This window comes from Lissotriton vulgaris, chromosome 2_1, assembly GCF_964263255.1.
Source record: "Lissotriton vulgaris chromosome 2_1, aLisVul1.2, whole genome shotgun sequence".
NCBI classification, from domain to species: Eukaryota; Metazoa; Chordata; class Amphibia; order Caudata; family Salamandridae; genus Lissotriton; species Lissotriton vulgaris.
The window spans coordinates 249,958,150-250,030,238 of record NC_141687.1 but is presented as its reverse complement, the minus strand read 5'-3'; positions in this window follow the sequence as shown (position 1 = coordinate 250,030,238).

Below are 72,089 nucleotides of genomic sequence, written 5' to 3'. Positions count from 1 at the left end.
GACAACACTGATGTGAAGCCGCATGACGTCCGTCCCGGGGATGTTGTCCTAGTTCGCAACTTCGACAGAAAAAGTCCGTTGGAGCCCCGCTGGAAGTCTCCGAAGACCGTTCTTCTTACCACGAAGACCGCAGTCAAATTGGAAGGCAGAAAGGGGTGGGTCCACCTAAGCCATATCAAAACATTCCCAGGACTGAAACCGGAACAAGACACACCCACCCCCACCAAAGACTGTGTTAACAAGGACTTTACCGAATCCAAACGAGAAAAAACTCCTCAAGAACAATATCGTATGAAATTGCGATCTAGCAAGTCAGACAGTTTAATTGTTTAAGTCCTCCCCTAGGTGAATCGGTTAAATAGTTTCTGACATGTATCCCCTAGATCGAGTTAGAGAGAGAGAAGCAAAGAAAAGTACATATTGCAAATCACTTCGTAGTCACTGCATAGTGACACTAATAATCATGTTTATTCTCAGTGTTTTAATTATTATTGCTAGCATCTTATTACCTATCTACTATCCTATTTTCAAGCGTGAACAATCTGCTTACAATGTCTCTGCTGAACACACTTTTAGTGAGTTACCTCCTCATGAGCTTTCCTACAGACTCGCGCTGCGCAACAATACATTCATTAGTATGTTACATCATTCTCATCAAACTAACAATGCTACAAATTGCTGGATATGTGGCCGACTCCCTCCCTACCAGAATTACAAGGGAGCCCTGCCTGGTTTAAAATAATTAATTCCTTAGATCCCGACATTGCTGTTTTCGATGGGGGTTGGGTTTGGGGGAACCTGAACTTGGTCCTGCTCGACGTCTGTTACCCGGATAAGGAGGGACTCCCCACTAGAATAGGAACTGATCTAGAAAATGAAGTGTATGGATTAGGTAATTATACAATTAGCCTTATGATTCTTACTGTCGAATCCGAAGCCACACCAGTTCTACCTATTATGTCAGTACTGCCAGTCACTGGTGAATTATGTATCAAGAAGAAAGGTTCAGTACACTTAGGTCATAGTAAATGCACTACTGTGGTCGAATTCAGTGATGATGGAAAATCATCTTTCAAAGCTATCAGTCATTCTTACTTTGTTTGTGGTCATACCGCATACATTCGTCTACCTCCAGATTGGGATGGTACCTGTTACATTGCATTCCTCCTGCCACCTGTTTTTCTAGCTCCTCCTGATTACCATAGAAATAGCAATCTAGTAAAGAATAGACCCAGAAGAGATGCCCCACTTGTCGACTACACAGAAACGGCATGGGAACAGTACACTGACTTTAATAAAGGATTCTTTTTCTTTTTAGGCCCTGTCCAGAATAGTAAACTAATACGCAGATTAACTAGAACACTTGAAGCCGTAGTAAATGAAACTACCTCCGCCTTAGGTAACTTAACAGAAGAGCAGTCCGCTATGCGGGTTGTTGTCCTTCAGAATCGTCTTGTAATTGACGTCATCTTGGAAGATAGAGGTGGAGCCTGTAAGGTCATCGGGTCAAGCTGCTGTGTTTTCATTCCACAAAATGCACCATCTGTATATCAAGCTATCACCCGTCTCCATAAAATTGCAAATCAGATACATCAGACTCCAGGCACCTGGACTTGGTCCGGTTGGTTCTGGACAACGTTAACAGCTTGGGGATGGAAGATCCTATCCTTCCTAGGCATTGGCCTAGTCCTAGTATTCAGTTGCTGCCTGTGCCTGCAGTGTGGGCCAGCGATTTGTGGACTGTGTGCCACCTCTTGTATTGAACATTCCAGTTTTCACTCAAAACGTAACCGAAAGAAAGAAGAACAAATGATGTTACAAGAACAGACTGATCGATTCATGAGGATCGATATTTCATGAAGGGTCCGTAGGGAACAAGGAGGGAATGAGGAAAATTAAATTTTGGCCATGTTGTGTTCCCTAGCGCGTACCCCACCGACTCCATGTACCAGCTTAAAGTGCATGTAACTTCCCTCCTGTGCCAGCTATGAAGACGCAAATACATTTGCGTCCACCGTTAACATGTCCTCTTTCAGATCCACCATGAATGGATTATATAGTCCGTTCCTAAGTATGCTATGCCACCGTCTTTTTGTAATACACTTTTCGTATTTTTCCTGCTCTAGCAAGAGTAGGCCCTGAATTCCTGCCATCTGAACCTCTTTTGTGGCTCCTGACTCTGCCCAGGCTACCTCTGTACTCGTGAACTCTGTCCTACTTTCAGCGCGGCCCCTCGCGCTCAGCTCAAGCCTGCTTTCTGCCAAGACTGACTATAACCTTCGAGTTATCTGTTCCGCTCCCCGAGAATACATTCCTGCCTACTAGATCCTGTAAACATCCTCCCCAGCTGCAGAGCCAAAGGGCCGACCTGTCTTAACGCAAGTAAATCATAGCCTCTGTTGCCATGCTTTCATGGAAGGCCCCGTGCCCCACGCTTCACATGTAGACACTCAGGCGCTTATACACGCATCCACAGTTAGCGTAGAATAGCTTCTGCCCTAGAGACCTTTCCGCCCAGATAGTATAGTTCCTAAACACCAGATATCAGATATGATAGAAATACAAGTTGATCTGACATGCCAGACTTCTGTCTCTTTCCGTCAGTGTAAATGTCAAGTCCCCTGCACCCCGTCAATCACACGTCATGCAGCTGCGCGCGCATCCAAGCTTCCGATTTCTGCTGACATTGCAACATTCTGTTAGCACCACCCCTTGGTGCCACCCACTTGCGTCACCTATCAGTGACGTTTCTAGCACACACCTCTAGTTCACGCCTAGTTTACGCCTCTTGATGATGTACTAGTACCACGTGTATACTGTTATCTTGTCTTCTCTCAGCTGTTACGCCTCTTACATTGATTCCTATGGTATAAATCAAGTATATAAGCTATGTATCGTTAATAAAATCGAGCGCTCTATCCCTTCTGACACCCCTGTGGTGGTCAGAACATGATATCCTGATTCCTTTATGAGGAATAAAACCCTTAGAAACTCTAACACCACGGACTCTGTTTTTTTTCATTCTGATTGAGTTATTATTGATTAAGTACTTACCTGCATAGAAATTAAGAGAGTAAATTAATTATTTACGTCAATGCTCTTTGTGCGCGGAACCGAGGAGGGATGGCGGCAGCTAGTGAGGAGTGATTTGAACTGGTACCGTTTTGTGCAGGTATCCATAGGAACAAAAAAAAAAACAAATCGACTCACCTGCACCTTGCGACGGCGGCACTTCTCCGGTCTCCCTCTTCGGCATGGGAGACCGGCAACGTCGACGGCGGCAATCTCTCTGGCACTTCTCCGGTCTCCCTCTTCGGCATGGGAGACCGGCAACGTCCTCCGCATCTCCCGGGGTTCCCTCCAGGCCACGGGAGCCCCGCGGGCGCCGCCATACTTCTTGCCGTCTTCCTTCTTCCCCCGGGCTGCGGGGGGCGGGCACTTCCGGCCGGCCGCGCTAGGATTGGCCGGCCGGCCAGTCACGGGGCGGTAAACGGGGGAGGAGAGACGCAGAAGTGCCGGCAATGTCGGAACAGATTCGGGGGCGTTCCCGGCTTTCGCCTGACGTCGCGTGACGTCGGCAAAAGCCAAAGAATCTCGGGAACGCCCCCGTGTCTGGTCCGGCATTGACGGACAGGCCCCTCATCCAATGGCTAGGCTCCATTTATGGAGCCAGCCAATGAATGACGAGGGCCGACCCAAAGCCACACTACAGTTCTCATTAGGTTTTTGCTGCGCAAAAACGATGCGCAGAGCGCATCTTTTTGGCGAGGCAAAACCTAAAAACGGGGGAGGTGTTTTTTTATGTTTTACAAAGCGGGGATAGTTAGCAGTTCCAAAAAAGCAATTTAATTCACAGGGAAGCTACTGGGTTTAAAAATTGCATCTTCTGTATGTTCTTACGGCCTGTTTTGTAATTCTCTGCCGAGGAGCGCTGTCATTCTGTGCGCTCGCTTGACGTAAAATAGTCCTTCTATTTTTGTGAAATGTCCTGTTTTTTTTGCTTTAAAATTCTTGCCGCCCTACCAGTGAAGTGAATGGAGCCGCGGATGCTGCCTGGACGCGGTGAGCCGAGAGCAGGTGACTGGTCCCACACTTAAGGCTGACAAAGCCCAATCGACGACCCGGCCAATCGAGATCAATTACTTTAATGAGGGAATCCCCCTGGTGTACAAACACAGTTGGCATCAATCAGCACTACGGGGATCCTCTAAGGTCCTCTGTCTGCCTGTCCTTCCTTCCAACGCCAGCCGAAGAGAAGACAGCAGGCCTGGTCAGCGCCCCGCATCCCGCGCCGAGCAGCTCCTTCCAACTTAAAGCCTGCGCCGGCCAGTCAGGCATCTCTTGGTGGCGGTGTACCCCCAAACACAGGGGGGGGGGGGGCGGTTCCGTCAGTGTGTGGATGAAGGACTTGGCCTCTTTGCACAGTAGGCCACAGGGCGGCTGCTCAGCGACCATGCCAAGCTGTTAAGGGGATATTTATAGCAGCAGTGCAGCGCCCTCTGTCGGAAGGAATCTTAATGCACCATAAACCCCCAGCACACCCGCACCAACAGGGGACGATGAAATGTGCACGGCTACAACCTGGGCAAGGCGGAAGCAGGCAATGCCACAGGGACCTGGGGCCGGCAGGATAATGTACAGATCTGAAGGAATAAAGGGTTCAGTGAGGACACCCGATCCCGCCTCGGTGAACCCCGCTCCTCTGCAGCCAGAGAGGCCTCCATACTCCAGGCAGCTCTGGGGTGGCGCAGGGATCTGTGCACACGCAGCACTGGCCTTCTTACGCAGCCTTGCTGGAAGTCTCCTTGGCACTGCTGCTGGCACGGCTGGCGCAGGGGGTGCATTGTCGTCCTTGACGCCCACAGTGAAGGCGCAGTGTGACCACGGGCCTCACGCCCTCTCACGCACGCAGGCAGGGTCACTACTGCACCGTCCCCCTTCAGGAGCACAGAGCAGGCAGGGCCATCTTTGCTTGCACGACTGACCTCGAAGCCTGCCTGGCTCAGAAAGGAAAGGGGTTCATGTGCAAGGCCACTCTAGAGCGAGGCCTGCCCCCTCCCCTGGGCCGCCCCCACTACACCGCCTAGGGCCCACAGCGTGGGGAAACCCCGTAACCTGAAGGGTCAGAACCTTTGATCCGTGTTACTCTTCGCTCTGTGAATGAATGAACATACATGTGCAGGCAAAGTGAAGATAAATGGACAACACGTGGATCATGTGAGGGAGAAACAGCCTTCTTAGGGGTACAGCGGGCCGGATGCGCACGGAGTCAACAGCTGAGGCCTCGGAGCGCCTGACAGGCTCGCTCCCTCAGCGCCTCGAAGTGATGACACCTGCAGAAATCTTTGCCTCACAGGCAGCGGGCCGCTGTCCACGGCGGTAATTGGCACCTTGGCAGGCAGGAGCAGGTATGGGGATTGCGTTGCACGTGGAGCCGGCTCCGGGGGCCTCAGGGGGGCCGTCGCTTCAGAGAAGACAGCCATTATCCGTGCACGGGCCCGCACTACCCGCGCACACGGAGACAGGCGCTCTCAGAGGGCAGGGGGAGCAGAGTCCCTTCTCACCCCCGAGGGTCCGAGGCTGACGAGGCCGGGTCCCTCCGTGGGAAGCCGTGCGCGCTCGGCAATCAGCCTTCCCGAGGCAAACACTTTACACAAGAGCACAATTAGACCCGGAGCGCACCGGCTCGGCGGGGGCCCGAGCGAGGCGGGTGGAATCAGCCACCTACCCTCGCCACACGAGCGCGGAGTCACGGCTGGGCCAGAAAACAGGCGAGTCCGCAATCAAGGTGAAAAGGGGGCGCAAGACCCAGCGCTCTGAAGCCAGACACCCTTACATACCAGGCATGGGAACAGCACACAACTCTGGACAGGCACTTGAACCCTGCCGGGACCCATCAGCAGGGCACCGCAGCCCTTTAGCGGGAAAGCCAGTGATGGGGCAAGAATAAAGGTTCCACAAGGCACTTCAACTCTTGTGTAGAAGAACACTTACCTCCAGTGCAAGAACCCTACAGTGGCAAGGCAGGGCACGCCTGAAGCAAGACAAATCGACTCACCTGCACCTTGCGACGGCGGCACTTCTCCGGTCTCCCTCTTCGGCATGGGAGACCGGCAACATCGACGGCGGAAATCTCGCTGGCACTTCTCCGGTCTCCCTCTTTGGCATGGGAGACCGGCAACGTCCTCCGCATCTCCCGGGGCTCCTTCCAGGCCACGGGAGCCCCGCGGGCGCCGCCATACTTCCTTCTTCCCCCGGGCTGCGGGGGGCGGGCACTTCCGGCCGGCCGCGCTAGGATTGGCCGGCCGGCCGGTCACTTCCGGGTCGCCGCGGGCAGCGCGGCGGCCCGTCTCTAGCTCAGGCAGGCGGGCTGGGGACGGGAGGGTAGAGGGAGGAGGGAGACTGGATGGAGGCGAGCTGGGAGTGAGAGTGCAGGGAGGTGGGAGGTTACAGGGCAGAGGAGCGCGCAGAGCGAGAAGCGCCGAGAGGGAGAGACCAGGGGGAGGGGAGTCTGCGGGGAGCGGGCCTGGCTGAGACAACAGGAAAGCACGGTCACCAGCGGGAGGGGGGCGGGAACAGGGACGGGAGACGCTGCGAGCAGGAGAGGGGGTGGGAACAGCGGGAAATTAAAGCAAGCACTCACCTGGACTTCTTCCGGGTGCCTTCAATGCCGGACCGGATTCGGGGGCGTTCCCGGCTTTCGGCTGACGTCGCGTGACGTCGGCAAAAGCCAAAGAATCTCGGGAACGCCCCCATGTCTGGTCCGGCATTGACGGACAGGCCCCTCATCCAATGGCTAGGCTCCATTTATGGAGCCAGCCAATGAATGACGAGGGCCGACCCAAAGCCACACTACAGTTCTCATTAGGTTTTTGCTGCGCAAAAAAGATGCGCAGAGCGCATCTTTTTGGCGAGGCAAAACCTAAAAAGCACTTTAGCACACTGACTTAAGCGGAAGGGGACCAAAAGGCAGCCGTCAAGACCAAGCAATCAGCAGACAATAAAGGTGTACTTTTTCACAGTTAAATCTTCATATTGAATGGCAAGAAGGGGCCTCTACTTTAGACATTGAACAATAAAAGTACAGGCCCAGAAGGGGCCTGTACTTTCGAATTTTAACACAGGATCACCGAATGTCCATTAATAGAACTTACAGTGAGAATACCCAAACACAGCTCTGAAAGGGACTGTACTCTGGAAATCAGATAATAAAAGATGATAAAGACTGCATGTCTTGGATTCCTGGCTCACTATACCGATATGCGTCCGGGTGGTGACAAGAAGCCATGATCTGCAGCTCACACAGTGCTACATGCCCAGGATACATGTCGCCGTTTGCTAGTACCCACAGACACTTTAAACTGCCATATTTGGTCTAATGCGTCCATGACGTAATGTGCTACTGGCTTATTATGGACAGAATGATAAATTGTCGTTCACAGCTATCTACCAATTAAGACGTTTTTATTATTTGTCCGCCGTGCTACCCTCCAACCGCTCACTTATAGAATACAGCACATTTAAATCAGCGTTAGAGTTCCAGCGAATTCTCAGAGTGTTTTGAGCTTCTGGTTTGCAAAAGGCAGCCGTCAAGAACAAGCAATCAACGGACATTCAAGGTGTCCACGCGTGACACAAAATTGCAGAATTGATAGAAAATGAAACCAAAAGAGGAAACACTGCGGATGCAACTTGAATCTCCTAACAGCAAGACCAAGCAATCAGCGGACAAAAACGTGTCCCCGCCGACGAAGCTCAGGCACGGAGGGAAGAAAAAGCACTTTTGCACACTGATTTAAACGGAGGGGGACCCAAAGGTAGCCATGAAGACCAAGCAATCAGCGGACATTAAAGGTGTGAAACAGAATTGCACGATGCATAGAAAATGAAACCAAAAGAGGACGCACTGCAGATGAAACTTGAATCTTGCAACGTCAAAACCAAGCAAGCAGCGGACACTAAAGGTGTCTCCGCTGACAAAGCTCAGGCACGGGGTGGGTGAAGAAAAAGCACTTTAGCACACTGACTTAAGCGGAAGGGGACCAAAAGGTAGCCGTCAAGACCAAGCAATCAGCAGACAATAAAGGTGTACTTTTTCACAGTTAAATCTTCATATTGAATGGCAGCAGGGGCAGTGTTTGACATAAAAAAAAATGGTGTTGATTAATCCAAGAAATGTGCACAGGTGGAAGAAAAACCAATACTAATGTTAGCCTGTATGGACAGGTACTTGTGAGTCGGATTTCATTAACAAAAAAAAGGTGAAATGCTAGAAGCCTGACAAAGGCCAAATGTAACCATAAGAAATAGGTAGGCCTGGAAGGCCTACAGTTTTCAGACAAGTGGCTGCCATAAAGGCTCCCGGGCGAGGGAATCTAAATACATTTCTGCCCCCCCGAGTAGGTAACACCACCAGATCCGCAACCAACACCAAGCTGTGACTTATTCTCACTACCTCCCACCATAACACAACAGTCTGGAGACGACTCTAAGAGTTCCTACCAGTCTGGCTACACATCACAATAGACAAGTGGGTTTGACAAATTATCCAGTATGGCTACAGCCTAGAACGCTTCTCCACACCACCCATTCAACATCCACTGTGCAAACAACATGTACACTGGTTGCAGCAAGAGGTTATCATTATGCTGCACAAAGGGGCGACGGGAGTAGCAGCATTAGAAGACAACATATTCACATCTTTCATTTAACTTATTAGAGCCCATGTACATCAGTACACAGTGCGGGGCCTATGGACAGCACCACAGAAGAAAATGGACATGAACATGCTAGAACTTATGGCAGTGTTCCTAGCCTTCAAAGCGTTCAAATTACATTCGTGGAACAAGTCAGTGTTCACGCAGACAAGCAACATGACAGCAATGTACTACATTCAGAATCAGGGAGGTACACACTCTACACAGCTATCACATGTAGCTCAGAGCCGGACGACTGACCTCTAATAAACGTCCGAAAATTGGAAAGAGTGGGAAGCCTACAAGGCCGATGACGGAAAATGATGACCCTAAACCGAGGTAAAAGCCGCACAAGTTTTCAATAAGTGGCTTCCTCCCCGACCAGAAGGCCATGAGGATTAAAGTTCAAACGCATAAATCAAGCTTTGCTTTTTCAGGCCATTGGGTGTTTGGATTTCCGGTCCACTACACGGAATGGGAGTCGGATTACGCAGTGGGAGCCTGAGAAACTGCTACCACATGTAAAGATAGTAAGTGAACAACTTACCCAGTACAGACTGAGCGGTACTGATAAAAATTAACAAAACCGGGCACTTTCCAGGTCCAAGGCCAATCTTTTGTCTTACATTTCCAAAAGGAAATAGCGGTGGACGGGAGTGCGTGCCCTGATATACAGCAGGTTTAGATTTACAAAGAAGACGATCCTCAACATGCAGCTACCACAGTGCCCCTGCTGTGATGTGAGGCTTGCCAGTTGAAAGGTATAATGCAGCAGAGCAATTTGCCAATTAAGGGTTGCAGTGAAGACCAGAGGGGCAAAGCTGGTGTACGAGTTTCTTCTAAACGATGAAACCTCCGGGGTTAACCAGGCATCTACATCATTCAAGGTGAACAAACGGGGGGAGACTGCAACAGTTCCTGCCAATCCATCACCACAGACAGCTGGGTCAGGAAGCTTTCCCAGTACGGTTATTGTGTGGAGTTAATATCCACTCCACCCAACAAGAAGGTAGCCATGTCAAAGGCTGGATGTTTTGGATTCCCTTCCTCAATATACTGATATGCGTCTGTGTGGTGACAAGAAGCCATGATCTGCAGCTCACACAGTGCTACATGGCCAGGATAGATGTCGCTGTTTGCTTGCACCCACAGAGACTTTAATGGACCCGTCAACTGTGGCGTACGCAGATTTACAATAAACGTTTACAAAGACCTCGAAGCCAAGAAGGCGGCCAAGCGTCCAGACAACAAAATATCAGCCTCGCCATGGAGGGCAAAAATGGGTCCCGGGCAGGGAGAACGGGACACACCTCGACAGTAAAAGTACAGTCCCCTTCTGTGCATTTACTTTTGCAAACAGTCAATTAATGTACAGGCCCATTCTGGGCCTTGACTTTGAAAACTTTACAATTAAAGTACAGGCCCAGAAGGGGTTTGTACGTTACGATTTTAACACATGATCTATCTGCCGGTATTAGATTTGTAACGAATTGGAGCCACAGTTCTTTTTAAATGTGGGTGTTGTATTGTGGGGATGGAGACCGTTGGCCTCATGTTGCCCAAACGGATATTGAAGTTTGTGACCGCCTCAGCTGTACTTGAAGGGGCCTGTACTTTGAAAATTGAACAAGAACGGAAGAGGCCCAGAAGGGGCCCGTACTTTGGGAAATAGGCAGTAAAAGTAGAGGGCCAGAAGTGGGCTGTACTTTTGAAATTGGACAGTAAAAGTCGAGGGCCAGAGGGGGCCTGGAACCTAAAAAACACAATACTGAAGGTTCAGGCCCTGAACATTGACTCTTTTTTTTTGTTGTGAAATATATTTTTATTGCAGGAATCAGCAAACTGTTACATATATGACCAGCATCAGAAATCCAAGAAAATCAATTAACTGCATCCCACCTACCCCCCGCAGCATGTTTTCATATACAATCATTCAGCCCATAGTCCAAAGGTCGGGCGACAAAATCCAGTGGGGGCTCAGCAGGAGAGCAAAGCTGGTCCGGATGATCCACTGTCCGTCATCTGCTTTTCTAAACAAGCCCACAAAACCCAAAAGAAAGTCCCACCCACAAAACACTAAATTACAAAGAAATCCCTCCCCAACCCAACCCCGCCATCAGTGTATGGTAGCAGCCGCAGTAGGATTCATGAGAGGACCCAAGAGGAGCGTATCAGAAACAGAAAACGCAATTGCCTAGCGGGACTCGGGCGCGCTGCATTCTCGCTATCAGAGTCGCTGGGGGCGCAATAGTCCCTGAGGGCCTGCACTAGTGTCTCCCATTCTAGCGCTGCCTCCTGTGCTTTTTCATTACGCTGTCTCCCAGCTAGTTGGTATCTCAGCGTGCTTTCTCCCGCCTCCCACTTCAAGAGTTCGCTGTGCCACCTGCTCCCAGTCGGACCAGCTCGTGCCTTCCAGTTCCTGGTCACCTCTCGTTTGGCCAAAAGAAGCCCCAAATCAATAAATTTACTGGAAATTTTGTTTTTGGGGGTATGTGGAAACCAATGCAAAAAACCCACCGCCGCATCGACCGATAGGGGTCTCCCCGTCACCTCCGTCAGGGTCTTCCCCACTTCCACCCAGTAAGAGGACAAACCCGGGCAGGCCCACAACATATGGAGGAGGTCTGCCTCCGGCGCCGGGCATCTGGGGCAGGTTGCCGAGCCCGTGGCGAAGTACTGTTGGATTTTCGCCGGGGTCAGGTATGCCCGATGGAGTATATAATAGTGGACCAACTGAAAACGGGCGTGGCGCGTCCCCTTCCAAGCTCGTCGCACGAGTTGAGACCAGGTCGCTTCCGGGATCTCCTTGCCTATGTCTGCCTCCCAACGGGCCCTCAGGGTCGTAAGGGGGGTCAGCCCTTCATTGATCAATCTACCGTAGAGGCAGGTGACCGCCTTCACCGTGCCCGCAGACATCATGACCTATTGGCACACCGGAGACGTAGGAGGTTCCTCCTGTCCGCTTTTCCAGTGCGCCTGGATCGCTCGGACCAGGGCCGAGTGCAACAGGAAGTCTCCACGGGGAATCTCGAAGCGGTCAATGAGCTCCTAAAAGGGCAAGAGTACCCCAGCCTCATAAAGATCCCCCACCAACTGCAACCCCGCGTCCTCCCAGTCCGCCAATCGTGACCAATCACCACCATGGGGCAAGGCCGTCAACATCCCCAATGGTATTTCAGGCGCATACGGTATTCGCAATTGGCCCCGGGCGTGGGCCCGGTTCCAACACAGGCGAATGGTCTTCTCCTCCAGCGTCAGGTCTTGCAAGGTCAAACGTTGGCGTAGAGCTATGAAGGATAGGACATGCCTGGCCATCCCTATACCTCTCCTGTCCTCCGGGCCTCGGAATTCCCTGGCAATCTCCTGGGTGAGGGTCTGGAGCTGTGCCGCCAGATAGTATTTCTCAAAATCCGGTACCGCGAGCCCACCCTCGGCTTTCGGCCTCATCAGGGTTTTAAGGGCCACTCTTCGGCAGTCCGAGCCCCAGAGGAATCCGACTATCATCGACCGTAGAAGCCTAAATGTGGCTGGCGGGACCCAAACCGGTAGCGCCCGGAAATAATACAGCAGCCGGGGAAGAGCCACCATTTTGAGGAGAGCGACCCGTCCCGCCAACGAAAGCGGTAGCGTAGCCCAGAAGTCCATATTACCCCGTAGGGCTCGACTACACCTGGTAATGTTCCCGTCCAGGAGGTCAGATGGGTCATGATAGATATACACTCCCAGGTACCTGAAGCAGTCAGGCTCCCATCTAAGCTCCCTATTGAGGACTGGACTAGGGGTGCCTCTGTGAACCGGAAAAAGGCATGTCTTAGCCCAATTCACCCGTAGGCCCGAGACCTCCCCAAACGCCGTGAGCGCCGTCTCAGCTCCATGTAGGGCCTCGACTGGGTCCTCAAGGAAGAGCAACAGGTCGTCGGCATATAACGAAATGTGGTGTCCAGAAGCCATTGTAATGAGCCCCCGATCGGAGTCGCAGTGTGAGAGGCTCCACCGCCAGCGCGAAGAGAAGTGGGGATAACGAGCAGCCCTGTCTCGTGCCTCTTTCTACCGGGTACTGCGAGGAAATTAACAGACCCGCCCGAACCCTGGCCGATACGGAGGTATATAAGACCGCGGTCCACCTGATGAAACCCTCGCCGAGGCCGAACCGCCGCAACACAGCGTGCAGGTAGTCCCATTCCAGGCTATCAAACGCCTTCTCTAAGTCCACCGATAGGACCACCGGGCACGGAGCATCCACAAGCGGTTCACCCAGCAAGCGGAACAACCTACGGATGTTCATTGTCGTGTTGCGCTTGGGGATGAACCCAGCCTGGTCCTCATGTACCAGGGAGCTCATGTGGCCCAGCAGTCTCGAGGCCAAGATGCTGCTCAGAATCTTATAATCGACCGTCAGCATCGATAAGGGACGGTAGGACGCCGGATCGGTCGAGTCCCGCCCCGGCTTGAGGAGGGGAACCACCAGGGCCTCGCGCATCGAGCCGGGTAGTCGGCCAAGCCTCTTCGCCTCTCTATATACGATCACCAGTCTCGGAGCTAGGAGGTCGGCATAGGCCGCGTAAAATTCCACAGGAAGACCGTCTAGACCCGGGGTCTTATTCCGCGCCATCTTTTTAATGGCGCTGCGGATCTCCCCCAGTTCAATATCGGACCCCAGGGCTTTCGCCACGTCAGGTTCCACCGTTGGGAGCTCCAGGGGCCTCAGATAGTCCTCGAGAAGGTCAGGGTTTTTGGCAGCACGACTGCGATATAACTGATCATAGTAGTGCCGGTAGCAGCCTAAGATCTCCGGTTGAGTGTGCACCATGGTCCCGTCCGCCATGCGCATGGACGTCGTTAGTGAGGTCTGGCGCGTAGGGTTAGCCAGCCATGCCAGCAATGCGCTCGATCTATCCCCTTCTGCGAGGGACCGAACCGTATAGGCCTTGTAGTCGAAGCAGCGCAGCCGCTCGACCTCTGCCGCCACCGCCTCCTTCGCCTCTGCCGTGCGTCCCTGGAGTTCAGGGTGCCCGGGGCGGCGGAGTTCCAACTCACGAAGCCTCCGATCAGCCACGTCCAAGTCATCGAGGATAACCCGCCTCATACCTACCTTCTTGGTGATGCAATAACCCCTCACCACCACCTTAAAAGCGTCCCACTCCAGCGCTCTCGAGCTCGCAGAGCCCCCGTTGGACGCGAAATACTCCTCGATCTTATCACCTAAGTCCGCTCTGAATACAGTGTCCTCGAGGATCTCAGGGCGTAACTTCCAGGTGGGCACCGCCGGCGCCCCCGGAAACCAGCGAAGGGCCAGCAGGAGGGGGTTATGGTCCGAGATGGTCCTAGTCAAGTATTCGGAACGGATCGCCGCTGAAACCAGTTCAGTCGAGCCAAGAAACCCGTCCAACCTAACGTGCAACTCGTGTAGGCCCGAAAAGTAGGAGTAGTCCCTAGCGTCGGGGTGTTGCGCTCTCCAAATATCCGTCAGACCCCAACGTGTCTGCCAGTCCCTGCGACCTTTAGCCACACGGCGAACCGGAGAATCAGGGAGGGGCGGGTGCGAGCGATCGGTCTCCACATCCACTACCGAATTGAAGTCCCCACCGAGCAGGAGGGGCCCCGTGAAAAAGTGGGCCAACGAGCCCGACAACCTAGAAAGGAATGCAATCTGGTCCATGTTAGGTGCGTATACACAGCAAACGTTCAGGTCCCTCCCCCCCAGAGTACCCGAGATGGCCACATAGCGCCCCTCTGGATCTACTACTGAGTTTGTGACCTGGAAGGGAACCCCAGCCCTAATCCAGATTAGCGCCCCCCTGGCGTACGCGGAGTACGACGTGAAGAAGACCTGCCCCCTCCACCTACGCTGTAGCGCCGCCCCTTCCGCCTTGTTCAGATGGGTCTCCTGCAGCAACGCCATTTGTATTCCCCTACGCACTAAATAAGCGTGGACTTTGTGCCGCCTAGACATGGTATGAAGCCCCCGCACGTTCCAAGTAATATACTTCACATTAGCAACGTCAGCCATTGTCCCATACTGTCCGTGCAAAGTCTCCCCATCTGGGTCCCAACAAAGAGCGAACACCAATCACCCCAGCACTGATGGCGGCCATTTCCCCCAACCAAAACTCAACAACTCTTATGTTAACCAAACCCCTGCCCACCCTCCCCAGAACAGGACCCAAATAACTCCATCTAGTTCCCATCCAAACCATGCCCTCAGAAAACCCTTCGTCCCCAACTAATCCTACGGTCGCCACCGTAGGAAGGCCTTAAGGGCCAGGTGCGGGCTGGGTGGTGGCAGTGGGCCCTCGATGCCCTGGCTACCAGGACTAAAACAAGCCCAAAACAGTAACAGTAACGGAAACGCTCGGGGCAAAGGCAAGGCACCCCACCCCCGCTTCTCCGGAGATCATGCTGAACCATCGGCTCCCGCCACCCCCGCTACGGGCCCCCACCCAAAAGGATGCAGCTCACCCCGTCAACCCTGTCCATCAAGAAGGTCCTCAACCGATTTCGGCGTGATCACCGGTGTGCTGATGCTATCTGTCACCGAGTTCTCCGAGTCCGTCGATGCCCCCTCGTCACCAGGGTTCTCTTCTTCCGCAATGGTATCATCTCGTGAACCAGACAGTGCAGACAACACCTCCAGTACTCCTTTCCGCTCCGTCGATGTCTCCGCAGTAGAAGGGCCGCCCGACCGGCCCCGGCGACTCCGCACCCTCGTAGATCGCCGTCGCTGTCCCGGCTCCGCCGTTGGCTGAGATGCGGAGGCGAAACCATCTTTCCCAGCTCTATAGAGTTCAAGCCAGTTACAGGCATCCTCCGGGGTATCAAAAAATTGAGTCTTGTCATCGACAATGACGCGGAGCTTTGCAGGAAATAGGAGCGAGTAATGGATACCCTCGCTCCGGAGCTCGCGCTTGACCGCCAAGAATGAAAACCGTCTGCGTTGGGTTTCATAGGTCAATCAATCAATCAATCAGTGACACTTATAAAGCGCGCTACATACCCGTGGGGTCTCAAGGCGCTGGGGGGGGGGGGAGCCGCTACTGCTCGAACAGCCAGGTCTTCAGCTTCTTCCTGAAGGAGAGGTGGTCTTGGGTCAGGCGCAGGTCGGTCGGGAGGGAGTTCCAGGTCTTGGCGGCCAGGTGGGAGAAGGACCTTCCTCCTGTAGTCGCTCTTCGGATGCGGGGGACGGCGGCGAGGGCGTGGTTGGCTGATCGGAGGTGGCGTTTGGGAGCGTAGAAGTTGACTCGGCTGTTGAGGTAGCTCGGGCCTTGGTCGTGTAGGGCTTTGTGTGCGTGGGTGAGGAGGCGGAAGGTGATTCTTTTGTTGACGGGGAGCCAGTGAAGGTCTCGCAGATGTCCGGAGATGTGGCTGGTTCGTGGGATGTCGAGGATGAGTCTGGCTGAGGCGTTCTGGATCCGCTGGAGTCTCTTCTGGAGCTTGGCGGTGGTCCCGGCGTAGAGGGCGTTGCCGTAGTCCAGTCGGCTGGTGACGAGGGCCTGGGTGACGGTCTTCCTGGTCTCGGTGGGGATCCACCAGAAGATCTTCCGTAGCATGCGTAGGATGTTGAAGCATGCCGAGGAGACGTTGTTTACTTGCCTGGTCATGGAGAGGGAGGAGTCCAGGATGAAGCCCAGGTTGCGTGCATGGTCTGTCGGTTTGGGTGCGGTGCCCAGGGCGGGAGGCCACCAGGAGTCGTCCCAGGCGGAGGGAGAGGAGCCCAGGATGAGGACCTCCGTCTTGTCCGAGTTCAGTTTCAGGCGGCTGGTCGTCATCCACTCGGCTACCTCTTTCATCCCTTCGTGCAGGTTGGCTCTGGCGGCGGCGGGGTCGTTGGTCAGGGAGAGGATCAGCTGGGTGTCGTCGGCGTAGGAGATTATGCTGAGGTTGTGTTTGCGTACGATGGCCGCGAGGGGGCTCATGTAGACGTTGAAGAGGGTGGGGCTCAGAGATGATCCTTGGGGGACGCCGCAGATGACTTCGGTGGCCTCTGACTTGTACGGTGGTAGGCGGACTCTCTGTGTTCTCCCGTCGAGGAAGGAGGTGATCCACTCCAGCGCCTTGTCCTGGATTCCGACGTTGCTGAGGCGCCGTACTAGGGTGCGGTGGCAGACCGTGTCGAATGCCGCGGAGAGGTCTAGGAGGATGAGGGCCGCTGTTTCTCCATTGTCCATCAGGGCTCGGATGTCGTCGGTGGCGGCGATGAGGGCGGTCTCGGTGCTGTGGTTGGCTCGGAAGCCGGACTGTGAGGGGTCGAGGGATCCGTTCGTCTCGAGGAAAGCGGCCATCTGCTTGTTGACGGTCTTCTCGATGACTTTGGCTGGAAACGGGAGGAGCGAGATGGGGCGGTAATTCTTGAGGTCGGTGGGGTCCGCTGTTGGTTTCTTGAGTAGGGCGCTGAGTTCGGCGTGTTTCCAGCTCTCGGGGAAGATGGTGGTGTCGAGGGATGTGTTGATGATGTCTCGCAGGTGGGGTGCGATGACAGCGTCGGCTTTGTTGAAGACGTGGTGAGGGCAGGGGTCGGTCGGTGATCCGGAGTGGATGGAGTTCATCGTGCGGATGGTGTCTTCGGTGCTGATCGGGGTCCAGGCGCGGAGGGTGGTGGTGGGGGGTGGTTGTTCGGTCATGGTGTGCGTTGGTTGGTTGTTGAAGCTGTTGTGTATGTCCGCGAAGATGTTCACCTGGCTGTTCTCCACCTTGAAGGGGCCATTATGTCTAGCGGCATTGAGGATGAGGTCCCTGTCGCGAAAATGCAGGAGGCGCGCCACCACTGGACGCGGTGCACGGCCCTGTTGCGGTGGTCTTGCTGGGACTCTATGAGCTCGTTCAAGGGTGTAGAAAGAGGATAGGCCCTCCGGGGCCACCGTGTCTCGGAGCCAGGCTTCCAAGTAGGCCACCATGTCGCCATCTTCGATCTTCTCCGGCAGGCCTACCACTCGGATGTTGTTGCGCCTGTTACGGCCTTCCGCATCCTCCGCTCGCTGCTCCAGGGCAGAAATCCGGGTTAGGGCATCTTTCATTGTCGCGGCCAAGGTTCGCTGCGCCGGCTCCAAGGTTTTCACCGAGCCTTCCACCTCTTTGACCCTGTCCGACAGCTTGCCGTGATCCGCCCTGAGGAGGCCCAGGCTCGTCGCCACCTGGGCAATGTCCTGCTGAAGGGCCGAGCGTGTGGTCGCAATCGCCTCCAGGACGCGATCAAACTGTTGCTGCAGCGGCGCGCCACCAGCACTTCCCGGGTTTCCATGGCCCTCCTTGTCCGGGGTCTCCGAGTCAGAGGCGGCCGGGGTAGTCCCCTTAGCCCCCCTCGGCTTCCCCATGTCGCGGGAAGCACACAGTGTGGACTCAGATGAAGGTGCCACCGAGTGCGGGCGCCGGCTATAACTCTCCCGAATGCTGGCCCTCGGGGTGGGGGCCGGTGATCCTCTTCTCCAGGGCCAGGCGGATCTCCACAGTTTCGGCTCGCGCCACCACCGTGTCGTCTGAGAGTGCTGGGGAGGAGGCGGAGACACTCGGCGCCAGGCCGGGCAGGCCCGTCTGGTGGACGAGGATCCGGATCGAGGGCCACCCACACCACCAGAGACTTTGTGGCGCCAGGGGGTTGTGCTTCCCATGGGATCGGGTCGATCGGGGGATGCAGCCAAGCGCCGCGTCGGGGGTCGGCACCACCGTCAGGACCTCCAGGCGTCCGTGTGCCGGGGTTCACTATGGTAGGGGCTTCCGACCGTCCAGGCGCAATCACCAATATCAGAGTCTCAGCAGGGCAAAGTCCAGCTCCTCACTCTCCAGGAAGACAAAAGAGCGGAGGGCACGCTGTGATCAGCGACGTTCTTCCAGGCTAATGGTCCCGTCCAAGGGGACAAAGAGGTCCGGGCGCCATGTTGGGTCGCTCTCCTCGGGACCACAAACTTCGAGTTTCGGGCGGATCACCACCCGTCCAGGCTGTGCCAGGTGTCTCAGTAGGGTCCAATCGGGCCGAACGACGATATGCGGGGGCTAGGGTGCCCCGCGGCCTCCGATTAACAGGATAATCCCGGGCTCAGTCCCGGAGCCGAGCTCTCAGGCGACCATCGCCATCGGCGCCCAACCCCTGAACATTGACTCTTGACGGCAGAAGAACCAGGAGAAAAAAGTGCTGGAAGACTACTAATGTCGTTATCTATCCAGTTTTCCAGGAACTTATAAGAGACTGGACTTAGGAAAACAGAATAAAAAAGAAAACAGAATAAAAAGACAATGCCCAGAAGGGGCCGGTAGTTTGGAAAACAGGCGATGATCACCGAGAGCAAGAAGAAACCGCGTTGGAGTTATCCATAGAAGTAATGTAAGGCCAACTGAACACCTCTGGATACAAAGCACTCAGCTCGTATGCCCTACATGTAGCAAGGAAGTGGCCACACAGTCCACAGAGCACTGTTATAACGTCTACCCTTGAAATTTTTAGATTAATTATATTGGAAGAAGTGTAAGTATGTGCATACACTCACTGGAGTGTTATCAATTAAATCATATGTAAGTATTTCATACAAATGGTGTCTTCAAGCATGCAGATTGTAGTTCACCATGCATTCCATAAGGTGACCAGTGTGCCAAGATCAGAAATCCAGCAGCCTACAATGCAGGCACTGGGACATCCGCGAAAACATCCGCAGGGGAACGGAACACATGAGCATGATCCTGTCGAAGCGTCTTATGACCGCTGGGGTCAAGAAGAGACCCCCAATTGCTGTTATTGGGTCCAGTCTGAATACATGGAAGCAGAAGTGGATAATATCTGCAGACATCAACACAACTGCACGTGGAACAACATGAGTAATTTAGAGTGGGGCATGTACTTTCAAAATTGAACAATAAAAGTACAGGCCCAGGAGGGGCCTGTACTGTACACATTGGACAATAAAAGTAGAGGCCCAGAAGGGGCCTTTACTTCGAAAATTGAACAATTAAAGTACAGGCCCACAAGTGTGCAACTTTCCAACCAGATGGTGAAAGTGAACAATTGCCATGAAAAAAAATACAGAAAACCACTGCAACAGAAACGTACATTGACATCACCAGGTCTACCTACAGGTAAGTGCAATCAAAATACAAGCCGTCTTTTAGTTCAAGGTGGCAAAGGCCTTTGACGGTTGAACAAATGCCATGAATGGATTGAGGGGAGAAGGTGCACCGATCAAATAATGAATGAGGCAGCGGAGTGAACAACATGACAAAACAAGTGCTAACAAAGGGTCCTGGGCGAGGGAACGGGACACACGCATATCTCAAAGTGAACAATAAACAGCTGGTGGTCTAAAAGGTAGACCAAAAGACAGGCGTCAAGACCAAGCAATCAGCAGCCAATAAAGGTGTCCCCGCCGACAAGGCTCAGGCACGGCAGGGGGTAAAGATACAGATCTTTAGCACAGTGTTTCTCTGAAGCGGAAGTGGAACATGTCACATGATTGGATTGAGGGTAGACAACTTGCAGTACCACAGATATTCATGACAGACAGTGTTAGAAATACTTATTCTACCATTAGAGCCCCTCGTTAATATAGCTGAAGTTCCCACTTACAATTATTCTGAATGTTGCAAAAGGTCAACATACATTGAACACGAAAGACCTGTTTCATGTCTGCCCTCGAAGGCTAAAGAAGAAGCTGAACAAATTGTATAATGCACCAAATGAGGGCCGTAAGACCAAGCAATCTGCGGCCAATAATTGTGCACACATTGACAAGGGTCAGGCACATGGTTTAGCGCTGTAAGGCCCAGGAGAGAGGACTACCCACCCCTTGGGCCTTGCAGCTGGAGATGAGCATTGCTAGGCCCAGAGTGAGGGCTTCACTGTGCTCAGACATGGCTGCATGGTCAATGGAAAAGCGCAAGCTTCACAGCTTGGTGCCTTGGGTCCTGGTGCAAAGTTAAAGCCCCCCCTCACACCCGTCCACTGGCTTCACAGTTAAACTGTGTGATGCTTTGGTGCACTGGGTACCTAATACCCGAGGTCACTAGCTCCAGGAGTATGAGGTGCCAATGCACCTAAATTATGCCTTTACAGTGCAGCCAGTGAAAGAGGGGGGCTCTTCTACCCACCACTGGCTGCAGAGAAATACTGCCAGACTTTTGGTGCAGTAGGCATGCGATAACCATTAGAGCCTGCACTATTGAAGAACATACCGCTAACATGAGCCTATGCACATAGCTATAGCACAGCAGTGCCAGGCTCAAGGGAGGAGCGCCAACGCCCCCAAGATTCGCACACATGGTCTAGGGCTGAGAGGCACAGAACTGGAGAACCCTGCGCCTTGTAGTCATGGTCTACCGCTGTGAGGGCCAGAGGAGCAGGATTGTCTCCTCCCCTGAGCTTCACTGCCATGATCCTGAACTCCTAGGAGAAGAGAAGGGGGGGAGCCTCCCCCCGGTACCTCACAGCCATAGGCTACCACTACAGGGATCAGAAGGGGTCCCATTCCACTGAGCGTCACAAGTATGGTTTTTGTGCTGTGCAGCCCAACGAGGTGAATTCCCTTCTACGGACCTTGCATTTATGACCCAGCACTGCAAAGCCCAGCTGGGCAGGAGGCTCGCATCCATGTTCAAGTGCCGCGTGGCCAAGGGATGTTGGCCCCATCCACTGGCCCGAAGTCATGATGTCGTACAGCAAGGCGCAAGTGATCCTCCCCCTGCGCCTCGTAGTCATGGTGTAGTGCTGACGCCTATTGGGGCTGAGGGGCACTACCCGGGGCCTCGCAGCCAAGACCTGGGGCTGTAAAGACCAGAGATATGCATGGTCCTCACAGCCATAAGTTAACACAATTAGGCCCTGGGAATGACCGCCCCCATCCCTGGGACTTGCAACCATGACCTAGTGCACAAAGGGTTCCGACCCCCTGGGCCTCGCAGCTTCGACTGAGCAGAAGAGAAAGCAAAGGTTAATTTATGGCGCTTTGGTGCAAGGCCCTAAGGTTAGGAGTAGAGTGCTGGGCCCTGGGAAGCTGCATACACCTAGCTCCAGACCAGGATGGAATGCTTGTCGTTTGTTACTTTTTTCTGGGTCTTGTAAGAGTACTGATCAAAATTGAGAGAAAGGATAAAGCCGATTTAGGATATCATCCACTTACAACTATACACCAAACCGAAGTCACATTTTAAACACCATTCAACTCATTAAGTACATTGTTTCCTTACTAGATTGTCTCAACTTTACACTGCATCTAACTGTTGACGTCCTTTTTTAAGCTGTCTGGCTTCATCCCATGAATAGAAGGCTGCACCACAGACACGTATGAAACCAGGGCTATATATATATATAGAAGTGTTTTGGAAGAATATTTATGCGCTCCTGTTGGAAACGGTCGGTAGTTTAATCTGTGGGTGTAGATTGTTGATACGGCAAGGTTTACCCATTTTCAAAAACAAAAGAACTTCAAGGATTGGGAAAGAATCCCACGGTCATGTATTTTTGTAAAGTAGCTCGCAAGATAATTTATGGAAGGGCACTTTTGTGCACAAGCAAGATATGCATACATGCTGTCCCCCCACCCAGAAGCCCATGAAGGGTTCCTGGTGAGGGAACGGGACACACCCCGACGGAGATACCATCGACAGTGATCCAGTTGACACACAACGGTGTCCAAGCGTCTTACTGACTGTACTAATTTGCGAAAGAACAGTGACTCTTGCAGCCAGAAACAGCAGAACAATAAAGAGGTGGTGGCCGAGATGGCGCACCAGAAGACAGTGCCCAACACCAAGAAACCAGCGGTTAAAAAATGCACAAAACTTCATTTTGACTTACACAAAATGGAAGACTACAGCAATGCTTGATGCCCTTGGCGGAAGAAGCTAAAGGTGAATAGAGAAAAAGGTACAATCAAAGAAGGCGGCCAGTTGCAAATCCAAAGAAACAGCTGCCCCCCGCCCAGGAGCTTAAAAAAGGGTCCTGGGCAGGGGAACGGGACACACCTCAACAGTAGAAGTGCAGCCCCCTTCTGGGTCTGTACTTTGGGAAGCAGACAATTCCTATAGAGGCAAATTCTGGGCCTGTACTTTGAAAATTGAACAATAAAAGTACAGACCCAGAAGTGGCCTGTATTTTGCTAAACAGACAATCAAATTACAGGCCCAGAAGGGGCCTGTACTTTGAAAATTGAACAATAAAAGTACAGGCCCAGAAGTGGCCTGTATTTTGCTAAGCAGACAATCAAAGTACAGGCCCAGAAGGGGCCTGTACTTTGAAAATTTAACAATAAAAGTACAGGCCCATAAGGGGCCTGTACTTTGGAGAACAGACAGTAAAAGTACAGGCCCAAAAGGGGCATGTACTTTAAATGTAAAGAATGGAAGTCACTGCACTTTTAAATGTGTGTGTGTGGATGGCGAAAAACCGCTGGCCTCCGGTCTTCCAAACTGATCTTAAAGTTTGTGACTGCTTCAGCTGTACTTGAAGGGGCCTGTACTTTGAAAGAGACGGCCTGTACTTTGAAAGAGGGGGCCTGTACTTTGAAAAATGAACAATAAAAGTACAGGCCCACAAGTGTGCGACCTTCTAACAAGACAGGGACTTTCGGAACAGAACCTTATGACGTCACACATTCTTTAATATGAGTTGACATATCGGCCCCAAAAAATGGGAGGCAATGCTTGTGTGTTTTACTGATACCGGAATGGCCAGGCAGAGTTGAACAATGAAATTAATGAAATATTTTTCGACCAGTTTCAACACGAACAACAACTTTCCTCTTCGTATCTTTCAAAGTATAGAACAAATCTACATCTATCTTGATGCCCTAGAAGGAATACCAAGGTGAACAAAGAAGAGCAGGAAGGTCCAGAATGTGGCCACTGGAACATGTGGCAAAATAGCTGCCCCATGCCACTTGGGAATACATTTGCCTTGACATTATTAGTGAGGGCAAACCGATATGCTCTCTTCACAGCATTTACCACCCACCCAGGGACAACCTCACCTTTTCCCAACAAATCATGGAGTTGATCTCAACCAATTCCGGACGGCATATCACCCAAATATACCTTGGTGACTTCAACCTCCACTGGAATGATCGCAATGACGCGGTGGTAAATAGTCGGAAAAAATTCCTCGATGCCCTTCACCTCATCAAAATATGCAGCAGCCCGACCCACGTGAAAGACTCTTTCCTCCACCTGATCATCTCCAAAGAGGACTCTATCCAACATGAGTCTATCCAACCCTGTGACTGGTCAGATCATCATATTGTCACATTCTTCATCAATGAAAAAGTTAAAGTTAACCCGGGTCAATGCTCCAAGGCCAAAGCTTGGAAAAGAGACACAGTACAGAAAGTGCTATGACTCACATAATTGACGACGCACTTCAAATGCTAGACCAAAACGACACCTGCCTCCTCATCCTTCTTGATCTCTGTCTTCAGCATTCGACACCGTTAAACATGACAAGTTACTAGAACTACTAAACACAAGAACGGGTTTGTCTGGAACTGTTCTCAAGTGGTTCACTTCCTTTCTTTACAACAGGTCGCAGAAATTCAAAAGCAACAACCTGATTTCCTCGCCAATACCTGTAACGCTAAGCGTCCCCCAAGGAGCCTCTCAATCCCCAAATCTGTTCCACCTAGTTATGGAACCTCTCACCACCTTGCTACAAGCATCCAATATACACTTCCACATGTATGCCGATGACACCCAACTTTATCTCTAAGTACAACCCCCTAAAGACATCTTGCTACTGAACTCAACGATCACAGGCACCCAATCCTGGATTGCCGATAAACATCTCAAACTCAATGCCCTGAAAACAGAGTTCCTTCTGATCTCACCTCGAGCGAAGATGTCCACTGCGCAAATATGCCTTAAACACTTAACCACACTCGATGTCCAACCCACCATCGTGGACTCTGCAAAATCTTTAGGCATAACACTCGACACCAATCTCAACATGCATCAACATATCAGCAAGGCAACAAAGGGAGCAAACTTCAAAATCAATACTCTGAGGAAACTGAAACTCTTCCTCCCAGCCAAAAAATTCCAAACCGCAGTACAAGCACTAGTCATCCCACGAGTAGAATACGGCAGCATCGCCCTCTGCGGACCCCCCTAACTACTATTGCACCCCTAAGAGCTCCTCTAAACGCTGCAGCAAGACTTAGCACTTGGTCAAAAAAACACTCCCATATTTCCCTTGACCTGAAATCCCTGAACTGGCTGCCTTTTGAAGCCAGAATACATCTGCAAATCGCCTGCATGACACACAAGGCGGTACACCTAACCTCACCCGGCTACCTCGCTCAGAAGCGGACAATCTCTGGCGGAGCTAGAAACACTAGAGGCACATACATCTTCACCTGAAACCTCGAAGATTCCGGAAGGAAAAAACATATAACCGCACATTCTCAGGAATGGCACATAGGATCTGGAACTCACTCCCTCCCGAAACCAGACTTATCTCTTCCACTACACTCTTTAAAAAAGAAGTAAAAGATATCCTCATGGCTAAATACACTTGAACTATTTTCTCGAACTCTGTTAATGCTCTGCACGATCTGTACTACATGTTGGACCCCTCTGCTTATTTGTATTAGTTGGTCTTATTACTCACATGATTGGCTGTGCGGCCACCTATTTGTACCGTTAGATCTATCGAATTATCTGTTTGACTATGCTCCCTCATGTACCCCTTGTATGTAAAGCGCTCTTATATCTGCAAAGATCTTGTCCGCGCCATATAAAACTTTAAAAAAATAAATAAATAAATGGCCTGGATCACAAAAATGGATCCTGTGCAGGGGAAGGGGACACAGCTCAACGGAGATCCCGTTGACCGTGATCCCGTTAACACAACGATGTGGAAGCGTCTTCTGACTGTAGAAAGCCAAGAAAGAACAGTGACTCTTGGCGGCAGATCAAGGGGGGTTTGCCAATTGACTTTACATGTTATAACATACCGTTCCCCTTGGCCTTCAGATCAGTTCTCTTTCAGAAACTTTCTAAGTCCTTGCAGATGCTTTCCTGATTTCTCACTGAGCCTTGATGATTATTTGCAGAAACCTTCCCTGATTCCCTCGTTTCTCAAGTCATGATACTTAAGCAGAAGGGGAACCAAAGTCAGGCGTCAAGACCAAGCAATCAGCGGACAATAAAGGTGTACTTTTTAACAGTTAAATGTTCTTATTGAATGGCAGCAGGGGCGGTGCTTGACATCATAAAAAATGGCGTCCATTAAACACAAAACTGTGGACAGGTGGAAGAAAAACCAATAGTAATGTTAGCCTGTATGGACAGGTACTTGTGATTAGCAATCCAAAAAGAGGTGGAATGCTAGCAGCCTGACAAAGGCCAAATGTAACCATAATAAATAGGTAGTCCAGGAAGGCGTACAGTTTTCATACAAGAGGCTGCCACCGCCTATAAAGGCTCCCGGGCGAGGGGATCTGAATAAATTTGATGCCCCCAGAGTAGGTAAGACCACCTGATCCGCAACCACCACCAAGCAGTAACTTATTGTCACTACCTCCCACCACAAGACACCGGTCTGGGGACGACTACAAGAGTTCCTACCAGGCAGGCTAAAAATGACTATAGACAAGTGGTTTTGAAACCTTATCCAGTATGGCTACAGCCTAGAACTCTTCTCCACACCACCCATTCAACATCCACTGTGCGAACAACATGTACACTGGTTGCAGCAAGAGGTTTTCATTATGCTGCAAAAAGTGGCCACGGCAGTAGCAGCATTAGAAGACAACAGAATTCACATCTTTCATTCAACTTATCAGAGCCCATGTACATCAGTACACAGTGCAGGGCCTATGGACAGCACAACAGCAGAAAATGCACATGAACATGCAAGAACTTATGGCAGTGTTCCTTGCCTTCAAAGCGTTCAAATTACATTCATGCAACAAGACGGTGTTCACGCAGACAGACAACATGACAGCAATGTACTACATTCAGAATCAGGGAGGTACACACTCTACACAGCTATCACATGTAGCTCAGAGCATGGAGTCAGCAATCTTTAAGACTGCAACATGAGGTAATTTCTGTTCCGTTAATATGCTTGATTTTAAATGTTAAATAAGACGATTCAAAAGCTTGTTGAATTATACCGGATATATTTTCAGGCTAAACATTTAAAGAATTCCAATAAGTCCTATCCTGTTTTACAAGAACGCATAAGGTATCAACACTTCTTTTCATTTAGTGCTTGCCTCAGCTTAATCAACATTGCAAACAACATTGCTCACCCATTCTTTCTTAAGAACACTGACTCTTGCAGCCAGAACCAGCAGAACAATAAAGTGGTGGAGGCAGAGATGGCGCACCAGAAGACAGTGCCCAACACCAAGAAAGCAGTTGAAAGGTATAAAGCAGCAGAGCAATTGGCCAATCAAGGGTAGTCGTGAAGACCAGAGGGCCAAAGCTGCTGTTCGAGTTTCTTCTAAACGATGAAACCTTCGAGTTTTGTGCAAAGAACAGGTTGTTTATGTGGCACTAGAAGTAGTGGGAGCATGTAATATGCAGAAGACCCTTTCATACTTTTTAGCAAAAGTAAATTGCCTGTTAAAAATTAATTTCTTTACAGCAGTGTTGTCTGTGCCTACAGTAAACAGGGCACACGGGGGAAAGGGACGCACGTCGACGGACATCCCGTGGAGCGTGATCCCGTTGACACACTCTAGTGATGTAGCGTTCTACAGTTCGACTTACACTCAGAAGCAGAGGATGAAACCACCACCACTGGCATGGAGAGCACGCCTCATTAGAAAACACCACAAGAATCTCCGAACAAACCGGGGTTAACCAGGCATCTACATCATTCAAGGTGAAGAAAAAGAAAGGTGGAGTCCAAGAAGGTGGAAAATATTTCAGCCTGAAAGATCAAGAATTATGCAGCCCACAATGCGGCCACTGGGACATCCCCAAAAACAGCCGCCCCCGGCCCCAAAGGCCCAAAAAGGCTGACAGGCAGGGGAATGGAACATCCCGTTGAGCGTGATCGTGTTGACACACAACGATGTTGAAGCGTCTTATGATTGTAGAAAGCCATAAACGAGACTGACTCTTGGTGACCAGAGGTGCAACTAGAGCCAAATTTCGGGGGGGCTAAGAAAAATTTCGGGGGGGGCTGAACCTTTAATCAGTAGGCAGAGTGGGGCTGCAGGGGCTCTTAAAAGGGGTGCAAGGCCTAATTAACATTCAAATGGTCTTTTGAAAACCTGTTAAACGTTCGGGTGCGGCTCTGTGTGTGCCCGGGATCTGTCTCATCCCGGGCTGCCACACACGACGGGGGTGCTGAAGCCCGGTGAGTTCAATGGGTGTTGCGCGCCTGCCCCTGACCATCCCACACCATTCGGGGGGAGACTGCAACAGTTCCTGCCAATCCATCACGACAGACAGCTTGGTCAGGCAGCTTTTCCAGTACGGTTATTGTTTGGAGTTAATATCCACTCCACCCAACAAGATGGGAGACATGTCAAAGGATGGATGTTTTGGATTCCTAGCTCACTATACAGATATGCGTCTGCATGGTGAGAAGAAGCCATGATCTGCAGGTTTGCAAAAACAACAGGTGATGGACCGAATGAGGATCAATGTCACACATTCAACCCAGTCAAAAGATCTGGGTCCTAATCCATCGTTTTTTTGCACTCCACACCACCCTGGGTTAGACAATGGCGATATGCAAATCAGCTCTGACCCTGTGCCCCATGGGAACAGTCCAGTCCGAACTACAAAAGCCATGTCCTTCCCAGAACGGAATCAAGCATCCGAGGACCGGACCGGTTTCGAGGTAACACCTCTCATCAGCCCGGCTAGCTTGACTCCAGTGGTGTGGAGTGCCTGGGACCCACGTCTGGGCATCCCCAGTACACTTATAGCGAGTTTGCAAAAACAACAGGTGATGGACCGAATGAGGATCAATGTCACACATTCAACCCAGTCAAAAGATCTGGGTCCTAATCCATCGTTTTTTTGCACTCCACACCACCCTGGGTTAGACAATGGCGATATGCAAATCAGCTCTGCCCCTGTGCCCCATGGGAACAGTCCAGTCCGAACTACAAAAGCCATGTCCTTCCCAGAACGGAATCAAGCATCCGAGGACCGGACCGGTTTCGAGGTAACACCTCTCATCAGCCCGGCTAGCTTGACTCCAGTGGTGTGGAGTGCCTGGGACCCACGTCTGGGCATCCCCAGTACACTTATAGCGAGTTTGCAAAAACAACAGGTGATGGACCGAATGAGGATCAATGTCACACATTCAACCCAGTCAAAAGATCTGGGTCCTAATCCATCGTTTTTTTGCACTCCACACCACCCTGGGTTAGACAATGGCGATATGCAAATCAGCTCTGACCCTGTGCCCCATGGGAACAGTCCAGTCCGAACTACAAAAGCCATGTCCTTCCCAGAACGGAATCAAGCATCCGAGGACCGGACCGGTTTCGAGGTAACACCTCTCATCAGCCCGGCTAGCTTGACTCCAGTGGTGTGGAGTGCCTGCGACCCACGTCTGGGCATCCCCAGTACACTTATAGCGAGTTTGCAAAAACAACAGGTGATGGACCGAATGAGGATCAATGTCACACATTCAACCCAGTCAAAAGATCTGGGTCCTAATCCATCGTTTTTTTGCACTCCACACCACCCTGGGTTAGACAATGGCGATATGCAAATCAGCTCTGACCCTGTGCCCCATGGGAACAGTCCAGTCCGAACTACAAAAGCCATGTCCTTCCCAGAACGGAATCAAGCATCCGAGGACCGGACCGGTTTCGAGGTAACACCTCTCATCAGCCCGGCTAGCTTGACTCCAGTGGTGTGGAGTGCCTGGGACCCACGTCTGGGCATCCCCAGTACACTTATAGCGAGTTTGCAAAAACAACAGGTGATGGACCGAATGAGGATCAATGTCACACATTCAACCCAGTCAAAAGATCTGGGTCCTAATCCATCGTTTTTTTGCACTCCACACCACCCTGGGTTAGACAATGGCGATATGCAAATCAGCTCTGACCCTGTGCCCCATGGGAACAGTCCAGTCCGAACTACAAAAGCCATGTCCTTCCCAGAACGGAATCAAGCATCCGAGGACCGGACCGGTTTCGAGGTAACACCTCTCATCAGCCCGGCTAGCTTGACTCCAGTGGTGTGGAGTGCCTGGGACCCACGTCTGGGCATCCCCAGTACACTTATAGCGAGTTTGCAAAAACAACAGGTGATGGACCGAATGAGGATCAATGTCACACATTCAACCCAGTCAAAAGATCTGGGTCCTAATCCATCGTTTTTTTGCACTCCACACCACCCTGGGTTAGACAATGGCGATATGCAAATCAGCTCTGACCCTGTGCCCCATGGGAACAGTCCAGTCCGAACTACAAAAGCCATGTCCTTCCCAGAACGGAATCAAGCATCCGAGGACCGGACCGGTTTCGAGGTAACATCTCTCATCAGCCCGGCTAGCTTGACTCCAGTGGTGTGGAGTGCCTGGGACCCACGTCTGGGCATCCCCAGTACACTTATAGCGAGTTTGCAAAAACAACAGGTGATGGACCGAATGAGGATCAATGTCACACATTCAACCCAGTCAAAAGATCTGGGTCCTAATCCATCGTTTTTTTGCACTCCACACCACCCTGGGTTAGACAATGGCGATATGCAAATCAGCTCTGACCCTGTGCCCCATGGGAACAGTCCAGTCCGAACTACAAAAGCCATGTCCTTCCCAGAACGGAATCAAGCATCCGAGGACCGGACCGGTTTCGAGGTAACACCTCTCATCAGCCCGGCTAGCTTGACTCCAGTGGTGTGGAGTGCCTGGGACCCACGTCTGGGCATCCCCAGTACACTTATAGCGAGTTTGCAAAAACAACAGGTGATGGACCGAATGAGGATCAATGTCACACATTCAACCCAGTCAAAAGATCTGGGTCCTAATCCATCGTTTTTTTGCACTCCACACCACCCTGGGTTAGACAATGGCGATATGCAAATCAGCTCTGACCCTGTGCCCCATGGGAACAGTCCAGTCCGAACTACAAAAGCCATGTCCTTCCCAGAACGGAATCAAGCATCCGAGGACCGGACCGGTTTCGAGGTAACACCTCTCATCAGCCCGGCTAGCTTGACTCCAGTGGTGTGGAGTGCCTGGGACCCACGTCTGGGCATCCCCAGTACACTTATAGCGAGTTTGCAAAAACAACAGGTGATGGACCGAATGAGGATCAATGTCACACATTCAACCCAGTCAAAAGATCTGGGTCCTAATCCATCGTTTTTTTGCACTCCACACCACCCTGGGTTAGACAATGGCGATATGCAAATCAGCTCTGACCCTGTGCCCCATGGGAACAGTCCAGTCCGAACTACAAAAGCCATGTCCTTCCCAGAACGGAATCAAGCATCCGAGGACCGGACCGGTTTCGAGGTAACACCTCTCATCAGCCCGGCTAGCTTGACTCCAGTGGTGTGGAGTGCCTGGGACCCACGTCTGGGCATCCCCAGTACACTTATAGCGAGTTTGCAAAAACAACAGGTGATGGACCGAATGAGGATCAATGTCACACATTCAACCCAGTCAAAAGATCTGGGTCCTAATCCATCGTTTTTTTGCACTCCACACCACCCTGGGTTAGACAATGGCGATATGCAAATCAGCTCTGACCCTGTGCCCCATGGGAACAGTCCAGTCCGAACTACAAAAGCCATGTCCTTCCCAGAACGGAATCAAGCATCCGAGGACCGGACCGGTTTCGAGGTAACACCTCTCATCAGCCCGGCTAGCTTGACTCCAGTGGTGTGGAGTGCCTGGGACCCACGTCTGGGCATCCCCAGTACACTTATAGCGAGTTTGCAAAAACAACAGGTGATGGACCGAATGAGGATCAATGTCACACATTCAACCCAGTCAAAAGATCTGGGTCCTAATCCATCGTTTTTTTGCACTCCACACCACCCTGGGTTAGACAATGGCGATATGCAAATCAGCTCTGACCCTGTGCCCCATGGGAACAGTCCAGTCCGAACTACAAAAGCCATGTCCTTCCCAGAACGGAATCAAGCATCCGAGGACCGGACCGGTTTCGAGGTAACACCTCTCATCAGCCCGGCTAGCTTGACTCCAGTGGTGTGGAGTGCCTGGGACCCACGTCTGGGCATCCCCAGTACACTTATAGCGAGTTTGCAAAAACAACAGGTGATGGACCGAATGAGGATCAATGTCACACATTCAACCCAGTCAAAAGATCTGGGTCCTAATCCATCGTTTTTTTGCACTCCACACCACCCTGGGTTAGACAATGGCGATATGCAAATCAGCTCTGACCCTGTGCCTCATGGGAACAGTCCAGTCCGAACTACAAAAGCCATGTCCTTCCCAGAACGGAATCAAGCATCCGAGGACAGGACCGGTTTCGAGGTAACACCTCTCATCAGCCCGGCTAGCTTGACTCCAGTGGTGTGGAGTGCCTGGGACCCACGTCTGGGCATCCCCAGTACACTTATAGCGAGTTTGCAAAAACAACAGGTGATGGACCGAATGAGGATCAATGTCACACATTCAACCCAGTCAAAAGATCTGGGTCCTAATCCATCGTTTTTTTGCACTCCACACCACCCTGGGTTAGACAATGGCGATATGCAAATCAGCTCTGACCCTGTGCCCCATGGGAACAGTCCAGTCCGAACTACAAAAGCCATGTCCTTCCCAGAACGGAATCAAGCATCCGAGGACCGGACCGGTTTCGAGGTAACACCTCTCATCAGCCCGGCTAGCTTGACTCCAGTGGTGTGGAGTGCCTGGGACCCACGTCTGGGCATCCCCAGTACACTTATAGCGAGTTTGCAAAAACAACAGGTGATGGACCGAATGAGGATCAATGTCACACATTCAACCCAGTCAAAAGATCTGGGTCCTAATCCATCGTTTTTTTGCACTCCACACCACCCTGGGTTAGACAATGGCGATATGCAAATCAGCTCTGACCCTGCTGACCATGATCTGCAGGTCACACACTGCTACATGTCCAGGATAGATGTCGCTGTTTGCTAGCACCCACAGAGACTTTAATGGACCCGTCAACAAAGACCTCGAAGCCAAGAAGGCGGCCAAGCGTCCAGACAACAAGATAGCTGTCACCGTCCTGGAGGCCAAAAATGGGTCCCGGGCAGGGGAACGGGGCACACCTCGACAGTAAAAGTACAGGCCCTTCTGGGCCTTTACTTTCCAAAACAGTCAATTAATGTACAGGCCCATTCTGGGCCTTGACTTTGAAAAGTTTACAATGAAAATACAGGCCCAGAAGGGGCCTATACTTTGATAATTGAAGAATAAAAATACAGTCCCAGAAGGGGCCATGTACATTGTAATTTTAACACATGATCTATCTGGCGGTACTAGATTTGTAATAAATTGGAGCCACAGTTCTTTTTAAATGTGGGTGTGTTGTATTGTCTGGATGGCGACCGTTGGCCTCATGTTGGCCAAACTGATATTGAAGTTTGTGACCGCCTCAGCTCTACTTGAAGGGGTCTGTACTTTGAAATCGGGGGCCTGTACATTGAAAATTTGACGATAACGGAACAGGCGCAGAAGGGGCCAGTACTTTGGAAATCAAGCAATAGAACTACAGGCCCAGAAGGGGCCTGTACCTAGAGAATGTAACAATGAAAGTACAGTCCCAGAAGGGGCCCGTACTGTGGAAAACAGGCAATAAAAGTACAGGGCCAGAAGGGGCCTGTACTTTGGGAAACAGACAGTAGAAATAGAGGCCTAGAAGGGGCCTGTACTTTTAAAATTGGACAATCAAAGTAGAGGGCCAGAAGGGGCCTGTACCTAGAAAACACATCGATAAAGGTAGAGGCCCAGAACAGTGACTCTTGGCGGCAGAAAAAACCATGAGAAAAAAGTGCTGCAAGACTACTAATGTTGTTATCTATCTGGTTTTCCATGACCTTATAAAAGACCATGCGCACAACAGCATACCGGCAGCTGGCAAGGTAGTGCTGGGGGGGATTCTTGTCATGTTTGCTATGATGGCGTTCATTAATCTACACTGTGCTTGTATCTGTGCACTCGTGGAGCAGAGCGATGGCGAGTGCACAGCCATGAAGGCGATCGACATGTCTCAGGATGACATTATACAAATACACAAAGAAGAAGAAAGTGACACATTGCCTGATTTAAACACAATGGAACAGCGGAAGAACATCAAGAAGGGGCCTGTACTTTGAAAATTGAACAATGACGGAACAGACCAAGAAGGGGCCTGTACTTTTCAAATGAGACAATGAAAGTACAGGCCCAGAAGGGGTCTGTCCATAGACAATTATACGATAAAAGGGCATGCACTGTGCAAGTTAGACCATAAAATTACAGGCCCAGAAGGGGCCTGTACTTTGTAAGTTGAACACAGGATCATTAAACGGCCATTAATTTGACTTACTCTGATAATACAGAAACACTGCTCAGAAAGGGACTGCACTTTGAATAGAAAGAAAATGAACACACCCTGCTCAGAAAAGGATCTCGAGTTTGAATTAAAGCAATAGACAAACACAGCTCAGAATGGGCCGGGACTTAAAATGTAAAGAATGGGAGTCACTTTACTTTTCAATTGGTGTGTTGCATTCTGTGGAAGGAGAAAAACGGATGGCCTCGTGTTGTCAAAACTGATCTTGAAGTTTATGAACGCTTCTGCTGTATTTGAAGGGGCCTTTACTTTTAAAGTGGGGGCCTGTACTTTGAAAACTGAACACTAAACGTAAAGCCCAAGGAGGGGCCTGTATTTTGAAAAATGAACAATAAAAGTAAAGGCCCACAACTGTGCGACCTTCCAACCAGCCAGGGACTGTGGGAGCAGCACCTTATGACGTCACACATTATTCAATATGAGTGGACATTTCGGGCCCAAAAATAGGGGAGGCAATGCTTGGGTACTTTACTGATACCGAAATAGACACCAAGAGTCGACGAATGAAATGTATGAAATATTTTTCAACAAGCTATAACACCAACAACAACTTTCCTCTTCATATCTTTCAAAGTATAGAACAAATCTCCATCTATCTTGATGCCCTACAAGGAATATACAACATAGATTATACAACCTCATAAACAAGAACGAAAAGACACATTGGCTGATTTAAACGCAACGGAACAGCTGATGATCAATAAGTATACTTTTGGGAATCAGGAAAATAGGTTTCAACCAAGTTTGCAAGGACTAGGCAGTCACAGAAGAGGTCTCCAATCATAATGCTCTGGGAAGTGGAAGAGTCCGCTAACAGGTGGGACTGGATGAAACCCATTAAATAGACAGTGAGGTTGGTGAATGTTGAAAGTCTACAATTCCCATGACCAAAATATACAGAAAAGCACTGCAACAGAAACGTACATTCACATCACCAGGTCTCCCAACAGGTAAGTGCATTCAAAATACAAGCTGTCTTTTAATTCAAGTTGAGTCGACCCTTGACGGTTGAACAAATGCCATGAATGCATTGAGGGGGGAAGATGCACCGATCAAAGAATGAAACAGGCAGCGGAGAGAACACCATGACAAAAGAAATGTGAACTATGACAAGAATTCACGGAAGGTACACCTCAATAAATGACCTTGCTTGCTTAGATGATACAGTCAGAGGAAGCCCTTACAACCGTGATAAAAGGCAAAAAGGCTTAGGTCTTCATTGAATCCAAATGGACTTAAGGCACGAAAGGACAACCAGATTCCAAAATACCACCACATGTGAAAATAATCTTTGAGGTGCAGTTGGTGGATAGTTGCTGAAAAGCATGTGTGGTGCACCAAATGACACCTGTAAAGACCAAGCAATCGACGGCCAATAAAGGTGTCCCCGCCGACAAGGCTCAGGCACGGGGTGAAGATTAAGCACTTTTGCAAAGTGTGTTGCTGAAGCGGAAGGGGAACATGTCACATGATTGGATTGAGGGGAGACAACTTGGAGTACCACAGATAGTCATGACAGACAGCGTTTGAAATACTTATTCTACAGGTAGAGCCCCTCGTTAATATAGTGGAAGTTCCCACTTAGAATGATTTAGAATGTTTAAAAATGTATACATACATTGCACACGAAATACCTGTTTGAGGTCTGGCCATGAAGGCTATAGAAGAAGCTGAAAAGCATGTGTGGTGCACCAAATGACACCCGTAAAGACCAAGCAATCAACGGCCAATAAAGGTGTCCCCGCCGACAAGGCTCAGGCACGGGGTGAAGATAAAGCACTTTTGCAAAGTGTGTTGCTGAAGCAGAAGGGGAACATGTCACATGATTGGATTGAGGGGAGACAACTTGGAGTACCACAGATAGTCATGACAGACAGCGTTTGAAATACTTATTCTACAGGTAGAGCCCCTCGTTAATATAGTGGAAGTTCCCACTTAGAATGATTTAGAATGTTTAAAAATGTAAACATGCATTGCACACGTAATACCTGTTTGAGGTCTGGCCATGAAGGCTTTAGAAGAAGCTGAAAAGCATGTGTGGTGCACCAAATGACACCCGTAAAGACCAAGCAATCAACGGCCAATAAAGGTGTCCCCGCCGACAAGGCTCAGGCACGGGGTGAAGATAAAGCACTTTTGCAAAGTGTATTGCTGAAGCAGAAGGGGAACATGTCACATGATTGGATTGAGGGGAGACAACTTGGAGTACCACAGATAGTCATGACAGACAGCATTTGAAATACTTATTCTACAGGTAGAGCCCCTTGTTAATATAGTGGAAGTTCCCACTTAGAATGATTTAGAATGTTTAAAAATGTAAACATGCATTGCACACGAAATACCTGTTTGAGGTCTGGCCATGAAGGCTATAGAAGAAGCTGAAAAGCATGTGTGGTGCACCAAATGACACCCGTAAAGACCAGGCAATCAACGGCCAATAAAGGTGTTCCCCAGTCGACAAGGCTCAGGCACGGGGTGAAGATAAAGCACTTTTGCAAAGTGTGTTTCTGAAGTGGAAGGGGAACATGTCACATGAATGGATTGAGGGGAGAAAAATTGGAGTACCACAGACCGTCATGACAGCCAGCGTTTGAAATAGTTAGTCTAGAAGTTGAGCCCCTCGTTAATATGGTGGAAGTTCCCACTTAGAATGTTTAAAAATGTAAACATACATTGCACACGAAATACCTGTTTGAGGTCTGGCCATGAAGGCTATAGAAGAAGCTGAAAAGCATGTGTGGTGCACCAAATGACACCCGTAAAGACCAAGCAATCAACGGCCAATAAAGCTGTCCCCGCCGACAAGGCTCAGGCAAGGGGTGAAGATAAAGCACTTTTGCAAAGTGTGTTGCTGAAGCGGAAGGGGAACATGTTACATGATTGGATTGAGGGAAGACAACTTGGAGTACCACAGATAGTCATGACAGACAGCGTTTGAAATACCTATTCTACAGGTAGAGTCCCTCGTTAATATAGTGGAAGTTCCCACTTAGAATGATTTAGAATGTTTAAAAATGTAAACATACATTGCACACGAAATACCTGTTTGAGGTCGGGCCATGCAGGCTATAGAAGAAGCGGAAAAACATGTGTGGTGCACCAAATGACACCCGTAAAGACCAAGCAATCAACGGCCAATAAAGGTGTCCCCGCCGACAAGGCTCAGGCACGGGGTGAAGATAAAGCACTTTTGCAAAGTGTGTTTCTGAAGTGGAAGGGGAACATGTCACATGAATGGATTGAGGGGAGAAAACTTGGAGTACCACAGACCGTCATGACAGCCAGCGTTTGAAATAGTTAGTCTAGAAGTAGAGCCCCTCGTTAATATAGTGGAAGTTCCCACTTAGAATGATTTAGAATGTTTAAAAATGTAAACATACATTGCACACGAAATACCTGTTTGAGGTCTGGCCATGAAGGCTATAGAACAAGCTGAAAAGCATGTGTGGTGCACCAAATGACACCCGTAAAGACCAAGCAATCAGCGGCCAATAAAGTTGTCCCCGCCGACAAGGCTCAGGCACGGGGTGAAGATAAAGCACTTTTGGCCAGTGTCTTGCTGAAGTGGAAGAATACAGCAATGCATGATGCCCTTGGCGGAAGAAGATAAAGGTGAATAAAAAAAAGCGCTGCGAAGGAAAGAAGGCGAACAGTTCCAAATATTGATAAAAAGCTGGCCACTGCTCAGGTACACAAAAAAGTGTCCCGGGCGGGGGAAAGGGACACACGTCGACGTGGAGTGTGATCCCGTTGCCACACACCAGTGATGTAGCGTTCTACAATTCCACTTACACTCAGAAGCAGAGGATGAAATCATCAACACTGGCATGGAGAGCGCGCCTCATTAGAAAACACCACAACAATCTACGAACACACCAGGGGTAACCAGGGATCTACATCATTCAAGGTGAAGAAAAAGAAAGGTGGAGCCCAAAAAGTGGACAATAAAAGTAGAGGGCCAGAAGGGGCCTTTACCTACAACACATCGATAAAGGTAGAGGCCCAGAATAGTGACTCTTGGCGGCAGAAAAAACCATGAGGAAAAAGTGCTGGAAGACTACCAATGTTGTTATCTATCCGGTTTTCCATGACCTTATAAAATACCATGCGCACCACAGCATACCGGCAGCTGGCAAAGTACTGCTGGGGGAGTCTTGTATTGTTTGGTATGATGGCGTTAATTAATCTACACTGTGCTTGTATCGGCACGCTCATGGAGCACAGCGATGACGAGTGCGCAGCCATGAAGGCGATCGACAGGTCTCAGGATAACATTATACAAATCCACAAAGAAGAAGAAAGCTACACATTGCCTGATTTAAACACAATGGACCAGCGGAAGAAGATCAAGAAGGGCCCTGTACTTTGAAAACTGAATAATAACGGAACAGACCCAGAAGGGGCCTGTACTTTTCAAATGAGACAATGAAAGTACAAGCCCAGAAGGGGCCTGTCCATAGACAATTAGACAATCAAAGGGCCTGTACTGTGCAAGTTAGACCATAAAAGTACAGGCCCAGTAGGGGCATGTACTTTGTAAGTTGAACACAGGATCATTAAACGGCCATTATTTTGACTGACAGTGATAATACAGAAACAGAGCTCAGAAAGGGACTGTACTTTGAATAGAAAGAAAATGTACACCCACTGCTCAGAAAAGGATCTCAAGTTTGAATTAAAACAATAGACAAACGACACCCGTAAAGACCAAGGAATGGGCGGCCAATAAAGGTGCCCCCGCCGAAAAGGCTCAGGCACGGGGTGAAGATAAAGCCCTTTTGCACAGTGTGTTTCGGAAGTTGAAGGGGAACATGTCACATAAATGGATTGAGGTGTACAAAACTAGTATCATTAGTACCTAATGTCTTTATGGAATTGGATTAAGCACATTAAATAGAGAGACTCTCGCCGGGGTCAAGAAGACAGCCAGCGTTTGAATCAGTTAGTCTAGAGGTAGAGCACCTCGTTAGCATAGCGGTAGAACCCCCCTCACAATTATGTCCAATGTTGTTAAAAAAACAACATAGATTGGACCGATTTGGAGGAACTTCATAGACATGGATTGGATTGAAAGAAAGTTATGGAATTGGATTAAGCACATTAAATAGAGAGACTCTCGCCGGGGTCAAGAAGACAGCCAGCTTTTCAATCAGTTAAGTCTAGAGGTAGAGCACCTCGTTAGCATAGAGGTAGAACCCCCCTCACAATTATGTCCAATGTTGTTAAAAAAACAACATAGATTGGACCGATTTGGAGGAACTTCATAGACATGGATTGGATTGAAAGAAAGTTATGGAATTGGATTAAGCACATTAAATAGAGAGACTCTCGCCGGGGTCAAGAAGACAGCCAGCGTTTGAATCAGCTAGTCTAGAGGTAGAGCACCTCGTTAGCATAGCGGTAGAACCCCCCTCACAATTATGTCCAATGTTGTTAAAAAAACAACATAGATTGGACCGATTTGGAGGAACTTCATAGACATGGATTGGATTGAAAGAAAGTTATGGAATTGGATTAAGCACATTAAATTGAGAGACTCTCGCCGGGGTCAAGAAGACAGCCAGCGTTTCAATCAGTTAAGTCTAGAGGTAGAGCACCTCGTTAGCATAGCAATAGAACCCCCCTCACGATTATGTCCAATGTTGTTAAAAAAACAACATAGATTGGACCGATTTGGAGGAACTTCATAGACATGGATTGGATTGAAAGAAAGTTATGGAATTGGATTAAGCACATTAAATAGAGAGACTCTCGCCGGGGTCAAGAAGACAGCCAGCGTTTGAATCAGTTAGTCTAGAGGTAGAGCACCTCGTTAGCATAGCGGTAGAACCCCCCTCACAATTATGTTTAATGTTGTTAAAAATTCAACATAGATTGGACCGATTTGGAGGAACTTCATAGACATGGATTGGATTGAAAGAAAGTTATGGAATTGGATTAAGCACATTAAATAGAGAGACTCTCGCCGGGGTCAAGAAGACAGCCAGCGTTTGAATCAGTTAGTCTAGAGGTAGAGCACCTGGTTAGCATAGCGGTAGAACCCCCCTCACAATTATGTCCAATGTTGTTAAAAAAACAACATAGATTGGACCGATTTGGAGGAACTTCATAGACATGGATTGGATTGAAAGAAAGTTATGGAATTGGATTAAGCACATTAAATAGAGAGACTCTCGCCGGGGTCAAGAAGACAGCCAGCGTTTCAATCAGTTAAGTCTAGAGGTAGAGCACCTCGTTAGCATAGCGGTAGAACCCCCCTCACAATTATGTCCAATGTTGTTAAAAAAACAACATAGATTGGACCGATTTGGAGGAACTTCATAGACATGGATTGGATTGAAAGAAAGTTATGGAATTGGATTAAGCACATTAAATAGAGAGACTCTCGCCGGGGTCAAGAAGACAGCCAGCGTTTGAATCAGTTAGTCTAGAGGTAGAGCACCTCGTTAGCATAGCGGTAGAACCCCCCTCACAATTATGTTTAATGTTGTTAAAAATTCAACATAGATTGGACCGATTTGGAGGAACTTCATAGACATGGATTGGATTGAAAGAAAGTTATGGAATTGGATTAAGCACATTAAATAGAGAGACTCTCGCCGGGGTCAAGAAGACAGCCAGCGTTTGAATCAGTTAGTCTAGAGGTAGAGCACCTCGTTAGCATAGCGGTAGAACCCCTCTCACAATTATGTTTAATGTTGTTAAAAATTCAACATAGATTGGACCGATTTGGAGGAACTTCATAGACATGGATTGGTTTGAAAGAAAGTTATGGAATTGGATTAAGCACATTAAATAGAGAGACTCTCGCCGGGGTCAAGAAGACAGCCAGCGTATGAATTAGTTAGTCTCGAGGTACAGCCCCTCGTTATAATAGTGGGAGTTCCCACTCACAATTATTTCGAATGTTGAAATATAACAACATAGATTGAACAGAATTCAACTGATGTAATACACAGGGCCTTTTCTCAGGAACAAATATAGTTCCAGATATCAGCAAATTTAAGCATTAGAAGGATTTCAACTCGATAGTATAGCTCGCAAAATGAACAATAAACAGCTGGTGGTCTACAAGGTACACAAAAAGACAGTCATCAAGACCAAGCAATCAGCGGTCACATGAATAGACTAAACAGATTGATCAGTTCGATCTCCTCAACCCTCATCAATCAGGCTTACGAGCAGGACCCAGTACACAAACTGCTATGACTCACATAATAGACAACGCCCTTGAAATCATAGATCAAAATGATACTTGCCTCCTCAACCTTCTGGATTGAGGGGCCTGTCATTTGGAAACCAGACAATAACTTAGAAAATTGAACAATGAAAGTACAGGGCCAAAATGGGCCTGTAACTATAAAACACTATAATAAAGATACAGGTGCAGAACAGTGACTCTTGGCGGCAGAAGAACCATTACAAACAACTGCTGGAAGACTATACATGTGGTTATCTATCGAGTGTTCCAGGAACTTATAAGAGACTGGACTTTGGAAAGCAGAAAATAAAAGTACAGGCACCGAAGGGGCCCGTACTTTGGAAAACAGAATATAAAAGTACAGGGCCAGAAGGGGCAGGTACTTTGGAAAACAGAAATTAAAAGTACTGGGCCAGAAAGGGCCCTGTACTTTGGAAAAAAGACAATAAAAATACTGGCCCCGAAGGGTCCAGAACTTTTAATAAGAGAATAAAAGTACAGGCCCAGAAGGGGCCCGTACTTTGGAAACCATACAAATTGGAAATTGAACAGTAAAAGTAGAGTCACAGAAGTCCAAGTGTGCAACCTTACAACCAGACAGGGAATGGTGCAAGTGAACAATTCCAATGAAAAAATATACAGAAAACCACTGCAACATAAACGTACATTCACAGCACCAGGTCTCCCAAAAGGGAAGTGCAATCAAATTACAAGCTGTCTTTTACTTCACGATGACTCAACCCTTGAAGATTATATAGGGAGCCAGGAATGTTGACAATAAGAAAAACTCAAGAAACATCTAATACATAATAAGACGTTTTGAAAAGTGTTTCTTAACACGATCCAACATACCAGCCATTCAACATCCAATGTCAAAAGAACATCTAAAGTTACTGCAGCAAGAGGTTAGCGTAATGCAGCAAAAAAGGGCCCAAAACTAATATCATTAGTACATGAGGGTAGAGGGGTATACTGACTAAAGTTCCTAATCCCCAAAAATGGCAAGTCAATAACAATATTAGAGCACAGGCCCCAAAATAGGTCACACTGCAACAGGTAGTGAGACTGCTGTGACAAGGAGAGTACCTGGCAAATGTGAATCTCAGAAGCTTACTTCCACATACCGATACACCGCGCTCACACAGGAACTCTCACATTCACCATACCAGGACAAAACTATTAAATTATGATCCATCCATTTGTTGCAAAACTGTGTGTACGATTCTTTCTTTACTTCCCCGTGCTTTTGGGTATGATGTCTGAATTACTACAGTAATCAATATAATATTAAGATGACACATTAAAGCAATGTGTGATCAAAAAGGTCTATAGACAAATGTTCAGTTTGTTTGTAAACCAAACATGCAAGGCTTCCAAACAAACTGTGTATGTGTAATGTATTAGCAGTTACACACATTCTTTGGTGGTACCAACGGTATCATTAACCCTATTTCTTTTTTAAAGTAATTGTAGTAAAATTGGATTATTTTATGTGAACTACATTTCTGAACAACATTAACATGCCATTTGTCTACTAAATGGACGTTTGCTTGCATTTCACACCTGTGAATGGGGCTAAGATGATATTTGTTAAATGTCAATGTCATGTTATGCGTTCCATTTTAATGATACACATTTCTAGATATTACCGAACTATAACTTCACATTTCGGAGCTTTATAGACGATACTCTATTTTGAAAGTTATTTTTGTAGCTACAACATATATGACCTTATATCACATTTAGGTTGTTCCTTAACACAAAATAAAACCAAGGAATGATGCGCAATTTCGACCTTAACATTTCCATCAAGGCTGCCTATCGAACAATCTTATTACTTATGAGGTTTAAATGAATTTTACTGATATTTAGCTGGCGGGCTGTCATTGCCATAAAAAGATGTATAATGTTCCCTACAACTGTTTACACACGGCCTACCAGGAGTGGTTTGTGAAATCTAAGTACAGGGACTGATCAGGGTGAAAGTGATGCTGTCCCATTTAAGGATAAGCACAATATGTGTTACAATTTTCGGTAACAACATACTTTAGTGTTTTAGTGGTCAAAACAAATTATTGTCTTGCACAGGTGGATTAGATTTGGTATTTTGCTGTGGCTATGTGAGGAGTCCAATCCGAAACTGCAAAGCATAGAAATTATATGTAGGGAGCAGTGTCGTCGATGTGTGGATTTCACACAAATATTAAAAAGGCAAACTTTGCATTAGCCCACTTTTGGAACTTGTACAGGCGGGTTTTAAGGATGAGGCAAGTGGAGAGACACAAAAAACATTGAGGAAATGCATTACACATTGAAAACACAAAATGACTACCTTTTTCATTGTAGTAGTATGCCGACCGTACAGAGACCGCCACATTAAAAATATAATTATTAACTGTCGGTACATGTTGCCACCAAGAGGGCATGGTGAGTTTCTGGAAATTCAGGTCAGCACGCTTCCATCAACAGGCCCGCAGCCAGATAAGGCAAGCACCATATGAGTGATAGAAATAGGTTGCTTAACATCTACATGGCTAGAGTACATACTGTCAATAAGGGATGTTGTTTTTAACGTTTGATATTTGGATTTAAACCGGAAAGTAAGTAAATTCGTAATACCAATTATAAATTGAGAAATTGTCAGCATTTCGCAATCATGGATTTAGAATGAAATGATAAGAAATGCCCAAAAACATTGAGAAAAAAGTCCACTTTTTTACCCGTGACAATATGACAGGACAAGATTTTACAGAACATGGTGATGTACAGCCGACTTGCAAAAAGTTGATAAATAACATTAATACCAGACTTTTTCAAAGACATTTGCTACAAAGGAAGCCTTGAGAAGGATGCAATAAAGAGGGGTCACTTTTGATGCATTGCACATGAATCCATCTACAACAATCATGGCAAAGGACAGTAGTCTGAGGTAGAAAACTTGAGGAGGTACGATTACATTCACCACAGACATATTGGACGGAATCTAAATTTGAAGAGAGACAAACATTTACGCATTTAATGAACAACTGGAAAAAGTGTAAAGAATTGCAAGTTACGTTTTTAACATAAGTGAGAAATAGTTACCAGTGGAGAATATAAGCAACAACAATCATTTAGAGCTTCAATGAAAATTGAAAGAACCACAAATAAATAGCAAATGTAAAGTTGAAAACAGAAAAGTGGAGCACTTCAATTGTCATAAGAAATGTGGCAATAAAATACACTCTAACCTGAAAACTGCATGAGCTTCATTGCAATGAACAGTCTGTATTCCGTAAGAAAGGAAGCATTTATTATCTCTTGGTGTGGAACGGGAAAACCACTTATATAAGATTCTGCAAACTAAGTAGACCATGAAGTTATACAAGTAACGAAATGTCAAGAAAATGATCTTTATAATGAAAAAGGTAGTATATTTCATTTGTTAAAAATTCAGCAAAGCTCTCACAGTAGCGACTTTCCTTTCAAGTTAATGTTCTTAACCCCAAAAATAGGCTGCCAAAAACCACCCACCTTACACTTGGCATCACTAAACAAACCTCAAAAGTAACAGAAAATTACGAAAATATAGAACAATTACCAGCATGCAAAAACACCACAATTGTAGCTGTCCTGTTGCTTGGCGTTACTTGCTAACACTAACTGCCATTGATCATTGTCTTGACAACCGATTGCCTGTAGGAAAGTCCTTTAGAAACATATGAACAGTTATGCTTCATATTTGTCCCTCAACAAAAGGAAATTAACACAAAAAGTAACTGAACACAACGTACACATCTACAATCCGTATATCCGCAGTGTAAAAAGTATGCAGTGTTACAGATTGCACACATTTTAGATAGATTGAAAGTACAGTGGTACCTCCAATTTGTTAAACACTTCTGATACTTGACAGCATCGCCAACCAATGAGTCGTATAGTAATAAAACTTTGGGCAAAGGTTTCACTATCTGCAACGAAAAGGACAAGACTGACAATGAATATTTGATACATTCTATTTTTACATACATTTGCATCTTCTAAACATGTGGACAGAAAATGCAAGCAAAGGAGTAATTTTTTTGTAACAAACATGAAGGGTGACAACACTTACATGTGAAATTCATGTATATCAACTCATTGACGTTTACACTCACCAATAGTATCCAATGCATTCCGGTATTGGTTGGACACAGGATCGTCTCATTTTCAAAAAGAGGAAGCTATGCGATGCCGAACAAAAAGAAAAAATAATGGAAGTCAGATACAACAACCAAAGTAAAGTAAGTAACAATAAAATATCATGCGGTTAACAATGGAATGGAAATGTAACAAACATTAGCAAAAAAGGACAACCCAAAAACATGGAGACTTGCAATAGGTTTCAGTAAACAACATTAAGAAAGTTGGAATGACATTACAATTCATAAATAATTGGACCAGCCCAAAAACCAAGATAAATCAAATAAGAACCTTGAGGAACATAACAATATTTACCCGGCAAGAAGATGAAGGATAATTGCCACTGAATACAGAGGAAGCCACTGTGGCAGACATCAATAAACACTAAATATAACAAACAAAATATTAGGAAGTTGAAAATACATCATGAAGTTACAGTTCATGGATATTAACAATGAAAAGTAGACCTATGACTTATTGTTCAAAAGATAAGTACCTTTGGTCTGAGCAAACAGATTCTGGACAGATAAGCATCTATTACCTTGAAAAAAAATTAAAAAAGGGGAAAAGCTGTGCGTTACTCCAAGGACCAACATGAAAAGCATACAACATTACACTACGTACAACAAAATAAAATTGGAAGTACGCCTACCTCATCACATATCCATTCTTTTCCTTTCAAGGTAGCAAACGAAGAATCATATAATTTAAGATTTGAAACTATTGCTTCCAACCTTCCAGTAAGACGTTTCTTCCACACATCAGAAACTTTTTTCGTGAGCACAGAGTCAGAGAATGGGGGGGATATAAGCCGTGATGGAGAAACTTTAACCTGTGCTGTTGAGAGTAACATGTGGCCTGCACTTGGTGCGAGGCTTGCTGGAGATGGTGCGACCCGTGCCGGAGACAGGGCGAGCCGTGCTGGAGATGATGAAAGGTGACTTGGTGACGATGAAATTTGAGATTCGGGAAGACGTGATGGTGACAGTGGAAGAGGTGCAGGACATGATGATAGCACAGAAGAGCAAGTATCACTAGTTATTTTGCCTGAATTTTTTTTTTTTAAATGTACTTTATTAACAAGTTACATCAACCAAGACAGTACCATAATATATAACCGGAGCAAATAACAAACATAACAATTGCTATGGAACATCAAGGAGTCTGCTTTTTAAAGGTTCATGTGGAGAACAACAAAGTTCCAAATAATTCTAGAGAGAATGAAAGAGGCTGCGGAGGTAACATGAATATGTCAAGGATAAAAAGGTAATAAACCTGAAATTACCTGGATAGCTAGCATTGTACGGCCTCAACATGTCCAAATTAAATGTTCTACTTAATACTTTGTTTTTGTCATTCATTAGCTTTACACGCTTCCCTTTAATTTCTGCAACAGAGTAGGGTCCTGAAAATCTACTCTCCAAAGAGCCGCCTTTTCTGGTTGTTCGCCTAACATTTTGCAAAAGCACTAACTCTCCTTTCTGGAAGCTGTATGGATTATATCTCTTGCAAAGTCTATTTTTATATTGGATTTTTTGCCTTTCCTGGCCAACCGCTATATTCTGCTTCGCCTGCTCCTGCAACTCTGCTGCTCTAATTTTCATTTCTGCAACAATTGCGGGATAATCACTTTCTGATGGTTCTACAAACTGCAGCTGATAAAGGAAACATAAAAAGCAATAATTTTTTTTTACTTCTTTAGAAGTGGGATAAGTCTTCAAAGAGAATTATCTAATAACACTTAACAAATCCATAATTGGTATGTAAACCAAATAAAAGAAAAGTACATAGAGAATATAGGGCACATAACATTTTACAGATACAAATATTAAGTCATGTATTGAAAATCTCATACCAGTTCATTACCCAGCTCACTAGGGAATGTTGCTTCACGGCCCATGTAGAGTAGAAACGGGGAACATTTTGTGGTAGAATGCGGCTTCGAGCGTAAAGTAAACAAAGCATGGTCTAAATAACGATCCCAATCAGTCTGATGCTCATTCACATACTTTGCCAATGTGCTGTAGAAGTAAAAACAAGGTGGCATATGTCATTTTTTAAAGTAATGGATCATTACTGGACGTTGAATTGAACTTACATATGTGTTACAGAAAAACAATCATTAAACATTACAAAACTTGAAAAGCGACCCAAAAAGAAACATGACATTAAAGTATGCTCTACTCATAATAACACACATTACCTTTTAAGGTTAGCATTTGTATGCTCATCTAACCCATTTGGTTAATAAAATAAATGGTTCTGTCGGGTGATAACCAAGAGTGATTTGTAGAGTACTGTTACTGTATTCGAGGTCACCCCTCTTAAGACAACACAATTCAGAACCTCACAATTAATGACTCGAGGTCTTATTCATTACATTTTCATATTTTATATGAATTGGAGTCATTCAAGTATTTCATGCAGTACAGATCAAAGACTGTCAACGTGAATTTTTGTGCAAAAGAAAGTGACAGTGGTGAATAGTGCTCAAGTGGTAGAGACTTCTTACATATGTACAGTGAAAGATACACATCTATACAATCAATATATACATATATACACAGTTATTCATTTCAAGGCCATTCCTCATGGCTGTCTAGAGATTTTTCAATGTTTCTTTTAAGTATTTGAAATCCTAGAAGACAATGGCCTGTTGTGGGATGTCGACGTTTCGATCCTTCTGCGCCTGTGTCTAAGGTCGCGGCGGGTCTTTTTCAAGACAAAGGGGTGTTGCACGACAGTCCACTCGAGTAGCAGGTCGTATTGAATCGCCTGTAAAGGGTGAGGCTCAATGGCCTTATAATCCGCTTCCAAACAGTAAAGGGATATCATCGCTGGCTCAGAGGTTCCAGGATCTGCTGCGAGTTGTCAGCTTACATCTAACCCATTTGTCTGAGGATGATAGGCTGAACTGACAGAACGTTCGATGTTCAACACCTTAAATAATTTAGAGTTAACCTAAAAAGCAAACATAGATACAATCCGCAAAAGAAGTGAAATACAACGTACAAATATGAATGATTAAAGAAAGATTGAATACATACTTTTCAAAAGAGAAAAAAGAAATAACACTGTATGAAAACATGACAACAATGGCAGAAAAAGGTACTTCACTTACTTCGTTCAAAAACTCCCGCCCTTGATCAGAGAGGATCCTTTTTGGACAACCATGGCAGAGAAAGATTTCTAAAAGTCTCGCAGATACCTCAGATGCATTCTTCCGTTTTAAAGGGAATGCCTCTACCCACTTGCAAAAGTAATCGGTTGCAGTGAAAATATATCTGTAGCCTGCAGCAGTTGTAGGTAAGGGTCCCATCAAATCCACTCCTAGAAGCTCCCAAACACGAGTCACCTATAAATAAACACAATTGAAGAACTATAGGATAGGAACTTCGAAAAAATAACTTTGGTGACAGTCCTTTAAGAAAAAGTATGACAATTTTAAACATACTTTAATTGGTTTTAACTCTGGGCACTTCTTGAGAGATGGCTGTTCCTTTTGACAAGCATCACAATGTTTAGTCTGCAAATACATAATTCCAAAACTCAAATGAAAAGGATGTCTGATTGTACACAAAATCAAAAAAATCACCAAATACAAGTACCCAAAAATGCATTTCAAGTACTAAAGAAGCATGTGAATTGTTTACCATCACCAAGGCAAACAACATTATCACTCACCCAATCTTTAATATGATTAGTCATATCGGGCCAAAAAAAGCGGGCTGCTATGCTTCTCTGTGTTTTATTGATACCAGAATGGCCCCCAAATGTCGACGAATGAAATTCATGAAAGATTTTTAGAGCAGCTTCAGCACCAACAACAACTTTCCTCTTCCCATCTTTGTATGTATAGAACAAATGTCCATCTATCAACGAAAAAGAGGAAACACATCAACACGCAATGGCGAACATGCTGAAAACACATGGCAAAAAAAAAAATACAAGTAAAAAATAATACCTTGGACTATGTAGTTTTTGGACATTCGGCGCAATGTATGCTTCTCTAATTTGGTAAAGCTACAGGATACACATTACGGCTCAAATAAGCCACAAGGTCATTGAACTTGCAGGGATCCATTTCGATTCCCACTGAAAATAAATAATTAATAGAAATAAAAGCAAATTGGGTACATTAGATATTCTTTAAGAGGAAAAGAGAATGATAGACTGATAGCAAAAGTACCTCAGGCGTTTAAAAGTAAGACCTTAATATATAAATGTCATACATTTACTTAATTAAAACACTACAAAGGCTTTAAAACAATCCTGAAGAAGGGAAAAATGGCATCTGAAGAAATGGCACCTGACATTGCAATAAAACACAAAATACTAAAATGAATTACAGATGAAAATATCGTACATCTATTAAGGGCATCCACAATTACTAAGAAAGACTTTCAACGACATTAAACAGCAAATGAGAATCAATGTACGTCGCAGGCCAAAATTAGGTGACACATACAAGGAATGCTCACAAAACCGATTATTTCTTAATTATAATGGGCACAACATTGTTCACTTTCAGCATACCTCTATGGACAAGACTACCATTCAAAAGACAACATACTTCTTGAGTAGTGAGTAACTTTGCTGGCGTCATGGCATGCATAAGGACATTTAGGGAGAAGCCAAAACGTACTCTCCAAATGATGGTTCCAAAAAATTTGCAAAAGCATTTAAAATTCATGACTTTCGCACACGGCAGGCAAAAAATGACAATAACACACTTCATTCAACCAGTAATGACAATCAGTGTAACGCCTAAGAATACTTTGAAAATCATGGCTCTGAAGACTTAATAAAACTATGGGTTTGAATCGCATGGTCAAAGGGCAGTGACAACAACACTCACCAAGTATAAGAAACACAAGAGTGGGTTGCAGTACACAGTGAAGTCTGTGAAAAAAAGCAAGGGATGGACTACAGACTGAAGTGGAAGAGACCCGAAGCAAGGGTTGGACTGAAGACTGTAAGCAGGGCTGTGACTGCGACCTAGGTAAAGTTGGAGAAAGTTTTGAACAATTATGACTCGTTAAATTGACCATTTAATGTGCACATGTTGGATAATGACTGTGTTCGTGAACAACTCATGCATCAAATTCAATTTCACAAACATTGGGGTTTCATGAAATTTGTAAACGGAAGGCCAAAAAATACTCGCCAACTTTAAAGAAGACAAAGGTGAGTAGCAGGACACAGTCGAAGTAAAAAGAAGGCAGGGTTGGACTACACAGTGGAGTGGACAGAAGCGAAGGAAACAATGGGCCGCAGACGCAGAGGTGGGAGTGCGACCTACAAAAAATAGTGGAAAAAAAATTATTATAACTCTTAAGAACACGTTCAACAATGATGGTGTCATGCTCACCAACAACTTTCATACACAAAGGGTTTCATCACATTTTAAGAGGGAAGAAAAAAAACATAACACCACAATTACATTAAACAAATGGTTGGTTGCAATACACACTTAAGTGATGGTGAAAACAAGGTAGGGTTGCACTACACACTAAAGTACAAGAAACGTGGAGCAAGAATCACAGCATTACATTACAATGCAAGGTAACACTGAGAAAAATTATTTGGAGGACATTGGCCATAGAGACTGAGTGCGTAGCACTGATACAAAAACACATGGGTGTGTTTCTACGTCGAATCGATTGGACAGAGACAGATTACAGCACAGGTCTAAAAAATCTCAGATTCTGACCCCCCGATCCAAAACTTTTAAGCATTGAGACGCCCTCCAGACGAATATTTCAGGACCTTGAAAAAACATGGGTGCCTCCAATTTTGAGAAACACGTGGAAATTTACATCGCACGCTGCATGTGCTATGCAATGGGGTTAAAACATGATTATTATTAGAAATTTTAGGAAAAAAACAGGCAAGCCACCCACGGCCACGCCCATGGCAGCCTTTGGAGTAACGTTCGATCACGCGCAACACCCATTGAACTCACCGGGCTTCAGCCACCCCCCCAGTCGTGTGTGGCTGTGGAAGCCCGAGCAGAGACAGACCCCGGGCACACACACAGCCGCACCCGAACGTTGAACTGGTCTTTAAAAGACCATTCGAATGTTAATTAGGCCTTGCACCCATTCTAAGAGCCCCTGCAGCACCACTCTGCCTACTGCTTAAAGTTCAGCCCTCCAGAAATGTTTTCGTAAACCCCCCCGAAAATTGACTCTAGTTGTGCTCCATTAGCAAAATGGTAAGCACATGCGTAGCACGTTAGAAAACACATTAGTGGCTGTCATATTAACAAACACGTGAAAATGTACATTGCATAAAATTTCGAAAAAACATGGATGCCTCCAATATTAAGAAACACGAGGGATTGTACATTGCTGAAGGACTCGGAGCATTAGTTTGAAATCGCACGCTGCATGTGCTATGCAATGTGGTTAAAACATGATTATTAATGGAAAGTTTAGGAAAAAAACAAGCAAGCCACCCACGGCGGGCTTTGGAATAATATTCGATCACGCGCAACACCCATTGAACTCACCGGGCTTCAGCCCCCCCTCACCCCCTCCCACCGTCGTGTGTGGCTGTGGCAGCCCGGGCTGAGACAGATCCCAGGCACACACGGAGCCTCACCCGAACGTTGAACGGGGTCTTTAAAAGACCATTCGATTGTTAATTAGGCCTTGCACCCCTTCTAAGAGCCCCTGCAGCCCCACTGTGCCTACTGCTGAGAGTTCAGCCCCCCCGAAATGTTTTCTTAAACCCCCCCGAAAATTGACTGTATTTGCCCTCCATTAGCAAAATGTTTAGCACATGCGTAGCACGTTTGAAAACACATTAGTGGCTGTCATATTAACAAACACGTGGAAATGTACATTGCATAAAATTTCGAAAAAAGATGGATGCCTCCAATATTAAGAAACACGAGGGATTGTACATTGATGAAGGACTTGGAGCATTAGTTTCAAATCGCACGCAGCATGTGCTATGCAATGTGGTTAAAACATGATTATTAATGGAAAGTTTAGGAAAAAAACAAGCAAGCCACCCACGGCCACGCCCATGGCGGGCTTTGGAGTAACTTCCGATCACGCGCAACACCCATTGAACTCACCGGGCTTCAGCCGACCACCCACCCCCCTCCCACCGTCGTGTGTGGCTGTGGCAGCCCGGGCTGAGACAGATCCCAGGCACACACGGAACCTCACCCGAACGTTGAACGAGTCTTTAAAAGACCATTCGATTGTTAATAAGGCCTTGAAACCCCTTCTAAGAGCCCCTGCAGCCCCACTCTGCCTACTGTTTAAAGCTCAGCCCCCCCGAAAGGTTTTCATAGCCCCCGCCCCCCGAAAATTGCCTCTAGTTGACCACCATTAGCAAAATGTTTAGCACATTCGAAAACACATTAGTGGCTGTCATATTAACAAACACGTGGAAATGTACATTGCATAAAATTTCGAAAATACATGGATGCCACCAATATTAAGAAACACGGGGGGTTGTACATTGCTGAAGGACTCGGAGCATTAGTTTGAAATCGCACGCTGCATGTGCTATGCAATGTGGTTAAAACATGATTATTAATGGAAAGTTTAGGAAAAAAACAAGCAAGCCACCCACGGCGGGCTTTGGAGTAATATTCGATCACGCGCAACACCCATTGAACTCACCAGGCTTCAGCCCCCCCCCCCCCCCCGACGTCGTGTGTGGCTGTGGCAGCCCGGGCTGAGACAGATCCCAGGCACACACGGAGCCTCACCCGAACGTTGAACGGGTCTTTAAAAGACCATTCGATTGTTAATTAGGCCTTGCAACCCCTTCTAAGAGCCCCTGCAGCCCCACTCTGCCTACTGTTTAAAGTTCAGCCCCCCCGAAAGGTTTTCATAGCCCCCGCCCCCCGAAAATTGCCTCTAGTTGACCACCATTAGCAAAATGTTTAGCACATTCGAAAACACATTAGTGGCTGTCATATTAACAAACACGTGGAAATGTACATTGCATAAAATTTCGAAAATACATGGATACCACCAATATTAAGAAACACGGGGGTTTGTACATTGCTGAAGGACTTGGTGCATTAGTTTCAAATCGCACACAGCATGTGCTATGCAATGTGGTTAAAACATGATTATTAATGGAAAGTTTAGGAAAAAAACAAGCAAGCCACCCACGGCCACGCCCATGGTGGGCTTTGGAGTAACGTTCGATCACGCGCAACACCCATTGAACTCACCGGGCTTCAGCCCCCCCCTCCCCCCCTCCCCACCGTCGTGTGTGGCTGTGGCAGCCCGGGCTGAGACAGATCCCAGGCACACACGGAGCCTCACCCGAACGTTGAACGGGGTCTTTAAAAGACCATTCGATTGTTAATTAGGCCTTGCACCCCTTCTAAGAGCCCCTGCAGCCCCACTGTGCCTACTGCTTAGAGTTCATCCCCCCCGAAATGTTTTCTTAAACCCCCCCGAAAAATGACTGTATTTGCCCTCCATTAGCAAAATGTTTAGCACATGCGTAGCACGTTCGAAAACACATTAGTGGCTGTCATATTAACAAACACGTGGAAATGTACATTGCATAAAAGTTCGAAAAAAGATGGATGCCTCCAATATTAAGAAACACGAGGGATTGTACATTGATGAAGGACTCGGAGCATTAGTTTCAAATCGCACGCAGCATGTGCTATGCAATGTGGTTAAAACATGATTATTAATGGAAAGTTTAGGAAAAAAACAAGCAAGCCACCCACGGCCACGCCCATGGCGGGCTTTGGAGTAACGTTCGATCATGCGCAACACCCATTGAACTCACTGGGCTTCAGCCGACCCCCCTCCCACCGTCGTGTGTGGCTGTGGCAGCCCGGGCTGAGACAGATCCCAGGCACACACGGAACCTCACCCGAACGTTGAACGGGTCTTTAAAAGACCATTCGATTGTTAATTAGGCCTTGCAACCCCTTCTAAGAGCCCCTGCAGCCCCACTCTGCCTACTGTTTAAAGTTCAGCCCCCCCCGAAAGGTTTTCATAGCCCCCCCCCGATAATTGCCTCTAGTTGAACACCATTAGCAAAATGTTTAGCACATTCGAAAACACATTAGTGGCTGTCATATTAACAAACACGTGGAAATGTACATTGCATAAAATTTCGAAAATACATGGATGCCACCAATATTAAGAAACACGGGGGTTTGTACATTGCTGAAGGACTCGGAGCATTAGTTTCAAACCGCACACAGCATGTGCTATGCAATGTGGTTAAAACATGATTATTAATGGAAAGTTTAGGAAAAAAACAAGCAAGCCACCCACGGCCACGCCCATGGCGGGCTTTGGAGTAACGTTCGATCACGCGCAACACCCATTGAACTCACCGGGCTTCAGCCGACTACCCACCCCCCTCCCACCGTCGTGTGTGGCTGTGGCAGCCCGGGCTGAGACAGATCCCAGGCACACACGGAACCTCACCCGAACGTTGAACGGGTCTTTAAAAGACCATTCGATTGTTAATAAGGCCTTGCAACCCCTTCTAAGAGCCCCTGCAGCCCCACTCTGCCTACTGTTTAAAGCTCAGCCCCCCCGAAAAGTTTTTCATAGCCCCCCCCCGAAAATTGCCTCTAGTTGACCACCATTAGCAAAATGTTTAGCACATTCGAAAACACATTAGTGGCTGTCATATTAACAAACACGTGGAAATGTACATTGCATAAAATTTCGAAAATACATGGATGCCACCAATATTAAGAAACACGGGGGTTTGTACATTGCTGAAGGACTCGGAGCATTAGTTTCAAATCGCACACAGCATGTGCTATGCAATGTGGTTAAAACATGATTATTAATGGAAAGTTTAGGAAAAAAACAAGCAAGCCACCCACGGCCACTCCCATGGCTGGCTTTGGAGTAACGTTCGATCACGCGCAACACCCATTGAACTCACCGGGCTTCAGTCGACCCCCCAACCCCCTCCCACCGTCGTGTGTGGCTGTGGCAGCCCGGGCTGAGACAGATCCCCTGCACACACGGAACCTCCCCCGAACGTTGAACGGGTCTTTAAAACACCATTCGATTGGTAATTAGGCCTTGCAACCCCTTCTAAGAGCCCCTGCAGCCCCACTCTGCCTACTGTTTAAAGTTCAGCCCCCCCCAAAAGGTTTTCATAGCCCCCCCCCGAAAATTGCCTCTAGTTGACCACCATTAGCAAAATGTTTAGCACATTCGAAAACACATTAGTGGCTGTCATATTAACAAACACGTGGAAATGTACATTGCATAAAATTTCGAAAATACATGGATGCCACCAATATTAAGAAACACGGGGGGTTGTACATTGCTGAAGGACTTGGTGCATTAGTTTCAAATCGCACACAGCATGTGCTATGCAATGTGGTTAAAACATGATTATTAATGGAAAGTTTAGGAAAAAAACAAGCAAGCCACCCACGGCCACGCCCATGGCGGGCTTTGGAGTAACGTTCGATCACGCGAGACACCCATTAAACTCACCGGGCTTCAGCCCCCCCCCCCCTCCCACCGTCGTGTGTGGCTGTGGCAGCCCGGGCTGAGACAGATCCCAGGCACACACAGAACCTCACCCGAACGTTGAACGGGTCTTTAAAAGACCATTCGATTGGTAATTAGGCCTTTCAACCCCTTCTAAGAGCCCCTGCAGCCCCACTCTGCCTACTGTTTAAAGTTCAGGCCCCCCGAAAGGTTTTCATAGCCCCCCCGAAAATTGCCTCTAGTTGACCACCACTAGCAAAATGTTTAGCACATTCGAAAACACATTAGTGGATGTCATATTAACAAACACGTGGAAATGTACATTGCATAAAATTTCGAAAATACATGGATGCCACCAATATTAAGAAACACGGGGGTTTGTACATTGCTGAAGGACTCGGAGCATTAGTTTCAAATCGCACGCAGCATGTGCTATGCAATGTGGGGTAAAACATGATTATTGATGGAGAGTTTAGGAAAAAAACAAGCAAGCTACCCACGGCCACGCCCATGGCGGGCTTTGGAGTAACGTTCGATCACGCGCAACACCCATTAAACTCACCGGGCTTCAGCCGACCCCCCAACCCCCTCCCACCGTCGTGTGTGGCTGTGGCAGCCCGGGCTGAGACAGATCCCAGGCACACACGGAACCTCACCCGAACGTTGAACGGGTCTTTAACAGACCATTCGATTGGTAATTAGGCCTTGCAACCCCTTCTAAGAGCCCCTGCAGCCCCACTCTGCCTACTGCTTAGAGTTCAGCCCCCCCGAAATGTTTTCTTAAACCCCCCCGAAAATTGACTGTATTTGCCCTCCATTAGCAAAATGTTTAGCACATGCGTAGCACGTTCGAAAACACATTAGTGGCTGTCATATTAACAAACACGTGGAAATGTACATTGCATAAAAGTTCGAAAAAAGATGGATGCCTCCAATATTAAGAAACACGAGGGATTGTACATTGATGAAGGACTCGGAGCATTAGTTTCAAATCGCACGCAGCATGTGCTATGCAATGTGGTTAAAACATGATTATTAATGGAAAGTTTAGGAAAAAAACAAGCAAGCCACCCACGGCCACGCCCATGGCGGGCTTTGGAGTAACGTTCGATCACGCGCAACACCCATTGAACTCACTGGGCTTCAGCCGACCCCCCACCCCCCTCCCACCGTCGTGTGTGGCTGTGGCAGCCCGGGCTGAGACAGATCCCCTGCACACACGGAACCTCACCCGAACGTTGAACGGGTCTTTAAAACACCATTCGATTGTTAATTAGGCCTTGCAACCCCTTCTAAGAGCCCCTGCAGCCCCACTCTGCCTACTGTTTAAAGTTCAGCCCCCCCCGAAAAGTTTTCATAGCCCCCCCCCGAAAATTGCCTCTAGTTGACCACCATTAGCAAAATGTTTAGCACATTCGAAAACACATTAGTGGCTGTCATATTAACAAACACGTGGAAATGTACATTGCATAAAATTTCGAAAATACATGGATGCCACCAATATTAAGAAACACGGGGGTTTGTACATTGCTGAAGGACTTGGTGCATTAGTTTCAAATCGCACACAGCATGTGCTATGCAATGTGGTTAAAACATGATTATTAATGGAAAGGTTAGGAAAAAAACAAGCAAGCCACCCACGGCCACGCCCATGGCGGGCTTTGGAGTAACGTTCGATCACGCGCAACACCCATTAAACTCACCGGGCTTCAGCCGACCCCCCAACCCCCTCCCACCGTCGTGTGTGGCTGTGGCAGCCCGGGCTGAGACAGATCCCAGGCACACACGGAACCTCACCCGAACGTTGAACGGGTCTTTAACAGACCATTCGATTGGTAATTAGGCCTTGCAACCCCTTCTAAGAGCCCCTGCAGCCCCACTCTGCCTACTGCTTAGAGTTCAGCCCCCCCGAAATGTTTTCTTAAACCCCCCCGAAAATTGACTGTATTTGCCCTCCATTAGCAAAATGTTTAGCACATGCGTAGCACGTTCGAAAACACATTAGTGGCTGTCATATTAACAAACACGTGGAAATGTACATTGCATAAAAGTTCGAAAAAAGATGGATGCCTCCAATATTAAGAAACACGAGGGATTGTACATTGATGAAGGACTCGGAGCATTAGTTTCAAATCGCACGCAGCATGTGCTATGCAATGTGGTTAAAACATGATTATTAATGGAAAGTTTAGGAAAAAAACAAGCAAGCCACCCACGGCCACGCCCATGGCGGGCTTTGGAGTAACGTTCGATCACGCGCAACACCCGTTGAACTCACTGGGCTTCAGCCGACCCCCCACCCCCTCCCACCGTCGTGTGTGGCTGTGGCAGCCCGGGCTGAGACAGATCCCAGGCACACACGGAACCTCACCCGAACGTTGAACGGGTCTTTAAAAGACCATTCGATTGTTAATAAGGCCTTGCAACCCCTTCTAAGAGCCCCTGCAGCCCCACTCTGCCTACTGTTTAAAGCTCAGCCCACCCGAAAGGTTTTCATAGCCCCCCCCCCCCCCGAAAATTGCCTCTAGTTGACCACCATTATCAAAATGTTTAGCACATTCGGAAACACATTAGTGGCTGTCATATTAACAAACACGTGGAAATGTGCATTGCATAACATTTAGAAAATACATGGATGCCACCAATATTAAGAAACACGGGGGTTTGTACATTGCTGAAGGACTCGGAGCATTAGTTTCAAATCGCACACAGCATGTGCTATGCAATGTGGTTAAAACATGATTATTAATGGAAAGTTTAGGAAAAAAACAAGCAAGCCACCCACGGCCACGCCCATGGCTGGCTTTGGAGTAACGTTCGATCACGCGCAACACCCATTGAACTCACCGGGCTTCAGTCGACCACCAACCCCCTCCCACCGTCGTGTGTGGCTGTGGCAGCCCGGGCTGAGACAGATCCCCTGCACACACAGAACCTCACCCGAACGTTGAACGGGTCTTTAAAACACCATTCGATTGTTAATTAGGCCTTGCAACCCCTTCTAAGAGCCCCTGCAGCCCCACTCTGCCTACTGTTTAAAGTTCAGCCCCCCCGAAAGGTTTTCATAGCCCCCCCCCCGAAAATTGCCTCTAGTTGACCACCATTAGCAAAATGTTTAGCACATTCGAAAACACATTAGTGGCTGTCATATTAACAAACACGTGGAAATGTACATTGCATTAAATTTCGAAAATACATGGATGCCACCAATATTAAGGAACACGGGGGTTTGTACATTGCTGAAGGACTTGGTGCATTAGTTTCAAATCGCACACAGCATGTGCTATGCAATGTGGTTAAAACATGATTATTAATGGAAAGTTTAGGAAAAAAACAAGCAAGCCACCCACGGCCACGCCCATGGCGGGCTTTGGAGTAACGTTCGATCACGCGAGACACCCATTGAACTCACCGGGCTTCACCCCCCCCCTCCCACCGTCGTGTGTGGCTGTGGCAGCCCGGGCTGAGACAGATCCCAGGCACACACGGAACCTCACCCGAACGTTGAACGGGTCTTTAAAAGACCATTCGATTGGTAATTAGGCCTTGCAACCCCTTCTAAGAGCCCCTGCAGCCCCACTCTGCCTACTGTTTAAAGTTCAGGCCCCCCGAAAGGTTTTCATAGCCCCCCCGAAAATTGCCTCTAGTTGACCACCACTAGCAAAATGTTTAGCACATTCGAAAACACATTAGTGGATGTCATATTAACAAACACGTGGAAATGTACATTGCATAAAATTTCGAAAATACATGGATGCCACCAATATTAAGAAACACGGGGGTTTGAACATTGCTGAAGGACTCGGAGCATTAGTTTCAAATCGCACGCAGCATGTGCTATGCAATGTGGGGTAAAACATGATTATTAATGGAAAGTTTAAGAAAAAAACAAGCAAGCTACCCACGGCCACGCCCATGGCGGGCTTTGGAGTAACGTTCGATCACGCGCAACACCCATTGAACTCACCGGGCTTCAGCCGACCCCCCACCACCCTCCCACCGTCGTGTGTGGCTGTGGCAGCCCGGGCTGAGACAGATCCCAGGCACACACGGAACCTCACCCGAACGTTGAACGGGTCTTTAACAGACCATTCGATTGGTAATTAGGCCTTGCAACCCCTTCTAAGAGCCCCTGCAGCCCCACTCTGCCTACTGCTTAGAGTTCAGCCCCCCCGAAATGTTTTCTTAAACCCCCCCGAAAATTGACTGTATTTGCCCTCCATTAGCAAAATGTTTTGCACATGCGTAGCACGTTCGAAAACACATTAGTGGCTGTCATATTAACAAACACGTGGAAATGTACATTGCATAAAAGTTCGAAAAAAGATGGATGTCTCCAATATTAAGAAACACGAGGGATTGTACATTGATGAAGGACTCGGAGCATTAGTTTCAAATCGCACGCAGCATGTGCTATGCAATGTGGTTAAAACATGATTATTAATGGAAAGTTTAGGAAAAAAACAAGCAAGCCACCCACGGCCACGCCCATGGCGGGCTTTGGAGTAACGTTCGATCATGCGCAACACCCATTGAACTCACTGGGCTTCAGCCGACCCCCCACCCCCCTCCCACCGTCGTGTGTGGCTGTGGCAGCCCGGGCTGAGACAGATCCCAGGCACACACGGAACCTCACCCGAACGTTGAACGGGTCTTTAAAAGACCATTCGATTGTTAATTAGGCCTTGCAACCCCTTCTAAGAGCCCCTGCAGCCCCACTCTGCCTACTGTTTAAAGTTCAGCCCCCCCCGAAAGGTTTTCATAGCACCCCCCCCGAAAATTGCCTCTAGTTGACCACCATTAGCAAAATGTTTAGCACATTCGAAAACACATTAGTGGCTGTCATATTAACAAACACGTGGAAATGTACATTTCATAAAATTTCGAAAATACATGGATGCCACCAATATTAAGAAACACGGGGGTTTGTACATTGCTGAAGGACTCGGAGCATTCGTTTCAAACCGCACACAGCATGTGCTATGCAATGTGGTTAAAACATGATTATTAATGGAAAGTTTAGGAAAAAAACAAGCAAGCCACCCACGGCCACGCCCATGGCGGGCTTTGGAGTAACGTTCGATCACGCGCAACACCCATTGAACTCACCGGGCTTCAGCCGACTACCCACCCCCCTCCCACCGTCGTGTGTGGCTGTGGCAGCCCGGGCTGAGACAGATCCCAGGCACACACGGAACCTCACCCGAACGTTGAACGGGTCTTTAAAAGACCATTTGATTGTTAATAAGGCCTTGCAACCCCTTCTAAGAGCCCCTGCAGCCCCACTCTGCCTACTGTTTAAAGCTCAGCCCCCCCGAAAGGTTTTCATAGCCCCCCCCCCGAAAATTGCCTCTAGTTGACCACCATTAGCAAAATGTTTAGCACATTCGAAAACACATTAGTGGCTGTCATATTAACAAACACGTGGAAATGTACATTGCATAAAATTTCGAAAATACATGGATGCCACCAATATTAAGAAACACGGGGGTTTGTACATTGCTGAAGGACTCGGAGCATTAGTTTCAAATCGCACACAGCATGTGCTATGCAATGTGGTTAAAACATGATTATTAATGGAAAGTTTAGGAAAAAAACAAGCAAGCCACCCACGGCCACGCCCATGGCTGGCTTTGGAGTAACGTTTGATCACGCGCAACACCCATTGAACTCACCGGGCTTCAGCCGACCCCCCAACCCCCTCCCACCGTCGTGTGTGGCTGTGGCAGCCCGGGCTGAGACAGATCCCCTGCACACACGGAACCTCACCCGAACGTTGAACGGGTCTTTAAAACACCATTCGATTGTTAATTAGGCCTTGCAACCCCTTCTAAGAGCCCCTGCAGCCCCACTCTGCCTACTGTTTAAAGTTCAGCCCCCCCCGAAAGGTTTTCATAGCCCCCCCCCCGAAAATTGCCTCTAGTTGACCACCATTAGCAAAATGTTTAGCACATTCGAAAACACATTAGTGGCTGTCATATTAACAAACACGTGGAAATGTACATTGCATAAAATTTCGAAAATACATGGATGCCACCAATATTAAGAAACACGGGGGTTTGTACATTGCTGAAGGACTTGGTGCATTAGTTTCAAATCGCACACAGCATGTGCTATGCAATGTGGTTAAAACATGATTATTAATGGAGAGTTTAGGAAAAAAACAAGCAAGCCACCCACGGCCACGCCCATGGCGGGCTTTGGAGTAGCGTTCGATCACGCGAGACACCCATTGAACTCACCGGGCTTCAGCCCCCCCCTCCCACCGTCGTGTGTGGCTGTGGCAGCCCGGGCTGAGACAGATCCCAGGCACACACGGAACCTCACCCGAACGTTGAACGGGTCTTTAAAAGACCATTCGATTGGTAATTAGGCCTTGCAACCCCTTCTAAGAGCCCCTGCAGCCCCACTCTGCCTACTGTTTAAAGTTCAGGCCCCCCGAAAGGTTTTCATAGCCCCCCCGAAAATTGCCTCTAGTTGACCACCACTAGGAAAATGTTTAGCACATTCGAAAACACATTAGTGGATGTCATATTAACAAACACGTGGAAATGTACATTGCATAAAATTTCGAAAATACATGGATGCCACCAATATTAAGAAACACAGGGGTTTGTACAATGCTGAAGGACTCGGAGCATTAGTTTCAAATCGCACGCAGCATGTGCTATGCAATGTGGGGTAAAACATGATTATTAATGGAAAGTTTAGGAAAAAAACAAGCAAGCTACCCACGGCCACGCCCATGGCGGGCTTTGGAGTAACGTTCGATCACGCGCAACACCCATTGAACTCACCGGGCTTCAGCCGACCCCCCACCCCCCTCCCACCGTCGTGTGTGGCTGTGGGAGCCCGGGCTGAGACAGATCCCAGGCACACACGGAACCTCACCCGAACGTTGAACGGGTCTTTAACAGACCATTCGATTGGTAATTAGGCCTTGCAACCCCTTCTAAGAGCCCCTGCAGCCCCACTCTGCCTATTGTTTAAAGTTCAGCCCCCCCGAAAGGTTTTCATAGCCCCCCCGAAAATTGCCTCTAGTTGACCACCATTAGCAAAATGTTTAGCACATTCGAAAACACATTAGTGGCTGTCATATTAACAAACACGTGGAAATGTACATTGCATAAAATTTCGAAAATACATGGATGCCACCAATATTAAGAAACACGGGGGTTTGTACATTGCTGAAGGACTCGGAGCATTAGTTTCAAATCGCACGCAGCATGTGCTATGCAATGTGGTTAAAACATGATTATTAATGGAAAGTTTAGGAAAAAAACAAGCAAGCCACCCATGGCCACGCCCATGGCGGGCTTTGGAGTAACGTTCGATCACGCGCAACACCCATTGAACTCACCGGGCTTCAGCCGACCCCCCACCCCCCTTCCACTGTCGTGTGTGGCTGTGGCAGCCCGGGCTGAGACAGAACGGGTCTTTAACAGACCATTCGTTTGGTAATTAGGCCTTGCAACCCCTTCTAAGAGCCCCTGCAGCCCCACTCTGCCTACTGTTTAAAGTTCAGCCCCCCCGAAAGGTTTTCATAGCCCCCCCGAAAATGGCCTCTAGTTGACCACCATTAGCAAAATGTTTAGCACATTTGAAAACACATTAGTGGCTGTCATATTAACAAACACGTGGAAATGTACATTGCATAAAATTTCGAAAAAACATGGATGCCTCCAATATTAAGAAACACGAGGGATTGTACATTGCTGAAGGCCTTGGAGCATTACTTTCAAATCGCACGCTGGAAGAAGCAAGCATAGCATAACGTACATAATCTCGGAGCATTTACTTTCAAATCGCACGCTGGAAGAATCAAGCATAACATAACGCAAATTAAAGTAAAGTAAATAAGTACAGATGCAAGACTTTACTCACCGACGAGCTGCGGAAAAGGAAAATTTCAAGAACGTCACGCTATTATATACACCACATCATTCGATAATTGGTTACATCAGAGTGATACAAAATATGAGCAACCGCTGATTGGATGGACTGTCATAAAGACTTGTGATTGGTCTGCGACGAATCTGCGCCGAGAAAGGGGAAGCAGTGAATTATGGCTACGTAGTGTACACGTCATGAAAAATCAAATGCGCATGCGCAATGTTAGTGCGCATGCGCACAAACACAGGGGGGCCGATCAAGCACGGGGTGCAGCGGCTCATAGAACACCGGCAAGGACGCTAAGTCTTGTCTTTCCAACATAAAGCGGGAAACAATGTAACAAACGCCCTAAATCATAATGGGGAAGGTAAGGATTAAGGCAGCCCGCGGCAGTCACCGAAGCGGGGATGGTACCGGAAACAATACACTCCGGGGTTCCGACAAACCCGCAATCGGTATTACGAATGGTAAACCAAGATCTATCCATACCCATTTTCAATCTGTCATCCTACCAATTATCGGAACAAGAGATGACAGTTCTCTCAAATGGACTAAGTTTTGTACCAACTTACAGGAATGATCTCTTTCAAACGAAGCTAGAACTGTATCGCTTTTTTCGAACAGTAAGGTTGAAAAATTTCTTTTCAAACAACATATCTGACCCCAAACCTGGCTATACAGGGTTGAGAAATCCTTCCACCTTTTATCCACCCAATGCTATGATAAACAAAGACATCATCACCTTTGAAAATGCCACACTACTTGAAATAGAGAACCTCTTTAAAACACCACGCAGATTTACATCTAATCTACCAAGAGAACAACAAGTAGCCCTACGAAATCTCCAGACTCTACCAGATGCATTACTGAAACCGGCAGATAAGGGTGGAGGTATTGTGCTATGGCAGAAATCTAAATATGACGAGGAAATGATGAAACAACTTTCTAACACAGCTCATTATAAGAAACTAAGCTGTGACCCGACAAAAAGACTAACAACTGAAATCTTTAAATTAAGCCAAATAGGCTTCAATGGAGGCTGGCTAAATGAAAAAGAGTCATCTTTCCTGGTTAACAAAACACCAACTATACCAGTGATATATATGCTCCCGAAGGTGCACAAAGATCTTAGCAATCCCCCTGGCCGCCCGATAGTTTCGGGATGTAACTCAATCCTCAAACCATTGGCACAATATGCGGACTTTTTTGTAAGACCATTTGCCATTGAACGGTCCACATACATCAGGGACACCACGGCCGTAATAAATGAAGTTGAGGGACTCCATTTTGATACAACAACTAGTATATTAGCCTCTATGGACATAGAGAGTTTATATACAAACATTCCACAAAGTGATGTCCTAGATTTACTCTATAAACTCTTGGAAACACGACCGAGACCCCACTCTGTTCCCACTGATTTCATCATAGAATGCACAAGATTGCCTCTTTGTGAAAACTTCTTTTTATATCAAAACACATTCTACCAGCAACAAAAAGGCGTAGCCATGGGCGCAGTTTTTGCCCCAGATATTGCCAACATTTATGTTGCGCAGTTTGAGGATGATTACATCTGGCACTCCTCCAACCCCTTTTCATCAAGGATTCTAAAATGGCTACGTTATATTGATGACGTGTTTTTAATATGGGAAGGTACAGCTGACCAACTGAAGGAGTTTCACATATGGTTGAATTCAAGAAACCCCAATCTTCAGTTTACCCTTGAGTTTAATAACACTGAAATGCCTTTCTTAGACATTAACATTAAGGTGGATACCAATAAACAACTCTTTACCACCTTATTCACCAAGAAAACGGCCAGAAATACATTACTAAAGTACACTAGCCATCATCCTCAGGCGTTGAAAGATGGTCTACCCTTTGGGCAGTTTCTTCGCCTTCGGCGAAACTGCACACACAAGGACGACTACTTCCTAGAAGCAAAAAAACTGAAAGATAAGCTGTTTTCACGGGGTTATCCCGGTAGACTATTAAGAAAATCCATGAAAAGAGCATGGTACCAAGATCGTGATGCCTTGTTAACAATAAAAGAACGCTCCAATGAAACCAACATAGTCTGCATAACCACCTTTGGAACGCATTCAAATGCAATTAAAAAAATCATTTCGAAACAGTGGAATTTACTACACTCTTTCCCTGAATTTAAGCAGAAGCCTCTATTTGCTTTCAAGAGAGGTACGAACCTGCAAGATAGATTGATTCATGCGTATGAAAATCCTTCCACAGCAAATATTGTGAATAACATGAGGCAGCTAAGCCCAGTGGTTGGCCACTTTAAATGCAATAATTGCACTGCATGTACAACTACCAGAACAGTTAAAACTTGCACAATTAACAACATCAAGTTCACCAACAAAAGTTTTTCGAATTGTAATACCACCAATGTGGTTTATTGCATTCAATGCCCTTGCCTTCTACACTATATAGGCAAAACAATTCAGCCTATAAAAAAGCGCATTCTACAACATCAGTCGCGCATTCGCTGTAAAAAGGAGACAGCTCCCTCAGTGGAACATTTTTTAAGAATGGGCCATAAGGAAACTGAAATGATATGGTGGGTCTTGGAAGTAATAAAACCCAATAAAAGGCAGAATAACAGTGACAAAATACTAACCATACGTGAAGGCAAACTGATATGCCTTACCGACACTGTTAAATGTGGCCTTAACTCAGCAACAGAGTGGCATGCATTGGCATGCCTGACGTGAATAGTGTTGATCCTTTTAAAAAAAACAATATTGTGACTGCAAGGAGTTCGAATATTATGAAAAACCAACTGTCTTAATGAACTCATGTGTGCTTAATACATTCTTTTAATAAATAGGAAATGTCAATGTTATATATGGTTTATGTAACTAACTGGTATCATCTCCTATTTTATTTGACACATTTCAGAAGAAACGGATGTTCTGTGAATAAACCCATAAACTTCCTAGCCCTTTGACTAGTCCAAGATGGCCGCCAAGTACAATCTTCTTTCTATTTCCAAACAATTTAGCTTTAAATACAAGTGAGTAATCAGTCACCACTTGCTGGTTCGTACAGACGAGACGTGCTTTGATTTTGCTCCACACCGAATATTAGGTAAGAATTGCGTTGAATTGTGGCCACTCTTTGTTTGGTTTAGGACTCAGCCCCCCCGTATTACCTCGAGGCTCAATCGCGATGCGTAACTAACCTTTTATGCACTAACGTTCAAACAAGGTTGTGCCTAACAATTATAGCTCTGAATACTTAGAGTATTTTGGCTCAGTTATGCGTAAATGTTCCCTGCAGCCTCCGTTATTTTTTTAAAAAAGCGCGTAACGTTGTCTCTGTAACTTCTAAACTGATGGTAAATTCCCGGACTTTGGAGTACTCTAGTTCTCTGCAGCCTCTGTCATCTTAAATAGCATATTACGCTCTTGCGCAGACTTTTAAAAAATGTCTGTCGATACACCGTTATACTTCAACAATGAGTCTAGAACGACCTTATATCGGTCACGCGTGAACCTTTAAAGCGATGTACCGATAAAGACAACTAGCCCAATGTAACCTGATACGAGAGAATATTAGGCGGCAATTTCAGAAATATGCTGGCTGAGCAGACGCTTTATATTATCTAATGCTGTGGCACCGACCTATGACAAACTCGAGTCGCTTTGTATTAACTAACGCTGTGGCACCGACCTATGACAAACTCGAGTTGATTATATACATATGTCTCTTTTCTACCTGGGTTAGGTGATGCAGGATTGATAACTGCTCCATTTATCATCGACCCCTATCTATGTTTGCTCTAGTTGGATAATCTGATACTACAACTTCATACATACCGGGTAAGACTTATCCACATATGATATAGAGCCACTTGACTAAGACATAGATAAAAAGCCAGTAATATCGATTATTACGTTTTGCAGATTCTTTCTGCTCCTATTGTTTTTACGTGAATGTCGATGAGGGACAACCCGTCGCAAGCCTGAACTATCAAATACAGCTCCCCACTCAATAGCGAATAGGTATGTGTTCACCTAAATATCCTTGATCTATGTTGACCTTCAAACACAGACCGTGTAACTGAACCCTTATTTTCTATTAGATTCGATAAGTCATTTTTTGACGACCAGTTACCCAGGGGATGCAGTCATTCCTGTTGTACAGGTACTCAATTATTTTATTTCACATGGTCTCACATAACATCCGTATTAAAATACAAGTTAGGGTAACAGGTCACTCTGTTTGAGGCTTGAAGTATGATGTAAATGTCTATGTCATTCAGCAAAATAAGGACTTTAATCATGGACCCTATAAATGGTCCAAGCAGTAGAACTCAGGCTATCTGCAATAACACATCAAGAGTTATATGATAATCGCTTACTGTGAAACTACAAATAGAATCATGCATACTAAATCTCAAGCAATTGTATATATATGTTGACTTTGTTGATAAGGTCTTGGATACATGTCCAATAGAAATGACTACAAATAATTTCTTTCGCTCTTGAATTAATTTGTATGGTTTAATGAAATGTTCTTTCCAAAATGATCGCACTTTTAAACTGACAGTGATTTTCTGTAAATATTTTTGTGTGTGTAAAATGTTAGTCTTGGTACATAGCATGTCTTCTTTGTAGTGAATTGTCTGAATTGTCTGAAATGTCTTTTCCACCAGGGTGTTGCGTTAATACTTAGTTTTATATTGTAATTGTGAATTATCTTTTGATTTACAGATAACAATCTCTATACAGACCATAACTTAAAAACAGTCCTGAGGATGGTTTCAGCAAACTAACGTCAGAGAAACCGAAACGTCGACTTTACACCTTATCCCTTTCTTTTGTTTGGTTCAATGTGATTCGGGATAGGTGTCTTTTTAGGTTCTGTTGTGTCACTCTGTAATTTACTTATATGTGTACCTACAGCCCTAATTTTATTTACTTATTGATCTGTATATGTAGCTGATTTCTTTGATTGAGCTATTTTGATAAAATTATATTTTTCGTATACACCTTGTGTTTTTGTTTTCATGTTTACATGTTATATGTTGATGCATTGCTCGTGCTGAATTATCAAACTGTTGATGGATTCATTTTAAGGATAAGTAACTGATCCTTTTTGGAAATAATTTCAATCAAACAAAATATAGTTTGAACAAATTCCCTTGAAGGCAAATTTACCCTTTCTACTTCATTACCCAAGCCCTCAAGGGTATTCCGGGTTGCTCACTCCCTCTAAAACTTATCTTGCACAGACGGCTGTCTGGTGTGAGCCGCTTTAATCAGTGGTTTTCTTTCTTTTATTTGTGTTTTCGTTCAAAGAATTTGAACAATAAATGTCTGAGGCTGAAACCTTAGCTTATAGCGATGAATACATGCTAAAAATTGCATCTGGCCCTTCTCTTTTAGGGAATAAAGGCCCAGTCACTAGTGCACCATATGAATCAGACTTGAACCAGTTAGAAAGGTTGAAAAAGAAACTGGTACGCACTGAATTGCATTCAAAATTCCTAACGGGTTGTCTCAACGCCAATATCATACCGGCAGGTTTACAAATCCGTAATGTTCCAATAATTTTCATTGATGATGAGGAATTTAAGACTGGTTTTAGCTTTTCAGCCAACCGATGCTCACGCACCTGGATGGTGTTAAGCATAGAAACTGCTCTTAGACAGATCACAAAACTAACTAAAGAAATTGAAGCCTTAGAAAAAAAGATCTCTGGCGATAGCACCATCACTAACAGCAAACTCCTGTTAGACAAAGTACAACAGACCATCAGAGAGTTTGAGGAATTCAATTCCCATAAAAAAACAGAAAAACTCCAAAACGATATAAAGAGATATAATAAAGAAAACACATATCCTTATCTAAGAAAGGACTTCTTTACAACACAGGGTCCCAATAATCAATCGTCCAAAAGAGTGACATTTTCCGAAAGTGGCTCTGAATCCGGTGGTGACAGATCTTTCAACTCGAACTATCGCCACAACGATCAGGAACCATCAACATCCCATCAATCCCCTTTTTTAGGGCAGGGCCAGCGAGGCTCCAGACCCCCAGGGAGACACCAGCCACCGAAGCGGGGATGGTACCGGAAACAATACACTCCGGGGTTCCGACAAACCCGCAATCGGTATTACGAATGGTAAACCAAGATCTATCCATACCCATTTTCAATCTGTCATCCTACCAATTATCGGAACAAGAGATGACAGTTCTCTCAAATGGACTAAGTTTTGTACCAACTTACAGGAATGATCTCTTTCAAACGAAGCTAGAACTGTATCGCTTTTTTCGAACAGTAAGGTTGAAAAATTTCTTTTCAAACAACATATCTGACCCCAAACCTGGCTATACAGGGTTGAGAAATCCTTCCACCTTTTATCCACCCAATGCTATGATAAACAAAGACATCATCACCTTTGAAAATGCCACACTACTTGAAATAGAGAACCTCTTTAAAACACCACGCAGATTTACATCTAATCTACCAAGAGAACAACAAGTAGCCCTACGAAATCTCCAGACTCTACCAGATGCATTACTGAAACCGGCAGATAAGGGTGGAGGTATTGTGCTATGGCAGAAATCTAAATATGACGAGGAAATGATGAAACAACTTTCTAACACAGCTCATTATAAGAAACTAAGCTGTGACCCGACAAAAAGACTAACAACTGAAATCTTTAAATTAAGCCAAATAGGCTTCAATGGAGGCTGGCTAAATGAAAAAGAGTCATCTTTCCTGGTTAACAAAACACCAACTATACCAGTGATATATATGCTCCCGAAGGTGCACAAAGATCTTAGCAATCCCCCTGGCCGCCCGATAGTTTCGGGATGTAACTCAATCCTCAAACCATTGGCACAATATGCGGACTTTTTTGTAAGACCATTTGCCATTGAACGGTCCACATACATCAGGGACACCACGGCCGTAATAAATGAAGTTGAGGGACTCCATTTTGATACAACAACTAGTATATTAGCCTCTATGGACATAGAGAGTTTATATACAAACATTCCACAAAGTGATGTCCTAGATTTACTCTATAAACTCTTGGAAACACGACCGAGACCCCACTCTGTTCCCACTGATTTCATCATAGAATGCACAAGATTGCCTCTTTGTGAAAACTTCTTTTTATACCAAAACACATTCTACCAGCAACAAAAAGGCGTAGCCATGGGCGCAGTTTTTGCCCCAGATATTGCCAACATTTATGTTGCGCAGTTTGAGGATGATTACATCTGGCACTCCTCCAACCCCTTTTCATCAAGGATTCTAAAATGGCTACGTTATATTGATGACGTGTTTTTAATATGGGAAGGTACAGCTGACCAACTGAAGGAGTTTCACATATGGTTGAATTCAAGAAACCCCAATCTTCAGTTTACCCTTGAGTTTAATAACACTGAAATGCCTTTCTAAGACATTAACATTAAGGTGGATACCAATAAACAACTCTTTACCACCTTATTCACCAAGAAAACGGCCAGAAATACATTACTAAAGTACACTAGCCATCATCCTCAGGCGTTGAAAGATGGTCTACCCTTTGGGCAGTTTCTTCGCCTTCGGCGAAACTGCACACACAAGGACGATTACTTCCTAGAAGCAAAAAAACTGAAAGATAAGCTGTTTTCACGGGGTTATCCCGGTAGACTATTAAGAAAATCCATGAAAAGAGCATGGTACCAAGATCGTGATGCCTTGTTAACAATAAAAGAACGCTCCAATGAAACCAACATAGTCTGCATAACCACCTTTGGAACGCATTCAAATGCAATTAAAAAAATCATTTCGAAACAGTGGAATTTACTACACTCTTTCCCTGAATTTAAGCAGAAGCCTCTATTTGCTTTCAAGAGAGGTACGAACCTGCAAGATAGATTGATTCATGCGTATGAAAATCCTTCCACAGCAAATATTGTGAATAACATGAGGCAGCTAAGCCCAGTGGTTGGCCACTTTAAATGCAATAATTGCACTGCATGTACAACTACCAGAACAGTTAAAACTTGCACAATTAACAACATCAAGTTCACCAACAAAAGTTTTTCGAATTGTAATACCACCAATGTGGTTTATTGCATTCAATGCCCTTGCCTTCTACACTATATAGGCAAAACAATTCAGCCTATAAAAAAGCGCATTCTACAACATCAGTCGCGCATTCGCTGTAAAAAGGAGACAGCTCCCTTAGTGGAACATT